Below are 72,089 nucleotides of genomic sequence, written 5' to 3'. Positions count from 1 at the left end.
AGTATGCCCACCAATATTTAATTAATTAATATTTAAATCTATTAAATTAACCCTAAGTAAAACGTTTTCATTTTCATATGAATTCTCCACAGCCAACGTGCTTACCGTATTCAAATCTATCATACATGTCAGCACAAACCTGGCCAGTGTTACTGGGAAGTGATGTCAGCAGGTCCATTAACCCAGAAAGGCGATTTTATGAAGCTCTTCACTGGGCTTGAAGCCCAGGAGCATGGATGCAGATGAGTGAAATGGTGGCAAGATGGACAGAATAAAGCCTAGCATACAAAAAACACTAAACTGTGTCTGCTGTGGTCAATTGTGGTCAGGAATGGTGTGCAGGTGGCCTGGAGGACACAGGCATCTACATGGGAAGTGGATGAATGACAACACTGCTTTTCTCCCTACATACTGCCCAGAACTTCCCTGGAAGGGAAGGCTCTATTGGCCCTAAGAAAAGCGAGAAGCATTTGAGATAGTCAGTATTCAGACCTCGCCCAGGGAGCTGCCTCCAGGCCAGGCCCAAGGGATGGAGTGTTATTTGTGGGGGACAGGGGCAACACGACTCCACTTGCATCAGTTTTCAATATTAAGTTGTGATAGGGTGGAAAAAATTTCCTGCTCAAAATGGACATTTGACCATTCTCCATTTTTATTTCAATTTTGTCGCAGAGCAATTTCATTATTGGTCATGAAGCAAATTGCAGGTTAGAATGTCTGATCATAAAATAAAAGAATGAAAAGGTCCCATCTTCATAAAAAAAATTTTGTGTGTTTCTGTTTGTTTCCCAGTGTGTGTGTACAAAGGTTTTACTGAGACAATTTCAGCAAGCATTGGGGTTTCTTTCTCCTGCAAGACTGTTGGTCTCTCAGCCTTCTTGTAGGTAGTGCAGTGGCACCAGAGGATGTGGTGGCAAAATCATCAGCAGCATTTTCATCACTGCCTGCATTTAAAGAAGTGGCTGCATGGAATCTACAGCCTGGATGGGGCAAGTGAAGCCACCACACTCAAGTCCACCCAATTCAGCGAGGAGGGCTCCAAACTACAGGTCACAGGGGCCAGCAGTCCTCCCCTTAAACACCCCCAGTCTTGATGGGGCCACAGGCAGACCTTGAGAGATCAGTCTGCTGCTCTGGTGCCCCTGCTGTGGAAATGTCTGTAGGGCTTTTTCTTGATGACAGGTTAGGATGTCCATCCTCTCTTCATAATGCTGGAGACTGCAGGAAAAGGAAAGTGAATGCTCTCCTGAGAAGCATCTTCCCTTTTAAACGTGCTTCCTGTTGAGAATGGGCTGTGATTATTATTTTTTTAAACTTTTTTGTGTGTTTTTCAGTATTTAACAAATAAGAACAAGACAAAATAAAGAAAGCAAAGGTATTTTTAATGTGAAGTGTGTATACCTGATGGTATTTAGAAAGGATTTGCACAAAATGGCTCTCAGCGACTGGCTCCAAGCTGTGTGCTCCTAGAAGAGCCCCGCCCAGATGCCCAGCAAGCACCCTCTTGTTTGGATTTGAGCACTTGAAATTTGTTCTCTAATTGGAAGATTGCAGACCTTGCAATTTACATGAGGATTTTTATTTCTGGTACTTACGTTCTTGAATCTCAGGAACATAAATGTATGGAGATCTATCCATTATTTGCAAAGCCAGAGAGGTGCAACTCTTGCACAAAGCTTGCTTCACATGCCGATGCTCCATGACATCCATTGAATATTTGGGTCTAGAAAAAACAGAGGAGCAGCTGTCATGACAGCAGGATATAAACCTCTAATATTTAGGCTTTATTGCCTCATCTCTTGTCTGCTAGGATCAGAGGCATGAGGGGTGGAGTGGGTGGGAGTCAGAGTGTAAATTGGCTTTCTTAGGAAAGCAAGGAAGGACCATGAGTTATAAACTTTGTCATTCTTCTTGGATCACAGGCTAGGTCCAAAGCAAACCTACAAGATAGTTGATAAATCTCCTACAGGAAGTGTCATGGATGAGAAACCGGACTCAGGCACTGAGAAGGGGTGAGAAATCAGAGGTGGAAGAAGTAGGGAAGTTTCAGAAATAAGGCAACTTATTTTGCTAGAAAAGAAAAGCTTGTGAGGGACTCATTTTTCAATTTGACATATCCTTAGGATATATTCCCTGGCATGGTATTATTTTATTTCAAAGCTTTCCAGAATGAAAAACAAATAAAAGAAATGAACCAAAAAACGGGTGGGGGGGGGAATAAGTTCAGGTTCCAGAGATAAGATCTGCAGTATGATCAATCTCTTTCTGGCAACCCTTTCTCCTCAACTGAGACTGATCCTCATAGAGGTTCAGCCATGTAGATCTTTTATTACTGGATCTCAAGGCAGTGTACTCATGTTGACCCATTGATGTACACAAAAAATAGAAGCTCTGTTTATATTTGTATCTAGACTTTTTAGATATTTTATTATAATACATGCTTTATAATTTATTCCAGTACAAAGTATACAAAGTGCAGGAGTTGGTGGTTAGTACTTTTAAAGAAGTTCATGCACACACATTGAGGTGTGTTGAAGTATCTGATCAAAGATTCAAGGTCCTTGGTTTGGAATATTACCTAAAAACCTATGTGAAGTTTTGGGTGCTTCCTCTATTGCTTAGAGCCACTTGGAATTGGCATAGTATGCAGTTGCCCTTACTGAGGCCCAGCACTGAAACTCAAATGTTAATAGTAGAAGGGGTTAGAATGGTTGTTCCAGGAGCAGGAGTTTGCCTGTTTTGACCACTTCAGATAACAGGGCCCAGCATATGGCAGGAGTGCAAAAATATATTAATTAACCTTTTGATGGAATGTGTGTGATTTCCCACCATCAGTCCATCATACCAACATCTTAATAAATGCAAAAATATAAATATTATTTCAGTAGAAAGTCTCTTGCCTGTAGTTGTTGTCTGCAAAAGTCAAAACCCATTTGTACTGAACTAAGCAGAAATATCAGATGGATTTTTCTTTGGAAACTTCCGAATTGCCTTCCACACCCACTGCTCATTACTGCCCCCATCATGCCCCTCCTGGAACCTACTGTCCTTCTTGTAGCCGCCAGTGCCTCAGTATCTGGGTCTTCCTGGACTGGGCCTCTTACTCTGATCTTTGTTCTGAGGCTGTGGTCATACAGTGGGGCCACTCATCCCACCTGAAGCACTCTTACTTTTTGCATCACAGGAGCACTGGGCAGCTGTCCCTGGTGGGCAGTTTCTCTTTGCATCTCAGATTGAAAGGGAAATACATTGGGCTACAATCCAAGTGCACAATAGCCGAGACAGGAGCTTTGTTTGGAGAAAACAAGGATAGAAGTGTTTGAGGTTGGATCCCTTCATCCACTGTCATGAATGCTTCTGTAGTATCTCCAGCTTCCCTCTACCCCAAATCAAACTGTTCTCCTTTATTTGCTTGCCTGGTATTTTGCTTTGTCACTGTTTTGTCTCCTTCCCTGAAGCCTTCTCCTGCCTTTGTTTTTATTATTAGGGGCTTCTGGATAGCTCCATCCATTAAGCATCCAAGTCTTGATTTCAGCTCAGGTCATAATCTCACAGTTATGAGATTGAGCCCCGCATTGGGCTCCTTGATGGGTATGGAGTCTGCTTAAGATCCTCTCTCTCCCTCTCTTTCTGCCTTTTCCCCACTTGCACTCTCCCTCTCTTTCTCAAAAAAAAAATAATTATTATTTTATTAGTTTTTTTTTAACACTCCATGATTCAGTCTCCAGTCCTTTCTCCTCTGCTGTACAAAATCATGTGGTCCAGAATCCTGATATCACTTCTTATCTTAGGCAAGAAACTTAAACTCTGCCTCAGTTTCTTGGTCTGTAAAATGGGAATGATTGTGCCTACTTCGTAAGGGTGTTAATATAACTTTCATGTCTAGCAATCAGTGCATGTGCCCATGAGCTGTCAGGGAATGTCAGACAGAGCCAGCACCTCCCTCTGCTCCTCCTGAAGCATCATCCCTGTTTTTGGATGATTCCATGCTGCCCAAAGCAACACCTACCTGTCGATCATGGGCAGCAAGCTTCTCCCTTCTAGTCTTAGGTGATGGGGTGACTCCCAGCAAGATCAATCCAGGGATCTTTTTTTTTTTTTTAATTTTTTTTGACGTTTTATTTTATTTTTGAGACAGGGAGAGACAGAGCATGAACAGGGGAGGGTCAGAGAGAGGGAGACACAGAATCTGAAACAGGCTCCAGGCTCTGAGCTGTCAGCACAGAGCCCGATGCGGGGCTCGAACTCACGGACCGCGAGATCATGACCTGAGCCGAAGTCGGCCGCCCAACCAACTGAGCCACCCAGGTGCCCCAATCCAGGGATCTTAAAATAACCTTGGGAATTTCCCTATTAATCTGTCCCTACATCCAGTTGATCCCCAAGACTTTTTAACTTACATGATTCTATACTTTTGAACTCTGTTCCCACTGTATGAAAACTTGATTCTTTCCAGCCATGCCTTCTCACTCAATCAGTGTGGTGACACTGGGGTCACCTTTCACACTTGATGGTCAGTGTCTCCAAATGGTAAATATGACCATAGCTTCTGCTGTGGGATGACTGTCTATGTCTCCCCAAATTCGCATGCTGGAGCCTTAACCTCTGATCTCCTCCTCCTCCTCCTCCTCCTCCTCCTCATCATCATCATTGCACTGTAAAATACAGAGTGGTCATATTTGGAGATGGGCTTTTAAGGAAGTAATTAAGGTTAAATAGGTAGTAGTGTGGACCTCTGATCCAAAAGAACTAGTGTCCTTGAAGAAGAGACAACAGAGCCCTCTCTCTACCATATTGGGACACAGGAAGAAGGCAGTCATCTGCAAACCAGGAAGGGCACTCTCAGAAGAAATTTAACCCTACCTAACATTGATCTTAGACTTTGCAGCCTCCAGAAATATGTCGCTATTGTTCAGTTACCCAGTGTCTGGTATTTTGTTATGAAAGCCCGAGATTCCCTGCTTAAAAGGCCTTATGGGTCTTTAGTGCCTTTAAGGCTCAGTCTCCTGAGCACAGCATACCAGGCTTTCCCACCCTAGCATACCTAACCTCCAGCCGCAATCCTGTTCTCTGCCTTTCTATTCCACAAATATGCCTTATGTCCTTGCCTACCTCCAAAACTTGTATTATTGGGTTACACAAGTGTCTTCTTGAATGCCCATCCATCCTCAAGACACACACTGATGGTTCACTTCAGATTTCTCCAGGGGGTCACACCTACCTCCATGGTCCCACTCTATGTGGGCCTCCTTTCCCTCTGTTTCACTGCACATGGAGCATTTGGTGTTCTGATTAGCTATGTGTGTGTCTCAAGACAGGGGCTTGATCTTATTCATATTTTCTGTGACTGGGCCATGCACAGTGTGTGGTACAAGATAACCAGGTGCTCAGGCCATATTTGGTACATGAATCAATAAACTATCTATGAATAACCTTGAAAGGATGAGAGCATCTCCTTTAAAGAAAAAATTACATCAAAGGGTTTAAAATAAGTAGACAAAGAACAACCATGAGGTCAGGGGAAGTCCCAAGTGAGGCACTTACCGGAATGGAAAACTCCAAAGATATGAAGGCCAATGTATCAATTTTTACTTTTATGGATTATGCTTTTGACATCAAATATAAGAACTCTTTGTTCATCCCTAGATCCAGGAGATTTTCTCTCTCTCTCTCTCTTTTTTTTTTTTTTTTTTTACAAAAGCATTATGTTTTACATTTAAGTCTATGATCCATTTTGAGTTAATTTTGTATAAAATGTGAAACTTTGGTCATTTTTTTTCTCTCTCTCTCTATTCTGTTCTTTTTATCTGTCCCTTCACCAATACTACACAGTTTATCTTACTGTAACTATAGAATGTCTTGAAATCGACAGAGTTCCCAACTTTACCTTTTGCTTCAATAATTGTTTCAGCTTTGTCTATCTATGTAAATTTAGAATTTTGTCTGTATTTTAGTTCCCTTGATTTTCCTTATGTATTTTAAAATAATCTTGCTGATTATAACCAAAGAGGTAAAAAATCTACACACTGAAAACTATAGAAAGCTTACGAAAGAAATTGAAGAGGACACACAAAAAAATGGGAAAATATTCCATTCTCATGCATTGGAAGAACATACATTGTTAAAATGTCGATACTACCCAAGTAATCTGCTTATTCAATCCAATACCTAACAAAATAACACCAGCATTCTTCACAGAGCTAGACAAAACAATCCTAAAGTCTGTATGGAACCAGAAAAGACCCTGAATAGCCAAAACAATCTTGAAAAAGAAAACCGAAGGTGGAGGCATCATGCTCCCGGACTTCAAGATGTATTTATTACAAAGCTGTAATCTTCAAGACAGTATGGTACTGGCATAAAAACAGACACTCAGATCAATAGAACAGAATAAAGAACCAGAAATGAACTCATAAACGCATGGACAACTAATCTTTGACAAAGCAGGAAACAATATCCAATGGAATAAAGACAGTCTCTTCAGCAAATGGTGCTGGGATAACTGGACAGCGACATGCAGAAAAATGAACCTGGACCACTTTCTTACACTGTACACAAAAATAAACTCAAAATGGATGAAAGACCTAAATCTAATACAGGAAGCCATCAAAATCCTAGAGGAGAAAGTAGGCAAAAACCTCTTTGACCTTGGCTGCAGCAACTTCTTACACAACATATCTCTGGATGCAAGGGAAACAAAAGCAAAAATGAACTATTGGGACCTCATCAAAATAAAAAGCTTCTGCACAGTGAAGGAAACAATCAGCAAAACTAAAAGGCAACCGATGGATCGGGAGACGATGTTTGCAAACGCCATATCAGATAAAGGGTTAGTATCTAAAATCTATAAAGAACTTTTCAAACTCAACACTCCAAAAACAAATAATCCAGTGAAGAAATGGGCAAAAGACATGACTATATACTTCTCCAAAGAAAACATCCAGATGGCCAACTGACATGTGAAAAACTGCTCAGCATCACTCATCATCAGAGAAATACGAATCAAAACCACAATGAGATATCACCTCACACCTGTCAGAATGACTAACATTAACAACTCAGGCAACAACAGATGCTGGCAAGAATGCAGAGAAAGAGGATCTCTTTTGCATTGTTGGTGGGAATGCAAACAGGTGCAGCCACTCTTGAAAACAGTATGGGAATTCCTCAAAAAATTAAAAATAGAAATACCCTATGACCCAGCAATTACACTACTAGGTATTTATCCAAGGGATACAGGTGTACTGTTTCAAAGGGTCACATGCACCCCAATGTTTATAGCAGGTCTATCAACAATAGCCAAAATATGGAAAGAGCCCAAATGTCCATCAACGGATGAATGGATAAAAAAGATGTGGTATGTATATACAATGGAGTATTACTCAGCAATAAAAAAAGAATAAAATCTTGCCATTTGCAATTATATGGATAGAACTGGAGGATATTATGCTAAGCAAAATCAGTCAGAGAAAGACAAATATCATATGACTTCACTCATATGAGGACTTTAAGAGACAAAACAGATGAACATAAGGGAAGGGAAGCAAAAATAATATAAAAACAGGGAGGGGAACAAAACAGAAGAGACAAATATGGAGAACAAACAGAGGTTTTCTGGAGGGGTTGTGGGAGGGGTGATGGTCTAAATGAGTAAGAGGTGTTAAGGAATCTACTCCTGAAATCATTGTTGCACCATATGCTAACCAACTTGGATGTAAATTAAACAATAAATAGATTTAAAGAAAAATAAAATAATCTTGCTGATCTGGAAAGAAAAAGACATTTTCTGGGATTTTTATAGGAATTTTGCTAAATATGTCTATCAATTTATGGAGAATTGACACGCTCATTATGTTGAATCTGCCAAATCATGAACATCATATATCTCTCCTCTTATTTAGATTTTCTTTGAATTTTTTTTTTTTTATCAGTGTTCTATAGTTTTCAGTGTATAGGTCCTATACATACTCTGTTAAATTTGCTTCTAAGTATTTTATGCTTTGAGCAGTTGTAAATAATATTGATTTTTAATTTCTTTGTCCATGTGTTCATTGCTTGTATATAAAAATAAAATAGATTTTTATATATTTATATTGTATCATGTGACCTTGCTGAACTCATTTACTAGTTGTAGTTTTTGTCTTTGTCTGAACGCTTTTTTTGAGGGGGCATTCTCTACAGAGATAATCATGTCATCTACAAATAGGGACCATTTTTTTGTCTTTCTTTTTGGTCTGTATGTCTTTTGTTCCCTTTCTTGCCTTATTGCACATGGTAGAACTTCCAGTTCTGTGATTAATTAAAATAGTGGGAGCAGTTTTCCTTGCCTTCTTTCATTCTTTTTTGTTTGCTTTTGTCCTTGCCTTATTTCTAATCTAAGAGGAAAAGCATTGTCTTCTACCACTAAGTATAATTTTAGCTGTAGGTTTTTGTAAGTGCTCTTTATTAATTTGAGAAATATTTTTACTATTCCTTTTTTTTCCATTTAAAAAATCATGAATAGGTTTGAAATTGTGTTGAAAAAATTTTCCTGCCTCAATTAATAAATCATGTGACTTTTCTTTTTTTGACTCTTAATATGGTGGATTGAATTTTGAGTATTAAGCCAACCCTGAATCTGTGGAATAAACTCAATTGACCATTGTTTATAATTATTTGTATATATTGCTGATTTTAATTGCTAATATTTTGTTAATTATTTTTGTTATCTCATTTTCTTTTTTTTTTTAATTTTTAAATGTTTATATACTTTTGAGAGAAAGGCAGAGAGACAGACAGAATGCAGGAGGGGGAGGGGCAGAGACAGAGGGAGACACAGAATCTGAAGCAGTCTCCAGGCTCTGAGCTATCAGCACAGAGCCCAACGCAGGGCTCGACCTCAGGAACCATGAGATCATGACCTGAGCCAAAGTCAGATGCTTAACTAACTGAACCACCCAGGTGCCCCTTTTCTTGGTTTTTGAGTTGGGAGCTTAGATTATTATTTTGAGAATTTCCTCTTTTCTAATGTATGCTTTCAGTGCTATAAATTGCACTCCCCCTGCCCTGATTTTAGTATTCCACTATTATCCTTGTGATGTCTAATATTTTTTTTAATGATTTTTTGGTTTATATTCATAAGGGATATTGGTATGTAGTTTTCTTATTTTTTTCCTTTGTGGAATCTTTTTCTAGTTTTTATAGTGAGTAATACTGACTTTATAAAATGGGTTGGAAAGTGTTCCCTCTTCTATTTTCTGAAGAGATAGTGTAGAAATGGTGCTGATTCCTTAATGAACGTTTTTTAGAATTCTTCAGTGAAAACATGTAGACCTGGAAATTTCTTTTTAGAGAGTTTTAAAATTACAAATTCAATTTCCTTAATAGTTATAGGGCTATACAAATTATTTGCTCTCTCTATAGAGTTGTTGCAGTTTCTGTTTTTCAGGGAATTGACCCATTTCTTCTAGTTACCAAATTTATATGAGTTGATCAGTAGTATTCCACTATTATCCTTATGATGTCTACAGTGTCTGTAGTAGTGATAACCCCCATTTCGTTCCTTGTATTGATGATTTGTATATATTTTGGTTTTGTTAGTCTTGTTAAAGGTTTGCCAATTTTATTAAACTTTACAAAGAACCACTCTTTTGTTTCATTTGATTCGTTGATTCTCTACTGCGTATTGTTTTCTGTTTTCATATTAATCTATTAATTTTGGTTGGTTCCTTCCTAATACTTTCTTGGGTTTGCTTTGTTAGAGTTTTCCTCTTTTCTAATGTATTCATTTAGTGCTATAAATTTTCCCTTTCATCCATGCATTTGTTGTGTTCCACAGGTTTTGATTTTTGTTTTCATTCAGTTTAATATGTTTTTTCCATGGAGATTTTATCTTTGACTCATGTATTATTTTAAGTATAATGTTTAACTTTCAAGTGTTTAGAGATTTTCCTGTCATCTTTTTGTCATCAATTTCTAGTTTGATTCCATTGTGGTCATAAAACATACTTTGTTAGATTTTAATTCTTTTATATTTGTTAAGGTTTGTTTTATGGTACAGGATATAGTCTAACTTGGTATGTATCCCATAGGCTCTTGGAAAGAATCTGTGTTCTGTTGCCATTGGGTGGAAGGTTATATAAATTTGATTTCGTCTTGTTGATTGATGGTGTGGTTGAATTCTCTATATACTTGTTGATTTTCTGTCTAGTTATTCTATCAATTGTTGAGAGAGAGGCAAATGTTTAAATCTCCACTTACAATTATGAGTTTGTTTCTTTATCCTTTCATTTCCATTATTTTTTGCTTTATCTGAAATTTTTGGTATTTGTACATGCTACTTTGTTCTGGTTTCTATAGTGTTGTTTTTTTTTTTTTTTAATGAGAAATATACTGTCATTCCAATTGTTTCTCTCTCACTGCTTTAAAGATTATTTCCTTGTCTTTAGTTTTCAGAAGTTTGACTCGAATGTGTTTTGGTGTAGATTTGTTTGAATGTATCTTGTTTTAGATTATTTAACTTTTTTTAATTTTTTTTTTTTCAACGTTTATTTATTTTTGGGACAGAGAGAGACAGAGCATGAACGGGGGAGGGGCAGAGAGAGAGGGAGACACAGAATCGGAAACAGGCTCCAGGCTCTGAGCCATCAGCCCAGAGCCTGACGCGGGGCTCGAACTCACGGACACGCGAGATCGTGACCTGGCTGAAGTCGGACGCCTAACCGACTGCGCCACCCAGGCGCCCCGATTATTTAACTTTTTGAATCTGTAAGTTTATGTGTTTTGCCAAATTTGGGAAATTTGAGTCATTATTTCAGTAGTTTTCCAGCCCTGCCCTTTCTCTTATTTTCTTCTGGAAAAAAGTTATATAAGAATTAGGTCTTTTGGTGTTTTAGTACTACAGTTTTTTTATGTTTATTTTTGAAAGAGAGATAGAGAGAGAGAATGCAAGCTGGGGATGGGCAGAGAGAGGGAGACAGATGATCTGACTTGGGCTCTGTACTGACAGCAGAGAGCCCGATGTGGGACTCACAAACTGTGAGATCATTACTTGAGCCGAAGTTGGGCACTTAACTGATGGAGCCACCCAGGCATCCCAACCCTGGGATGATTATTTTTGGAGATTATGTGTTTTTTTTTTCCAGTAATTTTTCTCTCTGTTGTTTCGATTGTGTAATTTCTTTTGTTCTATCATTCAGTTTAGTAACTCTTGTTTCTGTACTCTCTGTTATGCTGTTGAGCTCCTTCACAGAGCTTTTTATTTCAGTTCTAAATTTTTCAGTTCTAAATTTTTCATTTGATTCTTCTTTGTGTTTCCAGTTTTTTTATTGAGACTTTTTTTCTTTTTTTTCTTTTGTTTTTAAGCATGTTTGTAATTGTTATCTGAAGCACTTTTACAATGGCTGCTGTAAAATCTTTGTAAGTAATTCTAATATCTCTGTCATCTTGATTTTGGAATCTATTGGTTGTATTTTCACCCAGCTTAATATCTTCCTACTGCTAGTTATGAGGATTGATTTTAATTGAAGTTTTGACTGGCCATTTTATTATGTTTCAAAATTCCAGATCTTATTTATACCTTCTGGTTTAGTTGACTTCCTCTGACACCAATTGTGCAGGAAAAGTGGTGTGCATCTGCATTCTTATCAGGTGAAGATAAAAGCTGGATCCACATTGACATTTCAGGGGGATGGGCTTGGTCACGGTTTAGCAAGAATGAAAGTCCCAGATTGCTACTCAGCCTTTTTTGACATCATCCTACGTGTGTATGTGTGTGTGTGTGTGTGTGTGTGTGTGTGCTGGGGTATAGGAGAGATGCAGTCGTTTTCTGGATCTTCAGCTAGAGAGACCTTTTTATTTTAAATTGTGGTTTACACTTTAACCATTTTTAAGTATGCAGTTCAGTAATGTTAAGTAAATTTAAATATTCACATTGTTGTGCAACCAATCTCCAAAACTAAAACTTCATACCCATTAAGGCACAATTCCTCATTCTCCCCTGCCACCAGCCCTTGGCAAGCATCATTCTACTTTCTGTCTGTATGAATTTGCCTACTCTAGAAACCTCATATAAATGGAATCATATAGTATTTATCTTTTTGCAGCTGACTTATTTCACTGACTTTGCATAATGTCCTCAAGGTTCATCCATGTTTTAGTATGTGTTAGAAGTTTCTTCCTTTTCTAAGGATGAATTATATTCCATTGTATGTATAGGCCACACTTCTGTATTCATTTATCCACTGAGCAGAGAGCAGGAATTTGTTGGTTTTTTTCTTGTCTGTATTGATTGGTGTTTCTGGGTTCTTCATTTCTTCAGCTCCACATCATCTGAAATATGTGGCAAAATGTAAATCAAGAAACCTCAGTGCAATGTTATTTCTTGTCTGTCTTTTCTCCACCTCTGTGAGTCTTTTTACATTTCCTTATATATCATGTCCAAGATATTTGTTGTACTTACTGGAAGACATAGGGTCAAATATATCTACTTCATTTTCCTGGAAGTAAAAGTCTGAAATTGACATTTATGTTATTTTATAATGAGTATAGTACTCTTTTTTGAAAAAGTTGTTGTTTAAAAATATTCTAAAAATCTAATTTTTTACTAAATCAGACAAGATTTTCTTCCTTTTTCATTTTAAGTTTATATTATTTTACTTTTGGGAACTTGCATTCTTTTTATGGTTTGATGATTTGATTTGTTTTGTTTTGTTTTATTTATTTTATTTTTTTAACTTTTTAAAATATAATTTATTGTCATGTTGGCTAACATGCAGTATATACAGTGTGCTATTGATTTTGGGTATTGTATGTAAGGGACTTTTATTCTTAATATTTCTGTAGTTCTTAATTTGAAAACATGAAATTCACTTTTAAAGTAACTGTAACTCAAAGGCTCTCTCCTCCTATTTGCAAAACTCAGTTGTTGTTTTTTTGTTTTTTTGTTTTTTTTTTTATTTTTTGTCAACACCAACTATCTGGTGAGTGTCTCACAGTCCTCCTTGCGTGTTGAAATTGAAACCACTGACACAAGTCTATGTTATTGGTCTATCGTTTTCAGAATGGCCACGGGATATATTCTTTTAAGATTCTCCTAGATTACTTACAGCCATAGATTTTATTGACTTCTGAATACTTCATAAAATTTAAACCTGCTGGAAAAATGATTTATTATTTATCTTTAGGGGAAAAAATTCTGGGTTTCCTCATAGCACAGACAAGAGATCTCATATTTCTCCAACTTCTAACGTCTCTGTATTAGAAATGAGAAATGAGGCACTTAGGTGAATTGGGGAACTGCTCTAACTTAGAATAGATCTTTTGGGGGCCCAAAGAAATGTACTGTTTGTGAAAAATCTTCTATTTGAATGACTGTAAATATAAACAAATCTTGAATCTACAAACTACTTTCCATAAAATGCATATGAATTTAAAAAGAAAAAAATTCCTAGACAAAAATACATCATTTCTAAGGATACTGTAAAACAGTTCAAGACACTGCTAAACCACACAGATCTTCCCACCTTCTTAGATAGTTGCTCAAGTGAACTGACTGTAAGAAAACTATCATAATAAAAATGAATCATGGGGTGCTTGGGTGGCTCAGTTGGTTAAGCATCTGTCTTCGGCTCAGGCCATGATCTCATAGTTCATGGGTTCGGGCTCTGTGCTGACAGCTCAGAGCCTGGATCCTGCTTCAGATTCTGTGTCTCCCTCTCTCTCTGACCCTCTCCTGCTCACATTCTGTCTGTCTGTCTCTCTCAAAAATAAATGAACATTAAAAAATTAAAAATAAAAATGAATCATAAAAATTTATTTTTCTAGATTTATTTCTCCTTCAAACATTAAAAAAAAATACATTCAACTTTCATTCCTGTAATACTAATGTGAAATGTCTCATGTGAAATGTATAAGGACATCTTTATACAAGGCAAAAGCTTCTAGAAGCCCAAGCACCTGATTTAGAGTAGATGATTACTTTCAGACACAGAATTTAAGAAGTTCCTCCTTAAAATCACTGCTCTTAAAACAGGCTTGTTTTACATAATAAATCTATTCTATGATGTCATAGAAAAACTAATAGGTGAAAATCTCAATGCTTTAATGTATGCAGTTAATAATAGAACCTTTTTTGATCTGTAGTATCATAGCTAAGTGCCCTTTATAAATTCCAGCCAAATAGTAAGAGTCTGAGCTAAGGCTGAACAAGCTAAATGAATCAATGCAAGATGCTGTTTTGCAATTATGGCTCATAACACACATTTTATTATATCTCACGATTTTGTGGGCCAGAAACCCAGACAGTATTGTCTTGTTATGTGCCTAATCCCTTTTGAGGTTTCCCAAACCCAGCATAGTATCTAGCCCATCAGTGGCTATCAATGAAGGTTGGTTGAATTAATAAATCAATGAAACTGAAAGTGACTTGAAATAGCATCTATAAAAAGTATACTTGGAAATTTCCCAATTGCAGCACTGATGGGCAGCACTCATTTCATTAATTGAAATGAGTGATGTGACAGCTGAAAAAATGCTATATCCCTAACTCTGCCTCAAGTTGGAGATATGACCCTGGGTAAGCCATGTGTGTGCACTAGACTGCAGTTTTTCTACCCACGGAGCAAGGATATTGAGGAAACTTGTTTATTAGGTACATCGTAGTGCCTTAGTGCTGAGAGTTAAGGAAACAAAAAGAACTTGAGGAAATATGCACTTTAAGGAGCATTTAATGGTCTTTATTTCCAAGGAAACTCTGAACTTGTCTTCAGATGATCTTAATGACCTGAGCAGGGTAGGAAGTTCTGTCACATAGTATCCATAATATCATTCACTTGCCTGGAAAGCCTGATGCCAGAGTGACTACACAGCTGTACCACTTGAACATTTTATGGAGCCTTAAGAAAATCCAATTTTATTAGTAACAAAAAGTGTGATTTTAGTGGCTATCTATCTATTTCTAAAATGTCAATGCTATTCTTAAGTAAACAGGAGCAGAATTTGTCTTCCCTGAAATTGAATTCTTGTTCAATAGATAAACCTTTATTGATGCTACAGCCTCTGAGGAGCACAAAGTTTATGAGGCCTGGATGGTGGTGAGGAGCCTGGAGAAAAAAAGTGATGAACAGGGACAAGTTCAGATGTTTCCTGTAGTTAATGCTGAGAGGAAGTAAGACAAGTGGTCAAGGGGTGTAGTTTCTCACTGACACCTTCTTTGTTAAGGGCTGTAGCTGTAAGTCATCATGGTTTGCGCTGGGAAAATGGCCTCTAGAATCTGGTGCCCAGAGCACATGTGCCGTCTTCATCTGACAAACACAGGGCCTCTAAGTTTGCAGCAGAATCAGGGGCAGGAGAGGAGCTTGCAGTCTGTAGGAGTTGGGCCTTCAAAGAGGTACTGGTTGTTTGTGTTTATGGAGCACACATTCTGCCTGAGACTCTCCCCATCAACTCCTCACTGGGAAGCATGGCAACCTCTGGGATGGTCAGGCCACTTCTGAGCCAGTCAGAAGAGCAGCCTCTCACTAGTTTACTCCACTTAGGTTAGGCCTGTCCACAAGTGACTGCAAGAATATAAACATGGGCACATTGAAGGGGAGACCTTCCTCTGCATTGAGTAATTAACCCTGGGCTGGAGTACACCATCTCCCACCTTAAGACCCAGAACATCCTTCTCTCTCCAGCAGACATCATTTTTCTGCAATGTCAATATTGACTGCCAGCACTCAGCAACACCTGACACATGACAAGCGCTCAGCATTTAAGTTGGATGTGTCAACTTATGGGGGTGGGGGTCTGTGTCAATTATAAACCTCAATCAAGAATATCCATACATTAAATGATAACAGTAACCAATATACCCTGAACCCTTGAGACCCTTGAACCACTCAGGGTTTGAACTGCTCAGCTCCACTTACAGGCATTTTTTCCCCAAGGATTTGAAGGCAAAAGTCACAAAGCGTTTATTTAAAACTGCCCATCCCAGTCTCTAAGGAACTGAATCAAAGGCAACTGGCGCAGAGGTTGTGCCTCCTGCCTTATGAGTAATGAGGGAGGCAACTGAGGCCATCAATAGCCCATGCGACCTCAGGACCAGGCAGGGCTCCAGGTTGCCAGGTGTTCAGATGGGGAAGTTCGGTCAAATGGTAGGCACAAGCTAAGTTCAAACTGAGGTACTCACTCAGAGGGTAGGGAGGACATTGTGGAGGGAGCCTGATGTGCCTAGTGTACCCAGAACTTAAGAGTCCTCCATGCATTGGACTCTGGGGTTGTGCTCAGGTGCTACAGTGCTCATATCACTCTCAGGTTTGTGTACACTCTTCCCCACAGCCTCCCAGGGGCTGGTACCCTTACCTGTGTCTGTGGCTACAATGGCCACAGGTGATGATACATCTGCAGGCCTATGAGGCAGCTCCACTGTGGCTCCAGGCTCCTACTGCTGCCAACAGGCTACTTGGTAGCTGCAGCTACTGAGCCCAGCCCACCAGGCTGTGGATCATCATCCCAGGGCCAGGTCCAGCTCTGACGCTGTCCTGGCCAGGTCTGCCTATGTGTCTATTTTTTTCAATAAAAATATAGACAACACTGTAAACATATTTTCTCCTTATGCTTTTCTTAGTAGCGTTTTTTATTCTTCAGCTTGCTTTATTGTAATATAATACACGTAATGTGCCAACTATCCGTTAATCAACTATGTTATCTGTAAAGCTCTAGTCCGTAGCAACAGTAGGCTATTAGTTAAGTTTTAAAGGGGGTCAAAAGTTACACTCAGAGTTTTGACTGTGTAGAAGTTGGTGTCCCTAACTCTTGCATTGTCCAAGGGTCAACTGTACAACTACAGAGTACAGTGCACTGTGGTGGGGAGCCATCTGCACTTCCATAGTAAACCTGAAAGATAAATGAATATGCTGGACAATCCCAGCTTCCTAAGACCAAGACATAATTTCCTTCGTATAATCTTGTACTCAATTACCCCTTACAGAGTATACAACACTATGAAACCTGATTATCTCTGTGTGTGTTCATGTGCACAAACGATTTCAGTCTAGGAGATGGGAAAGGAGAATCTTATTTTTAGCTCTTTCTCTGAATTTTCCTGACCTATACTAACAAGTCCCTCATCTTTGGAACCCTCTTCAATAATATGAGACTCTCATGAGACTTTCGGTGTGTACACTGTAGACAGACTGTTAAGGTGAACAAGTCACTATTGTTTAGAAAATTATTGATCTGCCCCTTGCCTCGGGACATGGCATACTAATTGCATCATTTCATTCCTTCCATACTTTTGGTCTTTGATAAAACTCTATAGCTTTCTCAATGAAGTTTATTTTATTTTATTTATTTTACTTATTTTATTTTAGAGTTTGTTTATTTTGAGAGGGAGAGTGTGTATGCATGAGTGTAAGCCGGGGAGAGGAAAGAGAGAAGAGAGAGAGAATCCCAAGCAGTCTCCACACAGTCAGCATGGACACTGATGCAGGGCTAAAACTCATGAACCAGGAGATTAGGACCTGAGCCAAAATCAAGAGTCAGACACTTAACTAACTGAGCCACTCAGGTGCTCCAAAGTCTTATTTTTAATATACACCCCTAATTTTGTCTTCTCTCCTTTGTTTATTTTCTCCTTAACCCATTCCAACCACAATGTCTTCAAGGTCTTGTCAGGATCACAAAAGACCTTCACACTGCCCACCACACCTCCAGTTCCTAGGACTTTTGGTGCTTATCCTATCAATAGGCACCAACTATATTGTACATGCTGAGGGTGGAAATTTGAGTACACACAGCATCCCTAAATGAGTTACATGACTAGGCTCTTCCATTTCAGTAAAGGGTGCACCATCCACTTCTTTGCTCTACTCCAATTGCTAGGAATCGTTTCTAATTCACTTCTCTCAAATCCCACATCCAATCCAATAGTAAGTCTTATTGGCTCAAACTTCAAAACATTTCCCAAATTTGAAACTCCTTGCTGTATCCACAGACATAACCTATGCTGACTCATCATCTTTTCTTTCCTGGAAACCACCAGCAATATCTTATTTTTTTAAACTACAGTCAATTTTGCCCACATCATCTGAAGTGAACTTCCAAAAATGCAAATCTGAGTTCCCAGGGAGGCCCAGTGAGGCCATCAGCAGGCCCTGGGGACCCCAGGAGCAGGCAGAACTGTGAGTCACCCCTCTGCCTACCTGTCCCTACTATTCCCCTACTCAATCCTTCAAGGATTTTCATTGCACTTGCACTAAAATCCTAACTTCTTACTATGGCCCACAAAGCCTTAAACTGTCTAGCTGCTTGGAGCAGATTGTATTTCCCAAAGACAGTCAAAACTAAATTCTTATTTCGTTATATTGCTTAAGACTTTTTTGATCAATTCGTTAGCTATCACTACTTCCTGGAGTTTCTTTTGAGAATTCTTCCATTTTGTCATTTTGGGTAGTCCCTGTGGTGGCTCCAAACTGCAGGGCACTTTCCCTGCGCAGTCCAGAGAAACTTTTGTTGGTGGGCGGGGCTGCAGTCAGACCCAAGTCTGCCCCCAGCTCATCCCTGGGGCCACAGTCAGACTGGTGTGTACCTTATCTTCCCCTCTCCCAGGGCACCACTCACTGTGGAGTGGTGTGGCCCCTGTGGGGGCTACTTGCACACTGCCAGTCTTGTTGTGCTGCTTCTGTGGGATCTGGCCAACGGGGTATTAGCTGGGGTGGATCTGCACAGTGCTCAGGTGTGGGAGGGGCAGGCTTAGCTGGCTTTGCCCTCAGTGGTCCCCTGTGGGAGGGGCCCTTCAGCACTGGGAGGGAGGCAGGCCCATCTGAGGAATGGATCCACAGTACAGTTTTGGGCATTTGTGTGGTGCAAGCAAGTTCGGTGGCAGGAACTGGTTCCCTTTGGAATTTCAGTTGGGGGATGGGAGAGGGAGATGGCGCTTGCCAGAGCCTTGTTCCCTGCCTTTGTTCACCCACTGAGCTGAGCCCTGTCTTCCTGGGCTCAACAACTCTCCCTCCTGGTGTCCTCTTGCCCTCCTGGCTCTCAGAGAGCAGAGCTGTTCATTTTTCACATTCCAGATGTTAAGTGCCACTGGCTGTCAGAACTCACTGAGTCTGGCCCCTCTGCTTTTGCAAGCCAGATGTGGTGGGTGGCAAGGGGGGCGGGGGAGGGCTCTGCCTTGCAGGGCAGGCTGCCCCTTCACCTCCCAGCTCCCTCCCACCAGTCTGTGTAGCACGAACTGCCTCTCTGCCCTTCCTACCCTCTTCCATGGGCCTCTTGTCTATGCTTGGCTCCAGAGAGTCAATTCTTCTGGCAGTTTTCTGGGTTATTTAGGCAGATGTGGGTGGAATCTAAGCGACAAAGCAGGAAAGAATAACCAATGGAAAAAAAGACAGTCTCTTTAACAAATGGTGCTGGGAGAACTGAACAGCAACATGCAGAAGGATGAAACTAGACCACTTTATTACACCATTCACAAAAATAAACTCAAAATGGATAAAAGCCCTGAATGTGAGACAGGAAACCATCAAAACCCTAGAGGAGAAAGCAGGAAAAAAACCTCTCTGACCTCAGCCACAACAATTTCTTACTTGATATATCCCCAAAGGCAAGGGAATTAAAAGCAAAAATGAACTATTGGGACCTCATGAAGTTAAAAAGCTTCTGCAAGGCAAAGAAAACAATCAACAAAAGTAAAAGGCAACCAACGGAATGGGAAAAGATATTGGCAAATGACATATCAGACAAAGGGCTAGTATCCAAAATCTATAAAGAGCTCACCAAACTCCACACCCAAAAAACAAATAATTCAGTGAAGAAATGGGCAGAAGACATGAATAGACACTTCTCTAAAGAAGACATCCAGATGGCCAACAGACACATGAAAAGATGCTCAACGTCACTCCTCATCAGGGAAATAAAAATCCAAACCACACTGAGATATCACCGCATGCCACTCAGAGTGGCTAAAATGAACAAATCAGGAGACTATAGATACTGGAGAGGATGTGGAGAAACAGGAACGCTCTTGCACTGTTGGTGGGAATGCAACCTGGTGCAGCCACTCTGGATAACAGTGTGGATATTCCTCAAAAAATTAAAAAAAGATCTACCCTATGACCCAGCAATAGCACTGCTAGGAATTTACCCAAGGGATAAGGAGTGCTGATGCATAGGGGCACTTGTACCCCAATGTTTATAGCAGCACTTTCAACAATAGGCAAATTATGGAAAAAGCTTACATGTCCATCAACTGATGAATGGATAAAGAAATTGTGGTTTATATACACAATGGAATACTACTTGGCAATGAGAAAGAATGAAATATGGCCTTTTGTAGCAACGTGGATGGAACTGGAGAGTGTTATGCTAAGTGAAATAAGTCATACAGAGAAAGACACATACCATATGTTTTCATTCTTATGTGGATCCTGAGAAATTAACAGAAGACCATGATGATAAAAGCCATATATGAGCGACCCAATGTTAATATCATCCTCAATGGGGAAAAACTGAGAGCTTTCCCCCTAAGGTCAGTAACAAGACAGGGGTGTCCATTCTCGCCACTGTTATTCAACATAGTATTGGAAGTCTTATCTTCTGCAATCATACAACACAAAGAAATAAAAGGCATCCAAATCGGCCAGGAGGAGGTCAAATTTTCACTCTTTGCAGATGACATGATACTCTATATGGAAAGCCCAAAAGATTCCACCAAAAAAACTGCTAGAACTGATTTATGAATTCAGCAAAGTTGCATGATATAAAATCAATGCACAGAAATTGGTTGCACTCCTATACACCAACAATGAAGCAACAGAAAGAGAAATCAAGGAATCAATCCCATTTACAATTACATCAAAAACCATCATATATCTAGGAATAAATGTAACCAAAGAGGTGAAAAATATATACACTGAAAACTATAGAAAGCTGATGAAATAAATTGAAGAAGACACAAAAAAAATGGAAAAATATTCCATGCTCCTGGATAAGAAGAACAAATATTGTTAAAATGTCAATACTACCCAAAGCAGTCTACATATTCAATGCGATCCCTATCAAAGTAACACCAGCATTCTTCACAGAGCTAGAAAAAATAATCCTAAAATTTGTATGGAACCAGAAAAGATGAAAGCAATCTTGAAAAAAAAAAAAAAAAAAAAAAAAACCAAAGCAGGAGGCATCACGATCCCAGACTTCAAGCTATACTATGAAGCTGTAATCATCAAGACAGTATGGTACTGGCACATGAACACTCTCAGATCAGTCAAACAGAATAGAGAACCCAGAAATGGACCCACAAACATATGGGCAACTAATCTTTGACAAAACAGGAAAGAATATCCAATGGAATAAAGACAGTCTGTTCAACAAGTGGTGTTGGGAAAACTGGACAGTGACATGCAGAACAATGAACCTGGACCACTTTCTTACACCATACACAAAATTAACTCAAAGTGGATGAAAGACCTCAATGTAAGACCTCAATGTAAGACCTCAAAATTCTCGAGGAGAAAACAGGCAAAAACCTCTTTGATCTTGCCCGCAGCAATTTCTTAACACGTCTCTGGAGGCAAGGGAAACAAAAGCAAAAATGAACTATTGGGACCTCATCAAAATAAAAAGCTTCTGCACAGTGAAGGAAACAATCAGCAAAACTAAAAGGCAACCAATGGAATGGGAGACGATGTTTGCAAATGCCGTATCAGATAAAGGGTTAGTATCTAAAATCTATAAAGAACTTTTCAAACTCAACACCCCAAAACCAAATAATCCAGTGAAGAAATGGGCAAAAGACATGACTATATACTTCTCCAAAGAAAACATCCAGATGGCCAACTGACATGTGAAAAAATGCTCAGCATCACTCATCATCAGGGAAATACAAATCAAAACCACAATGAGATATCACCTCACACCTGTCAGAATGACTAACATTAACAACTCAGGCAACAACAGATGTTGACAAGAATGCAGAGAAAGAGGATCTCTTTTGCATTGTTGGTGGGAATGCAAACAGGTGCAGCCACTCTGGAAACAGTATGGAGGTTTCTCAAAAAACTAAAAATAGAACTACCCTACAACCCAGCAATTGCACTCCTAGGCATTTATCTATGGGATACAGGTGTGCACCCCCATGTTTATAGCAGCTCTGTCAACAATAGCCAAAGTATGGGAAGAGCCCAAGTGTCCATCGATGCATGAATGGATAAAGAAAATGTGGTATATATATACAATGGAGTATTACTTGGCAATCAAAAAGAATGAAACCTTGCCATTTGTAACGACGTGGATGGAACTGGAGGGTATTATGCTAAGTGAAATTAGTCAGTCAGAGAAAGACAAAAATCATATGACTTCACTCATATGAGGACTTTAAGAGACAAAACATATGAACATAAGGGAAGGGAAACAAAAATAATATAAAAACAGGGAGGGGGACAAAAGAGACTCATAAATATGGAGAACAAACTGAGGGTTGCTGGAGGGGTTGTGGGAAGGGGGATGGGCTAAATAGGTAAGGGACATTAAGGAATCTACAGAAATTATTGCTTCACTATATAGTAACTAATTTGGATGTAAATTTAAAAAAAATAAAAAATAAAGTTAAATAAAAAAAAAAACTGGCTATGCTACAAATTACCTATGTACCTTGGGCAAATTGTATGGTATTTGAGGCATTTTCCATGGCTTGTGACTCAGCTTTTCCATTGGTGAAATTGGGGATAAGAATTACATTTACTTCATAAATTTGTTTTGGGAAGATTAAGTTATTTAATTTGGGTAAAATAGTTAAGAACATAGCTGAGAACATGTTAAGAGTCAATAAATATTAGCGAATAGCAGTAGTACGTGGCCACTTTTATGGGAAGATTTGATTTCTGGGACCCTGAAGGACACTTTGTCACTAAATGTCTGCTGTATCTGCTGGATTTGGCATCTGAAATGAAAGTCATTTCATCTTCTTCCTGTTAAGCAACACCTAAATCCTCGTGCTCCCATTTTCCCCACATAATGTTCAATATATAAACCTGTGGCCTGTAGTGGTCGTGACACTGAGAGCAACTGAAATGTCACAGCGTTTGAGTTCCCAGGACCTCCCTGTGACTTGCAAAGCCCTGGGAGAAATGTAAGCTCAGTTTAAATGGGCAAAGAAGGGAAGTGTGAGAGAGGGAAAGGAGTGTGGTGTCAATTGGTGGGAAATCAGAAGGAGCCGATGCCTGGGAGAAGAGAGGGCAAAAAAGGAATGTGCAATACTAACCTCTCGTTAGGTTCTCATGGACACAACTTAAATGTAAGGACAGTTGGATGCGTCAGTAAAACAATTAACTGAATAGCAATTAAGTTAGGGTGAGAACATCACATGTACCAAATACAAATATAACAAATATGGCATATCAGAATCCCATCAGGGAACAGATGTGCCATCATTCCCAAATTAGAATAATTTGAGGAGAGATCATTAAAGGGAATATTTACAAAATGGTAGGCTGTTTCTTTGGCCATAAGATTCAGGAAGTTTCTTGCTGTCTGTGGTCATAGCCCTCTTTGAATGTCCTTTGGCTCAGATTGGTTGCTTGAAGTTAGAGGGAGGTCTGCCGACACTGTCACATGATAGGGACATTCTCATCTGCTTGTTTCCTTTGCTGCTACATTTGGTGTGCAGGGTAGATCTTGAAGTTTCTAATGACAGATATTTGATAAACTGTCCTTGGAGTTTATTTGTATCAAAAAATGATTGAACCAATAATGCATGGATCCTTTCATTACACTACCACATTCAATTTATATTGAAGCTTATTACATTGCTAGGACTAAGGAAGAAACAAAATAAATACAGCTTCTTTTTCATGTTCAAGAGTTTATAATCTCACTGAGGAGATGTGACACCAAAGGAAGCTTTATGGTCTGATAGGAACAGGGTTGACATGGGAAACAGAGAACTGAGCATCCCAGCCAAAGGTCCATCTTTGTCCTTGGTCTTTATTCTCTTTGAAATTTATTTTTACTTACCTGGTGATGGCCAGTGGCCAGGGGATAGAGAGCAGGGCAGAAGGGGATGACTTGGTGGGGCTGTCAATAAGTTTGAGAACAAGCAGAATGTTGTAGTAGAGAACTATGAAGTCCAAGGCTGTTCAGACCTGAGGGTACTTCCTAGATGAATGAAGACCAGTAAATTAATCTTGGGAATTCTGTTTCCCTAACTGCAAAATGAGGGAAACAGTAGATGCTCTTCAAGGTTACCTTAAAAATTAGATGTAACACAGGTTAGCAAGTTGCCACATTGCAGGTTCCTTAAAGGCAGTAACTTTCCTTTCTCTTAACCATGTATCAGTTCCCCAGCTGTGATATCTCACATAGATGGGAATTTGATAAATATTCCTTGGTTTTACTTAGCTAGTTAAGTGTCTAGCACATAGTAGACAACTAAAAATAGTAGATATTTCATTATTATTTCTCTCATTTCCAGCTCTAAAATTATGTGTTTTATTGATAAAAATCCAATGAAAACTAATAATAAAGGGAATAACATCCTTAAGCTTTATTGTATTTAAAAAAAATTTCAATGTTTATTTTATTTTTGAGAAAGAGAGGCAGAGAATGAGCTGTGGAGGGGCAGAGAGAGACACACACACAGAATCCAAAGCAGGGTCTGAGCTGTCAGCAACAAAGCCAGATGTGGGGCTCGAACCCAAGAATGCTGAGATCATGAGCTGATCCAAAGTTGGATGCTTAGCTGACTGAGCCAGCCACTCAGGCGCCCGAAGGGAATAATTTATTTGCTGAAGCACTGTCAGTCATCTGTTGTTCCAGGAGATTGGGCTCCAAAGATGAAAGTGGTTGTCTTTTCACCAGAGGGAAGGCTGAAGAAACTGGGCAAGGAAGGGGAGAGGCAAGGTTTTAGGTGAGCCTTAGAAATGAGCCCTCCATGACACGAGCCTGCTGGGCTTGGGGGAGTCCTAGGATTCTGGGTCTGTAGAGAGTGTTGTAAGAGTCTTCCAACAGCCAATCCTGAGTGAAGGGTGTCCCCGTAAATGATTTATTAAGAGTACAAAACTGGTAATATGATAAACAGGATAGGGAAGGGGTGCAATATCAAATGGAGACCCAGCCTCAGCCTGATCCAATGAGAGCTCTGGAGCATAAATTATACCTCATGCTTATCTATCCCACCAGAAGCCAGAAGGTTGGGCTTTTAAACTTCTGTTTCAGTCAGACATTGTCTAAGCAACCCTCAGGGTTGGGGAGTGGCAGAGTCTGTAAGCTTCCAAGAAATTTCACCAGCAGAAAGACTGTCCTCTGGACAATGGCATAGATATGAGCAAAGCACAAAGAGGTTGGGGGGCTGGGTACAGAACCATTAAGGGATCTGCAGAGATAGGGGTAGAGCATCAATAATGTCTGATACTGAGGCAGCAGCAGAAGGGGTCCATTTTAGATTAGAGTTCTGAGAGTCTGGATTCTGACACCAAGTCTCAGTTTCCAATGGCCTGTCTGGAAAAAAGTCATTAAGCAGTTGATGCTGACACATCTCCTCCTGGTCTAATTCAGTCCCATGTAATTTTGTAGCATGGGCACAAGGGGCTGCCTGAGCAGCTTCAAGGGGATGAGGTAATTATGGTAGCAAAAGCAATTTCTCCAGAGCCTAAGAGAAGTGGAGATTCTTCCTCAGGGATAAATGCTGGGAATATGGGGTCTAATGTAGGGAGGAAGGGTACAGGGGGATCAGCGGCTTGCCCCAGATATCTATGTTTTCCCTGAGAAGGTCTCCTTAGGCACCTCTTTGACCTTCTCTGAGCCTCCTAACAGAGTTAAGGTTAGCAGTGATATGGGAAAAAGAACTTGCAGACTTCTTCTATCATGAGGAACCCAGACACTGCCCAATTTCTGTGAGCCAAGATCTGGGCAGGGCCCCTCACATAATTTATATCTCTCTTAGGGCAGTCTTGTGAGATAAGCAGCAACCCCTCTGACAGGGGAAGAAGCTGAAACAAAAAAAGCTCAGGCATAACTCCCTGAAGTGATTGCTGGGCAGGATTCCAAGTGCAGTCTATACTAATTCCAAACCCAGAAGCCTTTCACTTTGGCCAAAGAACACCTTTATGTTCTAAAAAGCTTGTCATGGACGAAATTAATCCCTGAACCGGCAATTCAACAAACAAACAAACAAACAAACAAACAAACACTTCAATATCTCAACTTGCATTTCAAGTTTTAGGCAATTTCTGATAGCAAAAGTAGAAAGAATATTCAAGGGGCGCCTGGGTGGTTCAGTCGGTTGAGCGGCCAACTTCGGCTCGGGTCATGATCTTGCAGTCCATGAGTTCAAGCCCCGCATCGGGCTCTGTGCTGACAGCTCGGGGCCTGGAGCCTGTTTTGGATTCTGTGTCTCCCTCTCTCTTACCCTCCCCTGTTCATGCTCTGTCTCTCTCTGTCTCAAAAATAAATAAACGTTAAAAAAAAATTAAAAAATAAAAGAAAGAAAATTCAAATTCTGACATGGGTAGATGTTTTTGGTGAGGGCTGAATATAGGGTGATTTGTATATTAAAGTGAGTGATCCGTACCTGGTGGCCAGAAAAATGCATTTCTCTGGAGCAGATTGTTTGCTCATATCCTATAAGAACTGGTAATTGCATAAGCAATAATGTCACCCTAAGTGACTAAAAGTAGAATCTATGTGTTGCTTATCTGTAGCAGGTGGACAGTGTTTAGGGTGTGTCTTTTGTACATTGACTTCAACTTGGTCTCTGTCTCACATTTTATCTTTTTCTTATTTTGCCATATAATGATCATTTGTTTTTCAGCTTCAGCCCTATCTGGAATAATTATTTATTTTAATTATAGACCATTAATATAATTTAGCCAGGACATTCTAACCCTAACAATGTCAAGGTCAGTAAATGAGCCCTTGCTCCACTCCTTTGTTGCTTGAGACATATATCTATTAGTACCTGTATCATATTAGAATACAATCATCCTATTATAGCCTGTGCTTCCTACTGACTCACAAGTTCTTTACTAGCAGGAGCTAGATTTTATGCAAGTCTATTTTTTTTACCTCTCATATTTTATGCCTAAGTGACTGCTGTTCAGTACACAAGTGGTCACTGGTGCTTGGCTCATGCCAGTTCATCAGTCTACACCAGGCACTGATGATAGTTCATATCTCATCACAAATTATCCCTATGGCTGAAAATCTGCCATGAGTTATTGGTGTATAATAGAATAGATATGTATTTAATCAATGAAAAAGCACTGCAAATACTGGTGATATTGTTTGTTTATGTATAAGACAACATATACATCCTTCCATTCTTAAAAGGGGAGGAGGGATATACATAAATAGACATAGAAATATAACAAGAAAGTGTGAATTTTTGTTTTCACTAGGTTCAGGAATTCTAGATGAATCTCATTTTCTTTCCACCACCAGCAGTATCCAACATTTCTAACAATGCCAGAGATACAATAAATGCCAGATATACAATAAAATATTTTAAGAGTGTAGTTAAAAATGGAAGGACATAAACCTTCAAAAATAAGAAGGGAGAGGATAAAACTTTTTGTAAAGGCATATTTCCATTTCGGAAGATGTATCTCTATACTGAATGTTGTTGCCTTTGCTGTCCAAGAGTAATTAAATAGATTGTCCCTCCAGAGGTACATGCACTGTGTTAAATTTTTACAATAGTCATTAAAGATTTACTTTTAGAGTCTCACTCTTCACAGAACAATCTTCCAAGTATTATATTTTACTTTTTAGTTTAAATTCTTCCCTCTACTTTCCCAATTTTAGTCACTTATTTGCAACAAAACAGTAAGTGAAATGTAACCATTTGAATAAATAAAGCATGAACTCCAGAGAATGCAGCCTTCATGCTGTGTGTGTAATGAAATCTATTTCTCTTTGATGATCTCAATTAAAAGAAGTTAAAAATTGGGACTGTGACTTTAATTATTTCTTGATGTATTTGTGCTTTTTGCCAGACAGAAAAAGTAAGCAAGAGCTTCTAGCAGTGTATCCCAGGGTTGTCCTTGGCATCAGGCCCCTGGAATGAATAAGATTTTTTCAGGGAAGAGGACTAAGTGCTAATCTTAGAAATGAAAGTGAAAGCTGTTTGTCCCTGATGGCTATCTTTTTATACCAAACAGACCAAAACAGAGACAAAACAATAATCACTTTATTTTTCTCACAATCAATGGGTCAGGAATTCTGGCTGGGCTCGACTGGGTGATCTTTCTGCTCCATATGATGTTGACTAAGGTCACTTAATGGTGTTCAGTTGCCAGCTGATCTTGTCTGAAGAGTCAAGGTGGGTTCACTTTTTCTCTGGTACTTTGGGCAGATGGCTGGGAGATTGCACTCAGCTAATTCTTCTCCATCTCCACATCATTCCAAGTTCTCTCTTGTGGACTTTCTAGGAGTATGGTGGTGACACGGGCAAGTGTTCAAAAAGGTAGGAAATAGAAGCTGCCAGTATCTTAAGGCCTCATCTCAGAAATTTATTATTACTTCTGACATTATCTTTTCTTCAAATCATCCACGGAACATGCTCAGGTTTGGAGAGAGGGGCATAGATTCCACCTTTTGATGAAAGGGTGCCCAGGAATATGTGACTCTCTTTAATCCAGCATATTCTCTTAGAGGAGTATTTTCCTTAGAAATAGGATACCCTACTCTTATTGTCTCTAAACTGGTGCATCAAAACTCCTGAACCCTTCCAGAGGTTGGTCAAGGTCAAGTTAACCCACCTTTACACGGAACTAGATAATGTGACATATTGAGTCAAGGTTTGATATTTGTTCCTGCTGTTCCATACACAAGTTTTAAAATCCTTAATTATTGAGGTCTATGATGAAAATATATTCCCTGGCTCTATGTTTAATTATAAGCAAAACTGAACGACTATTACCTTGTTTGAGATAATTCATCATCTGTTCTAGAGAAGAGTTTACCCAGCTTATCTTGAAAGGAAATAAGGAAAGGTAGAGTTACTTCAAAACTTATTATATGTTAGACTGATATTGAAATTCTAGTTGAGTCTTTTTTTCTTAATGTGCCAGACATTGTTTTAGATTCTAGAGATCTACTGTTGAATAAGATTTATATTATTTTTTAATAAAAAAAATTTAAATGTTTATCTACTTTTGAGAGAGAGAGAGAGAAAGAGAGAGAATGAGCAAGGAAGGGCAGAGAGAGACAGAGGGAAACACAGAATCTGTAGCAGGCTCCAGGCTCCAAACTGTCAGTACAGAGCACAACACAGGGCTCAAACTCAGACTGCCAGATCATGGCCTGAGCTGAAGTGGACACTTAACCAACTGAGCCACCCAGGTGCCCCAAATAAGATTTTTTAAATTGCTTCCTTCCCGGAGTTTACATTCTCGTGATAGAGACACATGGTAAATAAATAAATACATAGACATGTAGTTTCAGGTACAGTAAATTATGGTGAAGAAAAATAACAAGTAATGAGCTATAAAATGATTGTGGAGACAGGAAGGGGAAATTTATGTTTAGACAGTAAAGGAGGGGTCTTCTGGCAAGTGGCATGCAAAGAGATTGGTTAATAAAGTGAGGACGGTAACTATATGCTAATAGTAGAAAAGAAAAGTTTCTTTGATTTGGAAAAAGCAAGAAACACAACTTTTTGAGGCAGAAATCAGCTTTAATTATTTGAGCAGCACAGAGTGGTTTAAGCAAACTCAGAAAAGCAGGCAATTCTGTTATTAAAAGTGGCCCCAAACTCAGTGACTTAAATCAATAGTAATCATTAATTGTACCTCATGGATTCTGTTGGTCGAGAATTCAAGAGTCACTTGGCTGCAAGGCTGTGGCTGCCAGACTCCCTTGAGGCTGAAGTCTGGGGTCAGTTGCGGCTACAAGCACCTGCCAGCTGTCAGGTTGTAAGATCCAGGAGGAAGCCTTGTTCTCTACCTGGCACAGTGTCAAAACACTAATGCAGCATCAGTGTTGCTCTACCCTGTTGATCAAAGCACAGATTCAAGAGGTGAGAGGAGAGCCAGGATTGGGATGCACATGTAGTTTTCTCCCCAGAGGAGAAATCAGGAAAAAACCTCTCTGATCTCAGCCAAACCAATTTTTTACTTGACACATCTCCAACGGCAAGGGAATTAAAAGCAAAAATGAACTTATGGGACCTTATGAAGATAAAAAGCTTCTGCACTGCAAAGGAAACAATCAACAAAACTAAAAGCCAACCAACGGAATGGAAACAATATTTACAAATGACATATCAGACAAAGGGCTAGTATCCAAAATCTATAAAGAACTCACCAAACTCCACATCTGAAAAACAAATAATCCAGTGAAAAAATGGGCAGAAGACATGAATATACACTTCTCTAAAGAAGAAATCCAGATGGCCAACAGGCACATGAAAAGATGCTCAACATCACTCCTCATCAGGGAAATACAAATCAAAACCACACTGAGATACCACCTCACGCCAATCAGAGTAGCTAAAATGAACAAATCAGGAGACTATAGATACTGGAGAGGATGTGGAGAAACGGGAACCCTCTTGCACTGTTGGTGGGAATGCAACCTGGTGCAGCCAGTCTGGAAAACAGTGTGGAGGTTCCTCAAAAAATTAAAATTAGATCTACCCTATGACCCAGCAATAGCACTGCTAGGAATTTACCCAAGGGATATAGGAGTGCTGATGCATAGGGTCACTTGTGCCCTAATGTTTATAGCAGAACTTTCAACAATAGCCAAATTATCTTTTTTCCATTGGATATTCTTTCCTGTTTTGTCAAAGATTAGTTGGCCATAGTTTTGTGGGTCCAATTCTGGAGTCTCTATTCTATTCTATTGGTCGATGTATGTACTTTTGTACCAATACCATGCTGTCTTGATGATTACAGCTTGGGAGTAGAGGCTAAAGTCGGGGATTGTGATGCCTCCCGCTTTGGTCTTCTTCTTCAATGTTGCATTGGTTATTCAGGGTCTTTGTGATTCCATATAAATTTTAGGATTGCTTGTTCTAGTTTCGAGAAGAATGCTGGTGCAATTTTGATTGGGATTGCATTGAATGTGTAGATAGCTTTGGGTAGTATTGACATTTTAACAATATATATTCTTCCAATCCATGGGCATGGAATGTTTTTCCATTTCTTTGTATCTTCTTCAATTTCCTTTATAAGCTTTCTATAGTTTTCAGCATACAGATCTTTTACATCTTTGATTAGGTTTATTCCTAGGTATTTTATGCTTCTTGGTGCAATTGTGAATAGGATCAGTTTCTTTATTTGTCTTTCTGTTGCTTAATTATTAGTGTATAAGAATGCAACCGATTTCTCTACATTGATTTTGTATCGTGAGTTTTTGCTGAATTCATGTATCAGTTCTAGCATACTTTTGGTGGAGTCTATCGAGTTTTGCATGTATAATACCATGTCATCTGCAAAAAGTGAAAGCTTGACTTCATCTTTGCCAATTTTGATGCCTCTGATTTCCTTTTGTTGTCTGATTGCTGATGCTAGAACTTCCAACACTATGTTAAACAACAGCGGTGAGAGGGACATCCCTGTCGTGTTCCTGATCTCAGGGAAAAAGGTCTCAGTTTTTCCCCATTGAGGATGATGTTAGCTGTGGGCTTTTCATAAATGGCTTTTATGATGTTTAAGTATGTTCCTTCTATTCCGATTTTCTCCAGGGTTTTTATTAATAAAGGATGCTGAATTTTGTGAAAAGCTTTTTCTGCATCAATTGTATCATATGGTTCTTATTTTTTCTTTCATTAATGTGATGTATCACGTTGATTGATTTGTGCATGTTGGACCAGCCCTGCATCCCAGGAATGAATCCCACTTGATCATGGTGAATAATTCTTTTTATATGCTGTTGAATTCGATTTGCTAATATCTTATTGATAATTTTTGCATCCATATTCATCAGGGATATTGGCCTGTAGTTCTCTTTTCTTGGTAGGTCTCTGTCTGGTTTGGGAAGCAAAGTAATGCTGGCTTCATACAATGAGTCCGGAAGTTTTACTTCCCTTTCTATTTTTTGGAACAGCTTGAGAAGGAAAGGTATTATCTCTACTTTAAATGTCTGGTAGAATTTCCCAAGGAAGCCATCTGGTCCTGGACTATTATTTTTTGGGAGATTTTTGATAACTGATTCAATTTCTTTGCTGGATATGGGTCTGTTCAAGTTTTCTATTTCTTCCTGTTTGAATTTTGGAAGTGTGTGGGTGTTTAGGAATTTATCCATTTCTTCCAGGTTGTCCAGTTTGTTGCCATATGATTTTTCATTGTATTCCCTGATAATTGCTTGTATTTCTGAGGATTTGGTTGTAATAATTCCACTTTCATTCATCTCCCATCTTCCTTTGGGTCATCTCCCTTTTCTTTTTGAGAAGCCTGGCTAGAGGTTTATCAATTTTGTTTATTTTTTCAAAAAAACAACTCTTGGTTTCATTGATCTGCTCTACTGTTTTGTTTTTTTGTTTTTGTTTTTGTTTTTTAGATTCTGTATTGTTTATTTCTGCTCTGACCTTTATTATTTCTCTTCTGCTGGGTTTGGGGTGTCTTTCCTATTCTGCTTCTAGTTCCTTAAGGTGTGCTCTTAGGTTTTGTATTTGGGATTTTTCTTGTTTCTTGAGATAGACCTAGATTGCAATGTGTTTTCCTCTCAGGACTGCCTTCGCTGCATCCCAAAGTGTTTGGATTGTTGTATTTTCATTTTAATTTGTTTCCATATATTTTTACATTTCTTCTCTAATTGTCTTGTTGACCCATTCATTCTTTAACCTCCATGCTTTTGGAGGTTTTCCAGACTTTTTCCTGTGGTTGATTTCAAGTTTAATAGCATTGTCATCTGAAAGTGTGCATGGTATAATTTCAATTCTTGTATACTTATGAAGGGCTGTTTTGTGACCCAGTATGTGATCTATCTTGGAGAACGTTCCATGTACAATTGAGAAGAAAGTATATTCTGTTGCTTTGGTATGCAGAGATATAAATATATCTATCAAGTCCATCTGATCCAATGTATCATTCAGGGCCCTTGTTTCTTTATTGACCATGTGTCTAGATGATCTCGCCATTGCTTCAAGTGGGGTATTAATGTCCCCTGCAATTGCCACATTCTTATCAATAAGGTTGCTTATGTTTGTGATTAATTGCTTTATATATTTGGGGGTTCCTGTATTCAGTGCATAGACATTTATAATTGTTACCTCTTCCTGATGGATAGACCCTGTAATTATTATATAATGCCCTTCTTCATCCCTTGTTACAGCCTTTAATTTAAAGTCTAGTTTGTCTGATATAAGTATGGCTACTCCAGCTTTCTTTTGACTTCCAGTAGCATGATAGATAGTTCTCCATCCCCTCACTTTCAATCTGAAAGTGTCCTCAGGTCTAAAATGAGTCTCTTGTAGACAGCAAAGAGATGGGTCTTGTTTTTTTATCCATTCTGATACCCTATGTCTTTTGGTTGGAGCATTTAGTCCATTTACATTCAGTGTTATTATTGAAAGATATGGGTTTAGAGTCATTGTGATGTCTGTAGGTTTCATGCTTCTAGTGCTGTCTCTGGTACTTTGTGGTCCTTACAACATTTCACTCACAGAATCCCCCTTAGGATCTCTTCTAGGGCTGGTTTACTGGTGATGAATTCCTTCAGTTTTTGTTTCTTTGGGAAAACCTTTATCTCTCCTTCTATTCTGAGTGACAGACTTGCTGGATAAAGGATTCTTGGCTGCATATTTTTCCTGTTCATCACATTGAAGATTTCCTGCCATTTCTTTCTGGCCTGCCAAGTTTCAGTATATAGGTCTGCTACTACTCTCATGTGTCTACCTCTGTAAGTTAGAGCCTGTTTATTCCTAGCTGCTTTCTAATTTTCTCTTTATCCTTGTATTTTGCCAATTTCACTATGATATGTCATGCAGAAGATCAATTCAAATTACATCTGAAAGGAGTTCTCTTTGCCTCTTGGATTTCAGTGCTTTTTTCTTTCCCCAGATCAGGGAACTTCTCAGCTATGATTTGTTCAAGTACACGTTCAGGCCCTTTCTTTCTCTCTTTTTTTCTGGAATTCCTATGATATGGATATTGTTCTGTTTGATTGTGTCACTTAGTTCTCTAATTTTCCCCTCATACTCCTGGATTTTTTTATCTCTCTTTTTCTCAGCTTCCTCTTTTCCATAATTTCGTCTTCTAATTCACCTATTCTCTCCTCTTCCTTTTAATCTGTGCAATGTCACCTCCATTTTATTTTACACTTCATTTATACCGTTTTTTTTAGCTTCTCATGACTATTTCTTAGTCCCTTGATCTCTGTAGCAATAGATTCTCTGCTGTCCTCTATGCTTTGTTTAAGCTCAGCTATTAATTTTATGACTATTATTCTAAATTCTTGTTCTGTTATATTGCTTAAGTCATTTTTTTTTAATCAATTCTTTAGCTGTTGCTACTTCCTGGAGTTTCTTTTGAGGAGTATTCTTCCATTTTGTCATTTTGGGTCATCCCTGTGGTAGCTCCAAACTGCAGGGCACCTCCCCTGTGCTGTCCAGAGAAACTTGTGTTGGTGGGCAGGGCCGCAGTCAGACCCAATGTCTGCCTCCAACTCACAGCTGGTTTCACAGTCAGACTGGTGTGTACCTCATCTTCTCCTCTCCCAGGATCTAAGTGATCAGCAGGACAAGGTGAGCCCAACATCCTCCTATGTCACCATATTCTTCACCCTAAAAATCATTCTTGTTGAAATAAAAATATTTTGAACAACAAATCACAAAGTATTACTCATAAAATAATAATGTTGGGTCCTAAGCAAATTCCAAGATTACATATTTGGGTTTATTTAGAGATCCTTTATCTTAGAACCTCATTAGAAAATTACTGTGATAAATGAAAGGATTTAACCAGGTACTGTGTTGATTCTACCACACTTTCTTGAGACATCTTGTGTCACAAACATAAGACATTCATTCTTACCCCCCTCCATTCTGGTATACTCAAGTTAGCACATCTCTTTCCTAGTTTTCATTACCACTTGAGTAAATAAAATATTCCTGCAGGGTCCCTGAAGTTGTGCCTCGAGCTGTCAGGCTCAGCAGAGGAAGTTTCAGAAGGAGAAATCACTTGGATCAGATCCCATTGCCCAAATATCTCAAAGGCAAGGGCAGATGGCCACAAAGAAGGAGGTACTTTGTTGTCTTGAAAACTAATCATCTCCACTGCAATAATGCTGTTGGCAAATGTTCCCTTTCACAATTCCATATTTAAGAATATTACTTTGGAAGTTATAAATTGTCAGTTATTATTTGATTATCTCAGCTTGGAGCTTGCTACATAATGACTTCCTCAGTAGGATGCTGAGCTGCTAATTCACAACCTCCTTCTGAAAAAGCTTTTCAGGAAATTTGTAACAAATCCATTAAATTAAAATGAATTTGTGCTATATTGAGAAGTAACTGAACCATATGGGGCTTATCCAAATGATGTTCTTTTTATTTTTTCTTCAACCCAAAGAACATTCCATTTACTTCTCTTCAGTGAGAGGAGTATACCCTGTTATTTTATGGTCCAGATTCTAATATCTGGTGCAGAAGGAAATCAATCTCTTCATGAGATGGCTATAGAAGTATCCTATCTAATTAAATATCTGTCTAGTAACAATCTGCCTACCTTGGTAGACAGTGCAAGCTGAAAATACTTCAAAAGTGTAAGGGGCATTTATGATTTGGGACTGTCACTCTATAGCAGTAGCAGCTTGCAGCCCTGGTTACACATCAGAAATTCCCAGGGAACTTTTAGAAGTCCAGATGCCTGGACACACTCAGACAAATTAAATCGGAACCCCTAGCAGAGGGCCCGGGCATCAGCATTTTCCTTGAAGCTCCTCTGGTGCTTCACCAGTGCAGTTCTAAGGCAGTGGCACTTGAGTGTGTATCAGCATACTTGCAGGGCTTAATAAAACACAAATTGCTGTTTCCCTTCCACCCCCATTTCTGAATGAGTAGGGCTGGGATGGGGCTGAACATTTCCTGTTTGTCTGGGGGCACACTCTCTAGAAGCTGGACCACAGGCCTGTTTAGGAGACCTGAGTCTAAGCGTTAGTAGCTAAAACCATCTGAGTCTCCTCAATACCTGCAAAATGGGGCAGAGTAATGAATCGTTCTAACATTTTCTGAGAGAATCAAGTGGAAAATTTGTGAACATCTATGATAATATTTAAGGTTTATAATATTTTGGTTCTTTTAGTTCACAATAAATGGAAATTTTTAAAGGATAATACTCAAAAAGGTAAAATCATGAGTTTAATGCAAATGTAAGCATGTGTTAATAATTTTATTTAATTCATTAATGAGGTAAGATATGAAAACACATACAAAGTAGCGTCAAAAGAACAGATATGTAAAGGCAATCAGGATGCTGATATAGATTCACTAACAGATGCACACCTGGGTAATATTTCAGGCACTAAAGTGTAATGTTTAAAAAAAAAAAAGAATATTTGGATAAGCCTTCTACAGACCAGAAATCAATTCTAACTCCCCAGGTGTGGGGGGGGGGAGGGGGGAAGATTTGCATTGCCTTCAAAAGGAACCATTTGCATCATGATGGACACAAAATCTCTGCATCACAATCAGCCCTCTACAAATCCACTTCTATTTCTACAGAATTGCAAAATACCCTAGCCAAGGACAGGTAAAGGTGCTCACACTATAGCAACAGACAATCCCTGTAGGTGGAGATTTCTGCTTGACATTGTCAGAATTCCATTGGAGGACATTCTGTATCAAATGACAGCCATTGTGACAAAATTATGAAATGTATAGTGTTACAGAATCCTCATATTGGTTAATTCCTACCTGACTTCTGAGGGGGTAAATTGTCTTGGCTTTCGTTCTCCATTTTCTTTCTCTGCTTTTGGTATAAGCCATGAGACTCTGTGTTTTACTTTTATAATCAGGACTGAATAAGCTTAGGCCAGAGAAACAGGTGCACATAAGACTCCATGGAACAATGGGACACCCCATTCCACCCACTTAGGCTCCTCCCTGAGACAGTGCCTACTTGGATCCCATTGATAGGAGCATTTGCGTAAAATCGAAAAACAAATCAGTTATCCATTTGAGGAAACAAAGAAAGAGGAAGCAATGCTTTCTTAAGTGACTTAACCCATTTGTGTGAAATCTCTAGTGAACAGGAAGGAAAACACAAGTCAAGGGAGTAGAAAAAAGGGGGTAAAATCATATAATACTGTCATTTTAATGATAAAGGTGAAGTTCAGCTTCCCACACTTAACAGGGAAAATTCCTGCCAGAATCCCCATGTACATCTAGGCATCTGAAAACAAAAGGGACAGAAATTTCCTTTTCAAAATTCCAGAATTTATGCTTGAAATTCATGAGTCTTTTGTAGTTTTTTAAAAGATGAATAGTTGGGAAAGAAACATTGCTGAAATGATTACAATAAGGATGAAAGCTTATTTGCATTTATTGAATTATCCCCCTCCATACACACACACACACACACACACACACACACACACGTTTTCTTATTTTTTCAATCACTTGTTGAGAGCATTTTTAAAATTCCCTATGAATAATGCTGTCATGAACATTGTGGTCTTGTCTCCTGATGCAGCTGGAAGAATTTTTCTAGAATATAAAGTTGCAGTGGATTTGCTGAGTTTTGGCATGCACACACATTCCACTTACAAAACAACATCAAGTTGTTTTGCAAAGTTCGTGTTCTGATTGTGTTTCCAGCAGTACTGTGTAAGAATGGCAGCTGAGGTCCTAGGTTCCACCTTCAAAGGATCCATGCCCATCTGGCATCTCAAGGAGGTAATCAAGATCCACATAAGAGTGAAACCATATGGTATCTGTCTTTCTCTGTATGGCTTATTTCACTTAGCATCACACTCTCCAGTTCCATCCACGTTGCTACAAAAGGCCATATTTCATTTTTTCTCATTGCCACGTAGTACTCCATTGTGTATATAAACCACAATTTCTTTATCCATTCATCAGTTGATGGACATTTAGGCTCTTTCCATAATTTGGCTATTGTTGAGAGTGCTGCTATGAACATTGGGGTACAAGTGCCCCTATGCATCAGTACTCCTGTGTCCCTTGGATAAATTCCTAGCAGTGCTATTGCTGGGTCATAGGGTAGGTCTATTTTTAATTTTCTGAGGAACCTCCACACTGCTTTCCAGAGCGGCTGCACCAATTTGCATTGCCACCAACAGTGCAAGAGGGTTCCCGTTTCTCCACATCCTCTCCAGCATCTATAGTCTCCTGATTTGTTCATTTTGGCCACTCTGACTGGCGTGAGGTGATATCTGAGTGTGGTTTTGATTTGTATTTCCCTGATAAGGAGCGACGCTGAACATCTTTTCATGTGCCTGTTGGCCATCCGGATGTCTTCTTTAGAGAAGTGTCTATTCATGTTTTCTGCCCATTTCTTCACTGGGTTATTTGCTTTTCGGGTGTGGAGTTTGGTGAGCTCTTTATAGATTTTGGATACTAGCCCTTTGTCCGATATGTCATTTGCAAATATCTTTTCCCATTCCGTTGGTTTAGGCATTTTGATAACTATTACTAGCTCTTGTAAATAACTTTCCATTACTTTCAAATTTTACATAGTGTTCAGTTTTCTTTCCTCCTTTCAAATTCATAACTTCTATCATTACTATGCCTATGCAAATCTCAAGGACAGTGTTAAATAAAGTGGTATCCATGGGAATCATTCTGCTCCTCATTTTAAAAGGAATGCATATAAATTTTCTCCATTGAAACTGATATTTTTTGTAGGTGTTTGAGGGATACTCTTCACCATTTCAGAAAGTTTCCTTCTATTCTTTAGCTGCTAAGAGTTTTTATTAGGAAAATATGTCAATTTTATCAAATTATTTTTCAATATATAATGAGGTGATTATTAGGATTTTCTTCGTTAATATATTAATCAGGTGAGGGTGCCTGGGTGGTTCAGTAGGTTAAGCATCTGACTTCAGCTCGGGTCACGATTTCATGGTTCATGAGTTCGAGCCCTACGTCGGACTCTATGCTGACAGCTCGGAACCTGGAACCTGCTTTGGGTTGTGTGTCTTCCTCTCTCTCTGCTCCTCCCCTGCTTGTGCTCTGTTTCTCTCTCTCTCTCTCTCTCTCTCTCTCTCTCAAAAGTAAGTAAATATTTAAAAATTTTAAAAATATATATTAATGAGGTGAGTTTCAATTATAATTGTTTATAATGCTAAACAACTTCCTGCATTTTTGGAATAAGCTACAACTTGACAACAATATTTTAACTTTTTAACAAATTGCAAAAATAGGATTTTTGCATCTATATTCATGATTATGCTTAACTCGTAATTTCTTGTTCTCATACTTTCCCTTTTAGATTATTATATTAACGTTTCCATTGTTGAACAGTGATTTCTACTTTTTTTTCTTCTTGAAGAGTTTTATCATATTAGAAAAATATGTTCTTTCAAAGTTCAATTTAACTTTTATGTAGAATGGCTTGATGTTTTGTTTTGTGGGAAGATTCTGAAATACAGATTCAGTTGCCTTAATGGTTATAAGATTTTTCAGGTTTTTATTCATTCTTGAATCTTTCACAAAGGTTATTTTTCTATATTTTTTTCTATTTGATCTAAGTTCTGTTGACAGAGTTGGACTGTATTTTTATTAACTTATAATTATCTTTCTAATCACTGTTGCATCTACTGTTATTCTCCTTCCTAATTTTTTCAATAAAATGTTTGATTGTAATATTTTTATGTTTAATTGTAATTAATTTTAAGGTTTCATCTTGATTTCTTTCTTTCCCCATGGATAATTTATAAGTATCTTGTTTAATTGCTAAGATTATAACATTTAATTTACATTTTTGTAATTGATTTCTAAGTTAAGTGCATTGTGGTCACAGAGAATACCTTTATGATACCAATTATTTAGAAATTATTGATCATGTTTTATGCTTTAATCTGTAGTTGTTGGTTTTTTTTTTTTTTTTTTTTGCAATCTTGTGGCTACTTTATGTCCTTCTTTGTTATATTAAATATAATTTATTGTCAGATTGGTTTCCATACAACATCCAGTGCTCATCCCAACAGGTGCCCTCCTCAATTCCCATCACCCATCCTCTCCTCCCTCCCAACCCCCATCAACCCTCAGTTTATTCTCAGTTTTTAAGAGTCTTATGTTTTGGCTCCCTCCCTCTCTAACTTCTTTTTTTTTTTTTTCATTCACCTCCCCCATGGTCTTCTCTTTTTTTTTTTTTTAATTTTTTTTTTCAACGTTTATTTATTTTTGGGACAGAGAGAGACAGAGCATGAACAGGGGAGGGTCAGAGAGAGAGGGAGACACAGAATCGGAAACAGGCTCCAGGCTCTGAGCCATCAGCCCAGAGCCCGACGCGGGGCTCGAACTCCCGGACCGCGAGATCGTGACCTGGCTGAAGTCGGCCGCTTAACCGACTGCGCCACCCAGGCGCCCCTCCCATGGTCTTCTCTTAAGTTTCTCAGGATCCACACAGGAGTGAAAACATATGTATCTCTTTCTCTGCCTGAATTATTTCACTTAGCGTAATACCCTCCAGTTCTATCCACGTTGCTGCAAATGGCCAGATTTCATTCTTTCTCATTGCCAAGTAGTATTTCATTGTATATATAAACCACATCTTCTTTTTCTATTCATCAGTTGATAGACATTTAGGTTCTCCCCATAATTTGGCAAATGTTGAAAGTGCTGCTATAAACATTGGGGTACAAATGCCCCTATGCATCAGCACTCCTGTATTCCTTGGGTAAACTCCTAGTAGTGCTGCTCCTATCTCGTAGGGTAGTTCTGTTTTTATTTTTTTGAGAAACTTCCACACTGTTTTCCATAGTGGTTGCACCAGTTTGCATTCCCACTAACAGTGCAAGAAGGTTCCCATTTCTCCACATCCTCGACAGCATCTATAATTTCCTGATTTGTTCATTTTAGCCACTCTGACCAGTGTGAGGTGGTATCTCAGTGTGGCTTTGATTTGTATTTCCCTGATGATGAGTGATGATGAGCATCTTTTCATGTGTCTGTTTGCCATCTGGATGTCTTCTTTGTAAAAGTGTCTATTCACGTTTTTTTGAGATTTTCTTCACTGGATTATTTGTGTTTTGGGTGTTGAGTTTGGTAAGTTCTTTATATCTATAAAGATATCTTTTGTATATTAACCCTTTATCCAATATATCATTCACAAATATCCTTTCCCATTCCATCAGTTGCCTTTTAGTTTTGCTGATTGTTTCCTTTGCAGTGCAGAAGCTTTTTATCTTGATGAGGTCCCAATAGTTCATTTTTGCTTTTAATTCCCTTGCCTTTGGAGATGTGTCGAGCAAGAAATTACTGCAGCTGAGCAAAGAGATTGTTACCTGCTTTCTCCTTTAGGATTTTGATGGTTTCCTGTCTCACATTTAGGTATTTAATCCATTTTTTTGGTTTATTTTTGTGTATGGTGTAAGTAAGCAGTCTAGTTTCATTCTTCTGCATGTTGCTGTCCAGTTCTCCCAGCACCATTTCCTAAAGAGACTTTTTTCCATTGGATGCTCTTTTGTGCTTTGCAAAAATTAGTTGGTCATACATTTGTGGATCCAATTCTGGGTTCTCTATTCTATTCCATTGGTCTATGCATCTGTTTTTGTGCCAAAACCATGCTGTCTTGATGATTACAGCTTTGTAGTAGAGGCTACAGTCTGGGATTTGAGGACTGCCGTTTTGGCTTTCTTCTTCAATATTACTTTAGCTATTTGGGGTCTTTTGAGGTTCCATACAAATTTTAGGATTGTTTCTCCTAGCTTTGAGAAGAATGTCCAATTCTGATTGAGATTGCCTTGAATGTGTAGATTGCTTTGGGGAGTATTGACATTTTAACAATATTTATTCTTCCAATCAGTGTATGTGTTTTAAAGTTGTATGGATTTTGATAAATGCATAGTGTTATGTATCCACCATAAATGTATCAAACAAAACCATCTCACTGCCCTAAAAATTCATCTGTGCTTTACCTATTCAACCAGTGAAGGAGCCCATAGTAAGGATCTCTAGCTTGTAGGTAAGTAACACAGAGTTCAGAGGAACTGGAGGCCCCCTGCCCTCTCAACAGGGTGAAGAGCAAGGCACAGCTGTTCTGCATTCCCCACCAGGGCAGAACCAAGCCAGAAGCACAGCATCTCCTTTCCACCAGGAGACAGAGACAGAGGGAAGCAGCTGCTCAGCACTAGCAATTAACTTGAGACTTGAATTCTCATGGGCAATGAGGAAGTCCCCTTGCAGAAATCAAACAGAAGTTACCTTGATTATAAGTTTTTTAGTTTATAAACTATCAGGATTCTCATATGATTCAATCATTCATTCCAGAGAACACTGGGAAATGCTACTTCTTAGGGGACCCTCACTTTGTAATAAAGTTGAAAATGATACATAATTACATCCATCAGAAGATTTTTGGTGATTATATTAGTCTAGAAAGACAAATAATTATGCTGCTGAGTGTGTTTGCAATCCTGTAAAAAGAATATGCATGGACAGTGTCTTCCTGCAATATCCCCTATTAATTAGGTTACAAATAAAAAACCTCCTTTAAATGTTCCAGAGGAGCACATATTTAAAAAAATGTCATGGAAAAGTTTCTTGTGCAACTACCAATGTACTTTTAATGTGACTATCATAAAACATATTGAGAATTAATTTTAAAATTTTATCCTTGTTCTGAATATGTTTCTAATTAGCTACAAACTAGGACAGGTGAATTAGCCTTTTGGAGGTTCAGTGTCCTTCCCTGTAAAATGGAGCTATTGGGCAAGGTCACATCTCAGATGCCTTCCAAAATTAACATCCTATTGATGACAAAAATCAAACTCACTGGCTACAACACATAAGCACCCTGGTATGGTTCCACAAAATGCAAACCATGTGCCATTGATAGGGCTACTGTGATTTCTTAGATCAAGTGTATTATTGAGTACTTGGGTGTCTGTTACATTACTCACATATATAATGTTCTTATCAATGCCCTTATAGACAAATTTATGTCATAATTTGGCCTTTATTTCGGTGAATTACAAGGGCAAATACAATATTTTCCAAAGTTAAACAGTTGTTCTAGAGATTACTATTAAGCAATATAATAATTTGTAATGCTATCTTTATCATATGTATTACATTACATTTCTGAGTTTTATTTGTTCCACTGATTCATATATCCTTTTGTTCAAGTATTTGAATCTGGCAGCTCTATAATATGTTTTTAATATCAAGTAGTACACACATACTATTATATTTTCATATGATTTCCTTTGTTATCTTTGTTAAAGATTTTTTTTAAAAAATTGTAATGTTTATTTTCGAGATATAGAGACAGAGATTGAGTGGGAAAAGAGCGGGGGCGGGGGGGGTGGTAACACAGAATCTGAAGCAGGCTCCAGGCTCTGAGCTGTCAGCACAGAGCCCGATGTGGGGCTCAAACTCATGAACTGAGAGATTGTGACCTGAACCGAAGTTGGATGCTTAACTGACTGAGTCACCCAGGTGCCCCAAGACTTTTAATATTAAAAAAATGTGTCCATTACTTTAAAAAATTATTTTACATACCTTTTGCAGTTTGTTCCCAACCACCTGGTTCTTGACAATAACTTTATATCAGCAAAGATTAGTTTTCCTTGTTTTAGAATTTCGTTTAGATGGAATCATATTCTTTTAGCATGTGCTCTTTTAACTCAGGCCTCTTTTGCTCAACACAATAATATTGAAATTTACTTATATTATTGTGTATATAGTTATATCACTCAAAATATTTTACTGATAACTAGAATCACATTGTGCGGATTTATTACAATGTTGATGGGCATTTGGGTTGTTTCCAGCTTCTTTACTATTATAAAGCTTCTATTAACATTCTTCTATAATTTTTAAAAGATTTTTACAATTTATTATTTATTTTGAGGGGGGAGGGGCAGAGAGAGGGAAATTTCCAATGCAAGAATTGAACTCATGAACCATGAGATCATGACCAAACCTAAGAGTTGGACACTTAATCAACTGAGTCACCCAGGCGCCCGCCCTATACAAATTTTTTATAACTTAATATTTTATTTCACTTTATAAAACATTTAGGAGTACAATTACTGGGCCATAAGGCAGATGTATGTTTAACTTTTATTTTTAACAGCTTTATTGATATATAATTCATATATCATATAATTTATCCACATAAATGTATAATTCAATGGGTTTCAATATAGTCACAGAATTATTCAATCATTACCATAATCAATTCTAAGATATTCTCATCAGTACAAGAAGAAACTAAGCTATCTTTAGAAGTCCCTTTCCACATTCCCTTAACCCCACAGCCCTAGACAGTCACTAATCTACTTTATAACTCCCTAGATTTGCCTACTTTAGAAATTTCCCACCAAATAAATTATACAATAGATGGTCTTTGGGAAGTGACTTATTTCAATTTTCATAATGTTTTCAAAGTAAATTCATTGAAGAATGTTTCAACACATCATTCCTTTTTATGTCAAATAATATTCCATTGTATATAAAGACCACATTTATTTATCCATTTATCAGTTTATGGACATTGGATCTGTTTCCACTTTCTGACCACAAAAATAATGCTACTATGAATTTTTGTATAAGTATTTGTGTAAATACATTTTCATTTCTGTTGGATATATACCTAGGAGTGGAATTGCTGGTCATATAGTAGCTCTATGCTTCACATTTTGAGGACTGGTCAGACTGATTTCCAAAGCAGCTGCACCATTTTACATTCCTAACAACAATGTATAAAGGTCCTACTTTCTCACAAGAAACAACAGGTGTTGGAGAGGATGTGAAGAAAAAGGAACACTCTTGCACTTTGGTTGAGAGTGCAAACTGGTAAATCCACTGTGGAAAACATGGATGTTCCTCAAAAAATAAAAAATCAAAGTACCCTATAATCTAGGAATCCCACTTCTGGGTACTTACCCAAAAATACAAAAACACTAATTCAAAAGGATAGATGCACCTCTATGTTTATAGCAGCATTGTTTGCAATAGCCAAATTGTGGAAGCAGGAAGATTGTCTATCAAGAGATGAATGAATAAATAAGATGTGATACACACACACACACACACACACACACACACACACACACAATGAAATGTTATTCAGCCATAAAAAAAGAATCTTTCCATTTGCAATGACATGGATAGAGCTACAGAGTATAATGCTAAGGGAAATAAGTCAGACAGAGAAAGACAAATAACATATGATTTCATTCATCTGTGGAGCTTGAGAATAAATAAACAAAGGAAAAAGAAAGGGAGAGATAAACCAAGAAAGAGACTCTTAACTGTAGAGAACAAACTGATGGTAACAGAGGAGAGGTGGGTGAGGAGATGGGTTAAACAGGTGATGGGGATTAAACAGTGCACTTGTGATGAGCACCAGATGATGTATGGAATTGTTGAATCACTATGCTGTACATATGAAACAAATATAACACTGTATATTAACTATACTGGAATTAAAATAAAAATAAGAAAGAAAGAAAGAAGGAAAGAAAGAAAGAAAGAAAGAAAGAAAGAAAGAAAGAAGAAAGGAAAGAAGGAAGGAAGGAAGGAAGAAAGAAAGGTCCTACTTTCTTCTCAGTCTTGTCAACACCTATTATTTTTCATTGTTTTAATTTTAGCCATTCTACTGGGTATAAGGTAATATCTCATGGCTTTGATTTGCATTTTCCTTAAGTCTAATGTTATTAAGCATCATATCATGTGCTGTTTTAAAAATAAAGTTTATTTACTTATTTTGAGAGAGAAAAAGGGAGAGAAGGAATGAGTGAGCATGAGCTGGGGAGGGGCAGAGAGAGGGAGAGAAAGAATCCCAAGCAGGCTCCTACATGTCAACACAGAGCCCAACACAGGGCTTGAAACCACAAACCATGAGATCATGACTTGAACTAAGATCAATAGTCAGACACTTAACCAACTGAGCCACTCTGGCACCACCCCCCCATTCCATGTGCTATAGCCTATATAACCTATATATAAAATTTTGGGAAGAAATGCCTATGTAGGTCCTTTGTCCACTTTAATTCATTATATGTCCTTTTTATTATTAAGTTGTAAGACTTCTTTATATATTCTGCATAATAGACCTACTTATATCTGATGCAGTCAATCCTCCTTATTCATGGTTTAGTATTTGCAAATTCACCTCCTTGATAAAATTATCTGTAACCCCAAAATCAATTTTCACAGTGTTTCTACAGTTATTCATAGACATGCACAGGGAAGCAAAAACTTGAGTCACCTGTTGCACACATTCCTCAGCTGAGGCTGAACAAGAACAGTGCTCTGCCATCTTGTTTCAGATCTCATACTATAAACAAATGTCCTGTTTGTGCCTTTTTAGCACATGGCTTTTAAATTTTGTGCTTTCTTTTGATTTATCTGTTTCTTTCTCTTTCTTTCTTTCTTTCTTTGTTTCTTTGTTTCTTTCTTCCTTCATTCCTCTTTCTTCTTTCTTTCTTTCTTTCTTTCTTTCTTTCTTTCTTTCTTTCTTTCTTTCTTTCTTTCTTTTTCTTTCTTTCAATAAGCTTCATGCCAAACATGCAGCTTGAACTCATGACCCTGAGATCAAGAGTTGCATGCTTTACCGCCTAAGCCAGCCAGATGTCCCTGTTTTATCTGTTTCAAATAGTCCCCCATCACAGTGCTGACATTGCTGTCCAGTGTCTCTAATGACTTTATTCCCAGTAGTAAAGAGATTACTGATAGTACATGGGGTGATCTGGCAATAGAGGTGTGGGAAATATCACCATTAGTTACTTCTAATCAACCACTAATAAGAAGCAAGTATCTGAATGACTGTGTATATGATACTTTTGAACATTTGTGTCAAACTAACTTGTATAGTGACATTGGTGTCATTGGACAAAGTGAGGAAAGTATCAGATGAGTTCAGGGATTTAAAATGTCAAGCTCAAACACATGTTTTCCCTGAAATATACACTTATATCTTGTAGCTGAAGGGCTGAGGTTGCTGAAAATGAAAACCCAAATCTCTTCCCACAAGTGGTGGACTTATGACACAGATCAAATTTCTAGCTTTACAGTGTCTATTGTTAAAGTGAGGGGATTGATTGGGAAAGGATAGGATCCTGGAAGTTGGAATAGGGAGGTGTGGAAAGACCCAGATAAAGCTGGGGACACTGATACCCTAAATTCTGATGAATCTTCCTTGATGATATAAACAGCTTCTCCATCCCCCATAAAAGCAGCCTCCCTATCCTTATTTGAGGAGAGTAATCCTGAATTACCTGTGGAAGCTCAACTGGCCATCTCTGAGGTAGCTGTCTTGCAAGACAATGCTGATTCCCTTCAGGATCCACCACTATCACCTCTCTTTTCTTCTAGAGCTATAATTAGACTCAATTTCCATCAGCTTCCCCAAAATAAGGTACAAGCTGTGGCCCATGAAATGCACTATAATCCAAAAGAACTGTTGAGTTTTCTAACTTATATGGACAGAAATCCATGGAATATGTGTGGGATGGGATGTGTGGAATAATGGTCAAAGAAACAAAGCTGGGTCAGGCTAACTTATGGATATGGGTACACTAAATAAAGATTCTACATTTAATATTGTAGCTCAAGGAGTTAGAAAGGGCTTTCATAGTTTTGGTTGTGTAGCTGAAATGTGAACTAAAAGGTGGCCTACAGTGAGTGAGGTTAAACGTTAGATATGCCTTGTAGAGGAGGGAATCTAAAGCCTTAGGGAAATTGGAATTTAGACTGAATTTGTCATTGAAGATCTATTTATCTATAAGACCCACGAGAAGGGTCTAGAAGAGACACATTTCACCACAATCATAAAAATAAATTAATGTGGGGGACGCTGGCATACTTAAAGAGCTATGTGATTGATCTTCACCATAGGCCAGAGCTTACAATTGGGAACTGTGCCCACTATATTGGGAAATGTACATGAAATGAAAATAACAGAATCCTGGAGCGGCAGAGACTAGGTGGCAGCACTCAGCTGCCCAAAGCAAAATAGGTGTGGTTACCATAGTGGCCAGCAGTGCCAAAGCAGCAACAAAATGGTCTGACTCATGCCAACCTATGAATTTAGCTTGCAGATGACGTGTTTCTAGACGTGAAATATGTAGGAAACTTGCTATATTCTTACTAGATTTATACATATAGAAGTGGTCTAGGTCAAGTAAACAAAAGCTGAACCTGAATCATAAAAACAGATAAGCATGGTCTCTCAATCAATTCCCAGCTTTGAGCGAGTTTACAAATCCAGAGCTCTTGAATTAGGTGAGGGCTGGTTCCCTTGAGGAAGGACTCTGGTACATTTTCAAAAATTTATACTGTTAATCTTTCTCCCAGTCTCCCCCAAAAGGGGCTATGGCCTTTTATCAAGGTAACTGTGTATCAGGGAAATTATAAGATCATTCTGGAACTAAAGTACACTGGCTCTGAACTAACACTAATTCCAGGAACCCAAAATGCCACATAACCCACCAGTCAGAGTAGGGGGTTATAGAAGTCAGATGATCAATAGAATCTTGGTTCAGGTATATGTCACAATGTGCCCTGTGGGTCTCTGACCCTATCCTGTGATACATAATTGGAATAAATATGCTCAGCAGCTGGAAGAATACCTATTTGTACCCTGGCATGTGGAATGAGGATTGTTACAGTAGGGAAGACCAAGAGGAAGCCACTAGGACTGCCTCTACCTAGGAAAATAGTAAACCCCAAGCAGTACCACATTCCTGCAGGGATTTCACACATTAGTGCCACTATCAAGTCTTTGAAAGATGGAGGAGTAGTGATTCCTACCATATACCATTCAACTTGCCTATTTTGTCTGTGCAGAAGACACATGGACCTTGGAGAATGACAATGGATTATTTTAAGCTCAGTCAGGTGGTGACTCTAATGACAGCTGCTATCCAGATGTGGTTTTATTGCTTGAGTAAATTAACATATCCCCTGGTACGTGATATTCTGGAACACACTTTATTCTCTATCCTTGTTAACAGCACTAGAAGCAGTTTGCTTTCAGCTGGCAAGGCCAGCAATACACCATCACCCTCCTACCTTAGGGGAATGTCAATTCTTCAGCTCTTTGTCATAATTTAGTTTGCAAGATCTTCATTGCCTTCCCCTCCATAAGTTATCAACACTGGCTTATCGGACTGATGAAATTATGCTAATTGGAAGTAGTGAGCTAAAAGTCTATATTACTGATAACATTATGCTGATTGGGCCTAGAGAGCAAGAAGTAACAACTACTGTAGACTTCTGGTAAGGCATTTAAGTGCCAGGGAGTGGGAAATAAATCAGAATAAAATGCAGAGGTTTCTACCTCAGCGAAGTTTCTATGGGCCCAGAGATGTGGGGCATGTTGAGATCTCCTTTCTGAGGTGAAGGATAAGTTATTGCATCTGGCCCCTCCTTCAGCTAAAAAAAAAAAAAAAAAAAAAAAAAAAAAAAAGAGGCAGAAAGTGGGTCACTTTGGATTTTGGAGGCAACATATTCCTCATCTGAGTCTGCTTGAAAAACGCTGCTAGTTCTTTTGGGAGGGGGGCGGGGGGGGCGGTGCATGCAGAACAATAGAAGGCTCTGCAAAAGGTCCAGGCTGCCGTGCACACTGCTCTTCTGCTTAGCCATACGATCAAGCATATCCACTGGTGCTGAAAGTGTCAGCAACAAATAGAAATGCTGTTTAGAGCCTTTTGACAGGCCCTCTATGGGTGACTCACAGAGAAGACCCTTAGGATTCTGTAGCAAAGCCCTGCCACCTTCTGCAAATAACCACTCTCGTTTTGAGGAATAGATCATGGCCTGCTATAAGGCCTTAGTAGAGACTGAACATTTAGAGGCCACCAAGTCACCATGCAACCTGAGCCATCCAGCATGAATTGGGTATAATCTGATCTACCAAGTCATAAAGTTGGATGTGCACAGCAGCATCCCATTATCAAATGGAAATGATATATATGTGAGTGGGCTTAAGCAAGCCATGAAGGCACAAGTAAATTACCTGACGAATGATCCAAATGTTCATGACCCCTTTCTCGATTATTCTGCATTTTCTTTCCCAGTCTGCGTCTCTAGTCTCTTGGGTCTTCCCTATGATCAGGTGATAGTAAAAGAAAACTCAGGCCTGTTTTACAGATGCAGGCTGTCTGATATATAGGCTCCACATCAAAGTGGACAGCTGCAGTACTACAGCCTCTTTCTGGGACATCCCTGAAAGATAGTAGTGAAGGGAAATAATTCAAGTCAGCAGATCTTCAGGCAGTGCATTTGGTTGTTCATTATGTTTAGAAGAAAAAAATTACCAAGCATGGGATCATATAATGATTCACAGACTGTGGCCAGTGATTTGGCTGATGTCAGGGACTTGTAACATTGGTAACAAGGAAATCTGGGCAAGAGGTATGTGGACAGACCTCTCCAAATGGGCATAAACCATGAAGATATCTGTGTCCCATGTGAATGCTCCCCAAAAGATGACCTCAGCAGAAGATTTTAATAATTGAATGGATAGGATGGCCTTGTCTTTGGATGCTAATCAGCCTCTTTACCCAGCTACCCCTGTCATTGTCCAGTGGGTTCATAATTGATGTGATCATAATGGCAGGGATAGAGGTTATGCATGGGCTCAAGAACATGAATTTCCACTCATTAAGGCTGACCTGGCAAAAGCCACTGTTGAGTGCCCAATCTTCAAGCAACAGAGACCAACACTGAACCCTTGATATAGCACCATTCTCTGGGGTAATTAGCCAGATACCTGGTGGCAGATTGATTACATTGGACCACTTCCATCATGGAAAGGGCAGTGTTTTTTCTTACTGGAATAGATAGACACTTATTCTGGATATGGATTTGCCTTCCCTGCATGCAGTGCTTTTGCCAAAACTACCATCTGTGTACTTACAAAATCCACCTTATCCACCCTAATGGTATTTCACACAGCAACGTTTCTGACCAAAGAACACAAATGAAGTATACCAATAGAACGGTGCTTATGGAATTCATGCTCTTACACATTTTCTAAGCAGATAGCTTTGTGGAATGGTAGAATGGCCTTTTGAAGACTCACTTATAGCCATTTGGCAATACTGGGCTAGGGCAAAGTTCTCCAGGAACCTGAATATGCTCTGAATCAGCATCCAATATATGGTGCTATTTCTCTCATTGCCAGGAATCACGGGTCCAAGAATCAAGGGATGGAAAGGGGAATGACACCACTTACTATTATACCTAGAGACTCCCTAGCAAAATGCTTGCTTTCGATTCATAGAACCTTATGTTCTGATTATCTAGAGGTCTTAGTCCCAAAGGGAGGAAGTCTTCCACCAAGAGAAACAATTCCATTGAACTGGAAGTTAAGACTGCCACCCAGCCACTTTGTTATCTACATGCCTGTATATCACAGGCAAAGAAGAGAGTTACTGATTTGTCTGGGATGGTTGGTCTTTATTACCAAGAAGAAATTAGGCTGTTACTTCATACTGGCAGTAAGGATGAATATGTCTGGAATATAGGGGATCACTTAGCGTGTCTCTTAGTATTATCATGCCTTGTGGTTAAAACTAATTAAAAACTACAGCCACCAATCAATCAGGATAACTAATGGCTCAGATCCTTCAGGAATGAATGTTTGGGTTATTCCATCAGGTAAAGAAACACAACAATCTGAGGTTCCCATTAAAGGCAAAGGGGATATGAAGTGGTTAGTGGGAAAATGTAGGTATAAATACCAGACACGATCACATACCCAGCTATGAAATGAAGACTATAATTATCATGAGTAATTTTTCTCATGTAATTATTATTATATTTGTGTGTGTGCATGTATAAATCAAGAATCTTTTTCTTCCCTCTGTTATTCCCTTACATATATAACATGTATTGACATTATATAATAGTATCTAAGTATCATTTATTTCATAGTATGTATGTTGTGGGATATCAAGGAGATGAATAAACATCATCCAAGGACTTGCATCCTCTTCTGGGAAAAGGCTGTATGCAGACTAGATGTACATCTTATGTGGAAGTATGATCTTAATATTGTTTTTATTGGAGATTAAGTATGGTTTCAGAAGATGTGTATGGGTGCTAAGTTGACTAGGGTTGGATCTGTTTTCGTTAATTTTATGTATCAGCATGTAGGGTGTTTTGCATGAGATTAATATTTAAATCAGTGAATTTTTATATATCCTTTATAATGTGGTATCTAGTTATTTGAAAGTCTGAATAGGACAAAAAGACCAGCCTCCTCAAGAAAGAGGAAATTATTCAGAAGAATACCTTCAGATTCCATGTGCACCATCGGCTATCCTGGGTCTGAAGCCATCTGGGACACACTGAAGATTTTAAACCTACCACCCTCCCTAAGCATGCAAGCCAGTTAATTCTGATAAATTTCTTTCTGTAATGTATATATACATCCCCTTGGTCCTATCTCTCTGAAGAATGCTGACAAACACAGAATGATAAACATTAATTAATTTTTGGATGTTAAACTAATCTTGCCTTCCTGGAATAATACCACTTGGTCATAGTGTGTAACCCTCTTTTATATGTTGCAGGATTCACTTTGCTAGTATTTTGTTAAACATTTTTTTCATTGGACACCTCGATGGCTCCATTGGTTAAGCATCTGATTCTTGGTTTCAACTCAGGTCATGACCTCAGTTTGTAAGTTGGAGCTCACATAGGGCTCTGCACTGACAGCACAGAGCTTGCTTGGGATTCTCTCTCTATCCCTGTCTCTGCCTCTCCCCACTCATACTCTCTTGCTCTCTCAAAATAAATAAGTATACGTTAAAAAAGATTTTTTTCATCAATATTTACAAATGATATTTGTTTGTTATTTTTTTCATAATGCCTTTATCTTGCATTGGAATCAGTGTACTTCTGGCCACATGTTTGTTGGAAAGGGTTCCCTTTTCTAGTTTTTTAGGAAGAGTGTGTCAATAATTTGTATTAATTATTCTTTAAATGTTTTATATTACTGAGTAGTGAAGCATCTGGACCACAGTTTTCTTTGTGAGAAGATTTTAAATTACTAATTCAATGTCTGTATTTGTTATACTTCTACTCAGATTTTCTAATTCTTCTTGTCAGTTTTGGTAGTTTTGTCTTTCTAGTAATTTGTCCAGTTTCATGTATTATCTGCCTAGCTGCTATTCTGTTATTCATAGTATTTCCTATAATTTGATTTATTTCTGTAAGGTCAGTAGTGATGATTTCATTCTTGATTTTAGTAATTTGTGATTTGTCTTTTTTTTCTTGATCAAGTTAGTGACTTGGCTTATAAAATGTGTTGATCTTTTCAAGAACCAACAGTTAACTTTTTTATTTCATATTCATATACACACACACACACACACACACACACATTATCATTAATCATAATTATCTCTTTCCTTCTGCTTGCTTTGGGTTTGGTTTACTCTTCTTTGTTCACTATTTTAATGGGGTCATTGATTTGGGCTTGTTCATCTCTTTAACATATAAATTGATAGCAGAAGGGCACCTGGGTGGCTTAGTCAGGTAAGCATCCAACTCTTGATTTCAGCTCAGGTCATGATCTCATGGTTCATGAGATGGAGCCCAACATCAGGCTCTGCACTGACAGTGGGGAGGTTGCTTGGGATTCTCTCTCTCTGCCCCTCACCCTCTTTTCCTCTCTCTCTCTTTCTCTCTCTCAAAATAAATATATAAACATTAAAAAAGTAGAAAGCATAAATTTCTAAGAAATGCTTTAGCTATTTCTCAGAAGTTTCGTTATATTATACCTTCATGTGCGTCCACCTCAAAGTATTTTCTAATTTACTTTTTCATTTCTTCTTTGATCACTGGTTATTTAGAATGTTCTTCAATTTTCACATATTTATAAGTTTGTGAAATTGATTTTTAACTTCATTTCATTGTATTTGGAAAACATATTTTGAATTATTTCAGTTTTTAAACATGCATTGAAACTTTTAAAGTGAGATTATATACCTTGCTAAGGTTTTAAATGGGATTATATATCTTTTTCTATACTTTTATTTTCATCTGATTTGTATTGTTCAATCTAAAATTTGTTGCCTCTAGCTAGTGTATAGCTGGATATTATTTTTATTCATTTAGATAATGTATGCCTTTTTAACAGATTTTTAAGGCCAATCACTTAATGTTATTGTTGACATTATTTAATGTTATTTGGATTTACATCTGCTAATTTACTTCTTAAATTTTTCTATAATGAATTTTTACCAATTTTTTAAATGTTTATTTTCGAGAGGGAGAGAGAGAGAGTGTGAGTGGGGGAGGGGCAGAGAGAGGGAGTCACAGAACCTGAAGCAGGCTCCAGGCTCTGAGCTGTCAGCACAGAGCCTGACACGGGGCTCAAACCCATGAACCATGAGATCATGACCTGAGCTGAAGTCAGTTACCTAACCGAGCCTCTCAGAAACTCCTCTTTAATGTATTTTTTTAGTTTTTCTGTTTTTCTTTTACTATTGTCCTTGCATTGACTATTAATTCTTTCATTTAATATAATGTTTTTTTATGATATTATTTTACTTATTTTCTTAGTGGTTACTCTAGCACTTACTATATATACTTTAATTACTAGAAACTACTTCAGAGTTATTTATACTAACTTAACTTCTTAGTGAAATATTCAAACTTTACTCCCATATATCTCTGTTCTCCAACTTTTTCTATTAATATGGATATGCATATTTATCTATGTTATAAACTCAATAGTGTATTGTTATAATTATTATTTTATTTTATGTATTTAAAAAAAATTTTTTTCGGGGCGCCTGGGTGGCTCAGTCGGTGAAGCGTCCGACTTCAGCCAGGTCACGATCTCGCGGTCTGGGAGTTCGAGCCCCGCGTCAGACTCTGGGCTGATGGCTCAGAGCCTGGAGCCTGTTTCCGATTCTGTGCCTCCCTCTCTCTCTGCCCCTCCCCCGTTCATGCTCTGTCTCTCTCTGTCCCAAAAATAAATAATAAACGTTGAAAAAAAAATAAAATAAAAAATAAATAAATAAATAAATAAATAAATTTAAAAAATAAAATAAAAAATAAATAAATAAATAAATAAATAAATTTAAAAAATAAAATAAAAAAATAAATAAATAAATAAATAAATTTAAAAAATAAAATAAAAAATAAATAAATAAATAAATAAATAAATAAATTTAAAAAATAAAATAAAAAGTAAATAAATAAATAAATAAATTTAAAAAATAAAATAAAAAGTAAATAAATAAATAAATAAATTTAAAAAATAAAATAAAAAATAAATAAATAAATAAATAAATAAATAAATAAATAAATTTTTTTTCAACGTTTATTATTTATTTTTGGGACAGAGAGAGACAGAGCATGAACGGGGGAGGGGCAGAGAGAGAGGGAGGCACAGAATCGGAAACAGGCTCCAGGCTCTGAGCCATCAGCCCAGAGCCTGACGCGGGGCTCGAACTCCCGGACCGCGAGATCGTGACCTGGCTGAAGTCGGACGCTTAACCGACTGAGCCACCCAGGCGCCCCTATAATTATTATTTTATATTGTTTAAATAAACATGTTATAAAGGAAAACAGAAATATTTATAGAGTTTATATTAACTTCTAATTTTTTATTTCTGGCTTTCTTCCCTTGTTTATGTGAATCAAATGGCCATCTGGTTTGATTTTCTTACTCTAATATAGCTGTATTCCCACCCCCCTCTTTTGTGCTATTATTGTCAAATGTATTTATATAATGTTATAGACCTAAAATGTTATATATAGACCTAAAATGTTATAAAACATTTTATATTACTTTATATTACCTTATATTATATATTATTACTATATATAAAGTAATATTACTATATTACTTTATATTACCTAAAATTATATATATATATATAAAATGTTATAAAAATGCTTTTTATATTATAGAAGATAAGAAAGAAAAATATACATTTTTACTCTTTTATTATTATATAATTACTTTCCTGATGTTCCTTTTTATCTTATGGATTTGAATAACCGTCTGGTATCACTTACTCTCTGCATGAAGCATTTGCTTTAGTGTTTTTTGTGAGGTGGAATTTCTAACAATGAATCCTATTATCTTTTGTCCATCATGGAACGTATTTTGTATTTCACTTTTTTTGGGGGGGGGGAGAGTTTTGCTTGATATAATATTCTGGCTTGACTGGTTTTCCCAGCACCTTGAACATGTCACCACACTTTGTTCTGGCCTTCACTGCTTCTGATGAGATTCCCTTGTATATGGCAAGTTAATCTTCTTTTTTTTTTTTATTATTTTTTTTTATATATATATGAAATTTATTGTCAAATTGGTTTCCATACAACACCCAGTGCTCATCCCAAAAGGTGCCCTCCTCAGTACCCATCACCCACCCTCTCCTCCCTCCCACCCCCCATCAACCCTTAGTTTGTTCTCAGTTCTCAACAGTCTCTTATGCTTTGGCTCTCTCCCACTCTAACCGCTTTTTTTTTTTTTTTTTTTCCCTTCCCCTCCCCCATGGGTTTCTCTTAAGTTTCTCAGGATCCACATAAGAGTGAAACCATATGGTATCTGTCTTTCTCTGTATGGCTTATTTCACTTAGCATCACACTCTCCAGTTCCATCCACGTTGCTACAAAAGGCCATATTTCATTTTTTCTCATTGCCACGTAGTACTCCATTGTGTATCAGGGAAATACAGATCAAAATCACACTCAGATATCACCTCACGCCAGTCAGAGTGGCCAAAATGAACAAATCAGGAGACTATAGATGCTGGAGAGGATGTGGAGAAACGGGAACCCTCTTGCACTGTTGGTGGGAATGCAAATTGGTGCAGCCGCTCTGGAAAGCAGTGTGGAGGTTCCTCAGAAAATTAAAAATAGACCTACCCTATGACCCAGCAATAGCACTGCTAGGAATTTATCCAAGGGACACAGGAGTACTGATGCATAGGGGCACTTGTACCCCAATGTTCATAGCAGCACTCTAACAATAGCCAAATTATGGAAAGAGCCTAAATGTCCATCAACTGATGAATGGATAAAGAAATTGTGGTTTATATACACAATGGAGTACTAAGTTAATCTTCTTTTGCTGCCTTCAAGAGTTTCTCCTTAAATTTGGCTTTCACCATTTTTACTATCATGTGTCTGTCTGTGATCTCTTTGTGTTTATCTTACTTGGCAGTTCGTTGAGGTTGATCAATTAAAAGTTTATCCTCTATGACTATGTAATCATCTGATTTAGGAAGATTTTCAACCATTATTTCCTCAGATTTTTTTCTGCCTCTTTTTCTCTCTCTTCTCTTCTTGGAATATCCATTATGCTTATATTGGTATACTTGATGATGTTTCATATATCTGAATCTGCTCATTTTACTTCATTGTTCAGATTGCAAAGTCTCTATAAATCTGCCTTCAAATCTGCCACTTCTTTCTAGTGTCAGCAGAAGTACACTGAGTCCTTTTGATGAATGTTTCATTTATTGCACTTTTCAAGTTTCAGAACTTCCATTTGGTTCTTTTTAATAATTTCTATCTTTTTATTAATATTCCTAACTTGATGAAACATTCTCATCATATATTTCTTTGCTCTTTCATCATAGCTTTCTTTAGTTCTCTGAACCTATTTAAAACAAATTTATATAGTCGCTTTGAAGTCTTTGTCTGCTAAGGCCACTATCTGGACTCCATGAAACTTAGTTTCTGTTACCAGCTTGCATCTTCTGTAGGGATAACTTTCCTTTTTATATGTCTTATAATTTTTCTGTTGTTGTTGAAAATGGAACATTTTATATATGAAAATTTGGATACTGACCTCAATCCTTCTGGCCTGCTTCTGTGTTTGCTTATATATTTGTTTAAAGATTTGTCTGAACTCTCCCAGTGAAGTCTATTTTCTCCCACAATGTGTAGACTCCTCAAAGGGCATGGGCTTGGGCATGAATATAGTCATCTGATATGATAGTGGCTTTCAAAGGGCTTTCTTTCATTCTCTCTTTCATTGATATCTCTGGGTTGGTTTTTTTTTTTTTTTTTAACACCCAATGTTCATCCCATGAAGTGCCCTCCTTAATGCCCATCACCCATTTAGTCCATTCTCCTCAACCCAAACTCCCCTCCAGCAATCATCAGTTTGTTTTCTGTATTTAAGAGTCTCTTATGGTTTGCCTCCCTCTGTGTTTTTACCTTATTTTTTCCCTTTCCCTATGTTAATGTTTTGTTTCTTAAATTCCATATATGAGTGAAATCATATGATATTTGTCTTTCTCTGACTGACTTATTTTTCTTAGTGTAACACACTGTACACCCATCCATGTTGGTGTACAAATGGCAAGATTTCATTCGTTTTGATTGCTGAATAATATTCCATTGAAGAAGAAGAAGATGTGGTATCCCACCCTCTTTATCCATTCATCAGTCGATAGACATTTGCGCTCTTTCCATAATTAGGCTATTGTTGATAGTGCTGCTATAACCATTGGGGTGCATGTGCCCCTTCGATCAGCACTTTTGTATCCTTTGGATAAATACCTAGTAGTACAATTTCTGGGTTTTAGGGTAGTTCTATTTTTAATTTTTTGAGGAACTTCCATATTGTTTTCCAGAGTGGCTGCACCAGTTTGCATTCCCACCAACAGTGCAAAAGTTTTCCCCTTTCTCAGTATCCTCACAAGCCTCTGTGGTTTCCTGAGTTGTTAATTTTAGCCATTCTGACAAGTGATATCTCATTGTGGTTTTGATTTGTATTTCTCTGATAATGAGTGAAGTTGACCTATGCTCTCTTCTAAATGAAGTAAATTCCATTTGGGAAGATCTATGGAGCTCTCTTTTTTTGATGGACCATCTCTCCTCCTGTGCTAAACTTTGTACCACTATTCTAGAACTGGGGGTGACACCCATGCTTTAAGAACAAGGCACCAGGCAGAGCTGTGACCCTCTGATACTCTCAGCTAAACACTCCTTGTGTACCCTACAAGCAAGCTCTGGCCTGTCATGCTGTTAGTAGAGACTCTGGTCTATAAATGGGAATGGGGACCAACAGGGAGCCCTTGATTCTTGGTCATGACTACCTGAAATAGACTTTCCACAGCATGAGTTAGAGGGGGTGAGAAATGCTGTTTGCCTGTCCCTCCAGGAGAGATGCTGAAGCTCTACTTTTGGAGCACAGGGAGAGGAAGGCCTGTGTTGTAGTCTAGTGTAGCTCTCCCCAAATTAACTTTCTTCATGCTGAGCTGGAAGAATGCAGGAAGGAGTGTAGTGTAGTTCAAACACCACAGACTCTTGCCATTCTCACCTTTCTATTCCTACTGTAAGTAATTGTTTAAAGTAATTTTCCTTTTCTTCCTTGTATATTCTTCCTTGTATATTTATATTTATTTTGTAACAATGTTGGTAATTTACATATAGACTTTTTTTATTCCTGAGATTTTTTTTGGTTTTAATATTTAAAGTTAAACATTTTTTTAGACAGGCTTTCTATTTCTTTAAGAATATAGCTTTTGTGGGGCACCTGGGTGGCTCAGTTGGTTAAGGGTCCAACTTCGGCTCAGGTCATGATCTCTGGTTCCCGAGTTCGAGCCCCATGTTGGGCTTTCTGCCGGCAGCTTGGAGCCTGGAGCCTCCTTTGGATTCTGTGTCTCCCTCTCTCTGCCCCTCCCCCGCTCATGCTCTTTCTCTCTTTCTCAGATAAATAAACATTAAAAAAAAAAATGTAGAAAAAAAAGTTACAGAGACAGAGGGAGGCAAACCATAAGAGACTCTTGAGGACTGAGAACAAACTAAGGGCAGATGGGGGGTGGGAGAGAGGGGAAAGTGGGTGATAGGTAGGGAGGAGGGCACTTGTTGGATGAGCACTGGGTGGTGTATGGGAACCAATTTGACAATAAATTATATTTTAAAAAATAAATAAAATTAAAAAAATAAAAAAGTAAAGAATACAACCTATTAATTTCTAATATTTTTTATTTGTTCATTCTTTTTTTTTTCTTTGACTGGTTTAAATAATGTTTTATCTGCTTCACTGTTTTGTTGTACTGTGTTTCTCCTTTCCTTCATAGGTTTGGAATTTAGATCTTCTAACTTATTTCTTATTATCTCTTCATAGTATGTTTTTACATTGATCATTTCTTTTGCTGTGTCCTCATTATTTCCTTTATAATTTATATTTTCATGTAGCAAACTTTATTTAAAAGATGTCTGTCTGAAAAAAAATTAATTAAAAAAATAAAAGATGTCTGACTAAAAAGAGTGGCTATTAAGTGTCTTTTTTTTTTTTTTTTTTTTTTTTTTTTGTCAGAATGGTAGGGTCTGTTCTACAACAAAACCCTGCCACAGAATAGGTACATAGCAACACACACACTGGGGGGATTTTCTCTCTCTTCACCCATCACCTGGACTTCTTGCTAAGATATTTCTAATCCATGGTCTTCTAAGGTTTTATGCCCCCAAAAGCCTACTCATGACAGACATCACTTTCACTTTCACTTAAGTCACTTTCTCCTTCTCTGAGATTATCAGGAGAGGCTCCCATTGCAAAGAACTGCTCTTTGAGATATGCCTTTCTGAGAGTGGCACATTTTGAAACATCTAATCAGCAAAGCACCATTCCCTTCTCAAAAGAGGGCTTTCCAGGAAAGAGGAGCAGGGTGAGAATATGTGCCCCCTGAAGGAGCCAATTAATATATGTAGAGCTCACAGCCAGGCATTTGCTGGCTTATAGTTTACAAATGTTGAAACTTTCTCTACTAAATAATTGACTTTACACTAAAAAAACTATCTATATTTGTTTTATTTTATTTTATTTTTTAGTTTTCATTCATCATGGCTTTTGAATAGTCTGTAATACGTCCCAGTTTAACTAAACATGATTACCAAAGGGACATTCTCCCCCGCCAAAGACACAGTTTTTTTGATGGACAAGTATGTATCAGAGTATTTCCCAAAATAATAATAATAACAATAATAGTAATAACAATAATAATAATAATAAAATTTTAGGATCCTAAAATAAATGAGAAACTACTCACCCATGTATCTCTGCAAACTTGTTTGCAATGGTTTCTAGCCTCAGTTCCCTGCTAACTGCAATTTAAATGCAATTTATGATTCCAGTCAAGATCCTGATTGCATTTAGTTTGCTGGTGACAGAATCAATTCATTTCAGCCAGGAAAAATGATGCATTGGCTGTCAGGCTTCTGGTCTCTGGGACATCAAATTTTCCCAGAGTTATCTCTCTGCATTTTGGAGTCGCTTACCTTTTGCTCCTGACATTTTATAATGAGCATCATTAAGCAATAGCTTATCTGCTCAGAGGTCAGGGGCAGTATGTTCTGATCTATCATCCACAGAGAGCCAAGCAGGATGACTCTATCAACAACAAAACAGAATCCTTATGAGGAAAACTGAAGCAACAAAGAGAGGATTGTAGTTTATGGTAAAGCAGGGTTTTGACATATTGTTATTGTGTGCTGCACTGCTAACCACCGTGAAATAACTAACATAAGGGTACGATAATGGAAGGTAGATGTGTGTCTCCTAATAGGCTAGAGCTGTTAGGTACATGCATGCAGGCAGCCTTATTGTCAACTAATGTTAAGATTTGTTTCTTTGTTGTTGTCATTGTTAAATGTTTATGTATTTTTGAAAGAGAAAGAGAGAGGAGAGAAAGAGAGAGAAAAAGCATGTGAATAAGTGGGGATGGGTAGAGAAAGAAGAAGAGAAGAATCCCAAGCAGGCTCCACTCTGTCACTGCAGAGCTTGATTCATGGCTTGATCTCATGACATGAAAGCATGACCTGAGCTGAAATCAAGAGTCAGATGCTTAACCAACTGAGTCACCCAGTCAACTAAGATTTGTTAAGATTTTGTTAAGATGTTTTATGATTTGTTTCTTATGAGAGACCACTCATCTAATTCTCACATAATTTGTTAAGCCCACACATTACTAATTTGAAAAACAATCTTCTGACACTATGTGTAGACCTAAAACAGCAAACTGTAGGCTATTTTTCCTTTAAATAAGGCAAAGCTGTCACATCACCCAAGTGAGCTATGAGTGGGCACAGATGGAGAACACGCGGGAGGAAATACTGTCACTCCTACAACATACCTTCTTTTCTCTTCTCTACAAACACTGGGCCAGCAATCTGCCATGAACCTCCCTGTTGGAGATAAACCCTGGCTCTCCCTCTGGCTGCCTGCCTATTATGTGAAGACATGTCCAGTGGGCCCATCATAGGTGCTGGGATGAGTATTTGAGGCTGAGAGACCACCCTAAAGAGTCAAACAACAGACAAGTGCATGAAGTGCTGGGCTCTGGTAAGGAAACACAGTCAGTTTCTCCAACACAACATAACCAATGAGTTTCCCAAAAGTGCCAGTGTGCTGGATGCTTTGTGATGTGTCCTCCTCCCTCAGGAATAAAGAAACGAAGGCTCAGAGAGACAGGTTCCTTCAGACTGGGAGATGTGAGGAGAAAGAACTAGCTTTGAGACAAGGCCTTCTGGAATCAATGTCTGTCTGTCCTCCCACAACATTCCATGTGCTGTGTACCACATGCCACATGCCATGTGGCAATCATGGGGTCTAACACAGACAGCCTAAATCCAGAGCCTGAGGTTTTAGATGTAGGAACCCAGCTTCTTCAAATAGCAGGTAAGCTAAATCAGTTAGGAATACATTCATATACAAGTGGTAGAAGCCCCAATTTAACTGAGGTTTAAACAAGACATAAGTGTATTCCAGTTACACATTAACACCCAGCTGCCCAAGGGGGATATTGCACTCCAGGCTTTCCTATCTTGTTTTTCTGTCATATATGGCCTCAATCCCAGGTCCATGGTGGTCCTTTCATTTTCCAGGCAACAGGATGAGTGGAGGGAGGAACATAGTAGAACAACACAAAGAAGCACACTGACTATGTCTTGAGGAAGGTCCTGGGTGCTGCCATATCATATTTGTGTTTTCGTGCCACATGGCCACACCTAACTGCAAGAGAGGCTAGAAATGTAGACCTCATTCTGGGTGGCCATGTGTCAGCTATAAGTTTAATATCATGGACAAAGTGGAGAATGCATATTCAGGGGAGTGATCAGCAGCTCTGCCATGACCATCTCCAAGGAGGATGGGTCTCCACTTGCAATGGGTTATAAGAAATGCTGTCTTGTGGCACCTGGGTGGCTCAGTTAAGCATCCAAATCTTGGTTTCAGCTAAGACATTATATTGTGGCTTCATGAGTTCAAGGCCTACATGGGGTTCTGCCCTGACAATGCAGAGCTTGCTTGGGATTCTGTCTCTCTGCTCCCCACTCCACTTGTGCTGTCTGTATTTCTCTCAAAATAAATTAGTAAACTTAAAAAACATATTTAAAAAAAAGAAATACTGTTTCTGGGGTTCTGGAAAGGACCATTCACTCATACTCCCCATGAACTATAAACATGTCTTTACTTCTATGACCACCTGTCACATTGTTACCTAGTGGGTGAAATGGATGACAGTAATCTCTCTGGATATTAGATGGAATGAAGGGATTTGGATGTCTATGTGCTGTTGGTTAAATTGTTTGGGGACTGTTGTTTTTTTCAGTGTTGCTGGTAAGTTTGGTCAGAGACTGTAGCAGATAGAAGTTGAGATATGGAATTAATATATGTTTTATGGGGATAGAGAAAAGGAAAGAATGTGAATAGAATATTCCCAGCCATTCACACAGTTGGGGACCATGATATCCCCTTTCTATTCCTCTCCCTCTTCCAGAGCAGAAGGCAAAGGGGAGCCCTGTGGACTCTGGACAAAGAAAGGATAGTTAGAGGAGATGATTACAGCATCCAGGATGACAATCTTCCCCCTCCTCAGTATTCTGTTCAAGGATCTGATTAGGGCAAGAAGCCTTGAGTGTCATGGGCCAGGCCTCCCACCTTGGATTCCGCTCCTGCTGACACTGCTGTCCTAGGAGATATTAGAAAGCTTTCTGAAGAGAAAAAGTGATGTTATACATCACCTTCTTGAGCATTCATATGCCCCTGGGATAAGATTTTCTGTTTTGCAAGAATACATCAGAGCACATTTTAGAACATAGCACCCCTCAGAGCATGGTGGACCATCTCTCTGCTGACTTGCAGAGCATGGATGCCCTAATTTATAAACATTGGAAAATTCACTGCTGTAGGATTTATTTAAAGTAGAAACTGGCTCACAGAGAATCTGTGTTTCTATTTCAGGGAACCCAGTTACCCAAACACCCAGAAAATGTCATTATGTGAGTTGGTGGTTGATTTCTGCAGATTCAGTAAAGCCACAGGTAATTGATTTCTAAAGATTTTGTACATTCAGAAACAGAAGCAAAAATCTTATGGGGAAATCCAGAAAGCTTTCTCAACCTGTCCATAGCCAGACTTTGCCACTATAAGGCCTAGTGAGTGTTTCTCACCTGCTAAATAAAATAGAAAAATAAATTTTATTTATTACACATGTATTTATTAATAAATAATATGTATTTATTAATAACAATATGTATGTATTAATAATAAATAAGAAGGTTTATTCTGAAATTACCTTTACTTCACTTTCCTCTTCTGTAGCAAGTAACTCAGAAGGCTCACTGATCATCCAATGGCATACAAAATCAGGAACTTTAGAAATAAGACATGGAACAAGGTCTAGTGTACCTTCTCACAGGTGATTTGAAACCCTTGCTGTAGGAACTAGACAGGAGGCTTTTGGCATTTGGCTTCCAGTGGAATAGAACTTGGATCAGAAACTCTTCTAATGGACATCACTGGGTTTCTAGTTCTGGGACCAAATTCCACTAAAAGAGGAGCACCAAGGAGGGTAGGGAGGGCCGGATCCTGGGCTCTGAGCATTTGATCATATTTTGCCCTAGCAGCATCTTCACGCAAAATTTCAAAAAGCAATGGGTTTACACAGAATAACAGGTCAGTAAATAAACAGTTTGATTTTTTCTTGAACCTGTCGACTTCAGAGAGAAATGATTCTGCTGGTCCAGCATTAGGGATAAGGCATGGAGCCAAGAGAGCTACTGTTCTTTGTCCCTTTCCACCTTGAGCACACATCTGACTCAGCCCTGTGAACCCTTCTGTTTCCATGCCAAAGAAGGTCTGGCCAAAGACAGGCAAGCTAGATATTCTGACCCTGCATGCTAAGGGGTCCTGTTAATGTGAGAGTACTCCTAACAGGCTCCCAGCCCACCCAGCACAACCATAGCACTGCCTTGCCTGGGAAGGATGTCAGTTCTGTAATGATTCCTGTGCAGTTATATCTGGTAGATGCCACCTACATTCTGTAACACAGACTCTGAGCCAAAATGAGCACATATTTCCTGAGGACCAAAAGGAATAGTGGAGATTGACTTTGTTCTTGTGGCCTGTAGAAGTAATGAAAATGCAAACACTTTCTTGGTTAAAATAATTACTGATTTTCAGAGACACTAAGACTGTACAATCCATTTGAAAATCTGGTAAGTGCCACCATCAGACCTTGATTAATGACAACCCACTTTAGCTTTTTTCCTCCCATATTATTCTTAAGACACAGCACACTCTTTGTGGCTCTCTGCACCACCTAAATGTAGCAGAACATTGGAGTGGCCTGTCGAGAGGCCAGACAAGAAGCTGGCCACAAAAACGAGTGGATTGTGTCCTTCACAGTTCATGGCTCAGAAAAGTCTCATAGGAACAATATGACCTCTACTTAAATATGAGAGTGGGAAAAGGCCCCTGGGAGAACTTAGGTCCCTACCTAAGTAGGGACTCTCTTGAAGAGAGTAGGAAGGCAGGCTGGATGAAGAGCCACTGTGGAGAGGCTGCATCTGTGTGACACAGAATCGACTTGAGAGACAAAACCCACTGACTCAAACAAACCAATGATGCAAAACTACACACTAGACCAGCAGACTCTGAAAAGGAATGTTTTTTCCTCAGTTTCTCATCCTCTGTCACAAGACAGCTTATGGAAGTATAGGAGTGATGGTCACAGAGTCCCAAGACATTGTGTAGGCACAGTCATGTTATCCTTCCTGGGGGTCTGCTTGCACTTGCTATTAATGAAAATGCTAAGAGAAATTTACCAGCTTCTGCAGTTGCTCAAGAGGATCATCCAATTTGTGAAATTACCTTAAGAAGGAAGACAGCTCTTTCAAAAAGAAGCCCACAGCATGCCACCTCCTGAGATATATGAATCTGCTTTCTCCATGCCCCAGGCCTGAGTCACCAGGGCTGCTGCCCCCAAGGGTGACCATTGTACTTTGGGGGTCATCATGGTGACCTGGTTCAGAGCATTGCTCACTTCTCTAGTGCCTGTTATCTATCACACTGTTCTGTCTGTAGCAGATTCACATCACAAAGGGCCCCCCACACCTAATGGCCATTTTCTTCTGTGTCCCTCATCCTGGACCACTCCCCACACTAGACTCCTTCAGTTCCCACAGTGTCCAGCATCCCTCTGGGAATGGACTTGTTGGCCCCTCAGCAGATGCTAGAGCCATGCGATCTGGCTCCTGAAACTGTGCTTTGACCTCCTATTGTTGTCACAGACAGATGAGAGCTCTTTGATGTACTCCTGCATTGCCTGTGCTTCATTCCTGCATTTTTGTTATGCTCTTTTGACAGTTATTTTGATCCCTGGAATTGAGAGGTCTGCTGCAAAACAAGATGGGACTTAAGACTGTGCAGGGTAGCACTGTGCTGACCTTTGATAAATATAACATGTCCCTAGAGTAACAGGGTGCCATCATCACACCCTTCCTCAGCATTGTTCATGTTCTGTGACATGGGCATCTCATATTTCCCCTAAAGCCTTCAAATCTCCTAATCTCCTTCAAATCTACCCTTTCCTGCAGACATGCCTGGCTTGAAGGAATTCTAAAATGAGCACAGATCAGATTCCAGCCAGGTCCTCTGGGTAACATGCATCTATGCACCCTGCAGAATATGCATCCTGAAAAATGCTTCCAGTTCTCATTGGAGGTCACTCTTGATGGTACAATCTGTTAATCAGAAAGGGTAGTAAGGGCACCCCTAAAATATGAGCAGATCTGGTCGATGAGCATCATTTTAATTAATAATAAGCTCCATTCCAGTCATTAATAGAGAGGTCCTTCTCACTGACAATGAGTTGCTAAGTAGCCCTTTTCGGTGGCATTTCTTCTTTATAAATGCAGAATTTGACAGCAGAGATCAGCCCTCAGAGGAGGGTGTGTTAATAAGTCCCTCAGGCATACGAGAAATGACAGTCCTGCAGGAGTGGGTAGTTGATATGCAGGCTCTGTCTGTATTTTCTCTGACTAATGGGGCTCATTGCAGCTGTTCTCATACTGAGACCCCAGCTATTTGTTAATGATGGGCTGTAAAGCACTCTTCAAATATGCAGTGCTAAATAAGATGAGGAAAATCAATATTAGTTCCTAGTGCATTTTTTTGGCTGTGCATAATGTAACTAATTTTAATTTTAAAACCCACGGTTTTACTAGGAGAGTAACCAAAGACTGCTTATTTGCCAATTTTAGACATCAAGACGGAGGGAAGACAAGTCTCTTGTTTTAAATTTTTTACATGAAATTTATTGTCAAATTGGTTTCCATACAACACCCAGTGCTTATCCCAACAGGTGCCCTTCTCAATGCCCATCACCGACTTTCCCCTCCCCCCCATGCCCCATCAACCCTCAGTTTGTTCTCAGTATTTAAGAGTCTCTTATGGTTTGCCTCCTTCCCTCTCTGTAACTTTTTTCCCCCTTCTCCTCCTCCCTGTTCTTCTGTCTCTTCTGAATCTCAAATTATTTAAATACAAACCAGTATCTTTTCCTTTGATGTTTCTAGAATTAAAGCCACCAGATAGACAAGTGGGGAACCATGGAACTGCTAGTATAACATCAACAACAACTTCTGAAACCAGAAAAGTTATCTGATGTACAGCTAGAATGTATTTCAATGAACCTTTGATTTTAGAACTTTTCCCTTAGAACAGCCCAAGAAGTTAGGTTATTTTCTCAGCTGTGGTGATACAGCTGTAGAAAAATCCCAAATACCTATAGCATCAGAGAGTCCCTCTGTCCCCCTCAATAATCCTATTAAGATTCCTGCTTTCTCTGTTCTGGGGATTTGGAGTCTACTGTTTTGGCTTGATCTCACCCCCACACAGACACTCACCCTCTGGACGTGGCTGACAGAGAAGCTCTTAGTGCTTTTGCTGTTTCTTTTTGTCATCTGGGTGGACTCACAGTCTAGAGGAGCCTTGAACTTTCTGCTAAGCTCCAGTTCTAATGAAAATAAATCACAATAAAGACAAGACCATTAGATCAGCAAAGACTGGATTTTACAGGACTGTGAAGCCTGTTGACAGCCATGAGCTCAAAGGTTTAGCTAAGTCAGAACATATTAGCCTTCAAGTTTCAGTGAAATTGCTCTTCTAAGTGCACAGGAGCCCAGCCTAGGTCTGGCCGAGGCTCCATCACTGCAGTCTGAGGCAAGAGGATGCCATCTCGACCATGACTTCTTTGCATTTAATGAGTAGAGAGTGTATTTCTAGTGAACTGTAAATCAGAGACAATCAGACAATCTTCCCAAAGTTTCAGAGCGAGAAAGCCAAGCAGAGGATGGGGTAAGGAGAGAGATGCTTGATTAAAAGCAGAATGCAATGGCCAAAGAAGAATGAAGTAATTGCTTCTTCCCATTAGATCTTTAATTGTAGCATCTTCTTTCAACAGGGAACCATTCCAGCAGCAATTTCTGGGACTTATGCCATTGAGGGCCTTGTGGCAGCCTCTAGGAGCATCATGTCCCTCAGAAAACCCATAGTCAAGGAGTGGAGGTTCAAGTATGACTTGGATCAAGGCCTCTGCACAAATGAAAACAAAGTCCCAATGAAGCCTGGGTGCTATTGTGGAAAGGCCTTGAGGTACAAGCAGGATTTTGACAAGCCAAGAGGGGAGAGTCAGTCTATCTGACTTCTAGTGCATGCTTGGCTGCTAGGCAGACATGTGAGCAGGACTTTGTTGGCTATGGGGTGGCTAAATATTAAAGGAAGACCTAGAACCCAATGATACAAAAGGTGAATATTCCAGGAAGTCAAATATGAAGGCTCACTTACAAACATCTTTATGAACATGCACTCTTCAGGGACATCAGCAACTTGACTGGTAGATAAGTTGAGGTCCACCTCTGTAGTGAATATTCAGGACTTATATATTCACTCATGACTTTGTTCAGCAGCAACCCACCCCAACCCCCTCTCCATAAGGCTGACCTGACTTGACAGGTGGTGGCGGATGCTACATACCAAAAATAAATAAATAAATAAATAAATAAATAAATAAATAAATAAATATAAAAAATCCATTTACCACCTGGATATCTAACACTTAAATGTGGACAATTTTAATTCCTCTGAGAATTGAACCTTAAAAACTGGAACTCCAAAATGATATTTTTGGAACAGTACTTTTCACAGTTTGAGAAAAATATCAAAGGTACAAGAATGGCCTGGCATTGCTTCCAGGTGCATGATGATGGTTATAAGCCCTGGGTAAAACATACATGTGAAAGTTTGCCTCTGAGTATCTGGCCACTCAGTCCTACAGATTTCCATCCACACTCAGCACATGTAGAACTTACAAAATACTATTTTATTTTGTGTAAAACATTTGGAATGATGGTTACTTTTACATATCAGCTTTACTGGGCCATAAAATGCTTACACATTTGATTTATTTCTGGGTGTGTCTGCTATGATGTATTTATTTATTTATTATTTATTTATTTAAATATTTTAGAGAGAGACAGAATGTGAGTGGAGGAGGGGCACACACACACACACACACACACACACACACACAGAATTTGAAGCAGGCTCCAGTTTCCAAGTTGTCAACACAGAGCCTGATTCAGGGCCTGAACCCAAAATATGCAAGATCAAGAATTCAGCTGAAGTTGGACACTTAACTGACAGCCACTTAGGTGTCCCTGCTAAGATGTTTTGGGGTGAAATTGACATTTGAGTTAATAGGCTGAGTAAAACAAACAATTTTCTGCAACATGGGTGGTCCTCATCCCATCCATTGAGGGCCTGGATAGAACAAAAAGACAGAGTAAGGGACAATTCATTCTCTCTCTCTCTACCTGAGCACTGAGCTGGGACATTCATCTTCTGCCCTTTGACTGGGATTTATACTACTGTCTTCCCAGTTTCCCAGGCCTTCAGACTCAGACTGGACCTTACACCACGGGTTCTACCTATTCTCTAGATCATCATGAGCCTTCTCATCTCAGCACTCCTGTGAGCCAATTTATTGTATAAAGTATATGTATGTATATACTTTATTTTTTTTTCACATAAGAGATTATATATATATAATGGAGGGAGACTGGGGCAGTCAGATTCACTGAAGCTGTATGGTCATGTCTACTTACAGCTGACACAGGGCAAACTGGAATTGGGAGAATGCCTGTCTACCTCTGTTTCCATCAGGGAGGTAGAAATGTTGGCTTTAACAGAGGAAGAGAGGAAAGAGAGATGCAAACATAGCAGACATCAAGAGCACACAGAACTGTGAGACTGTGTGGTCCCTCGGGAATGGCAGAAAAGGGTGAGAATAATTATGTGTTTCCAGTTCCTACAAGACTCACTAGAATTTCCTGTAATTCTTCTATAAATCCTCCTGATTAGCAACCTGGTAGATGATGGTGATGGCTGCAGTTCTCCACCCCTCCATGAATCCATGGCCCTAGCAGCCCATCCCATTCTCACCCCTCCAGCCTGAGCTTTCCATTTTCTTTTGCCAATAGCATCTGACAGAAGCAATGCTGTGTCATTGCTTAACTGCCCTTAGACTCCTAATCGCTCTGAAAACAAGCCAGGACTAGGCTACTGAAGGATGAGATATAAATGAACCTGCACCCCACTGCCCCTGATGGGCCCAAAAAGACCAGCCCAGACCAGCCACTGCACTGCTGTTTTCAGCCATTGAGTTCCAGGGTGGTTTGTTGTTACATCATTGTGGCAACACAGGTTACTGATATCTGAATTAGCTTGAATAGCTTACTGGGTTTTTGTGCCCAAGTGGTCCTTAAGATTTGGGCTCCTTCCTGGATAGGTTTCTGGTTCTGTGGCTCTATGTAGTAACATCTGCTGTTAATGTGAAATGCCGGAAATTGAGCCCATTGCCCTCTGGGAAACAAAGGAGAGACCACCCCCATCCCCCACAAAGTTGTTAGTCCTGGAATGCCCACTTGTGATATTTCTGCTCTTACCACAAGCAATAGCCCTTGTGTGTGTGAGTCATTATCACCATTCTCCGGAATGACATGCAGTTCTTCTCTGCTTCTATTTCTGTGGACAGAGCAACGTGACCACAGCAAGCCAGATTTCCCAGATAACTCCTGCTGGAATTGAGAAAAATTGGATGGTATAACAGAGAAATCAGAGTTCCTGTTTATTGACAATTCTTCCCATGCAAGCAATCTGGGGTCTGGCTTGAACCCCAGCTCTATGCCAGGCTCCTGTAGAACAAGAACCCCAAGCCCCTCTTCCCTTAGACCCTTCTCTAAGGCCAAGCCACAGGAGCAATCTTTAACCAGGACTATTGTTTCTCTAAGCCCCATTTGGCCATCATGTAATATGGCTAGTAATATTTTGCCATAGGTTACAGTGAGAAATAAATGAAACAGCACTTGTAGAAATACCTAAAGCAATACCTGGCATATAGCAAAAGCATGCAAACAGTGTTAGATCCTAAATCCCTTCCCCATGCAAGAAAAGAAGCATGGGGCAGAATGAAGGGAACAGTTAAAGAATGAACCTCAGATTTGAAGGCTAACTTGAGTTGGGTTTGGAGATAACTTAAACTCACTGTATTAGTTAAGGTAGTGGGGGTGGGGTTGTATATGCACTCTGGAGCACAGCTGTGTGTGTTTGTGTGTGTATGTGCAAGCACACATGTATGTGTGTGAGAACAAGTGTGTGTATGTGAGCAAAAGTGCATGTGTGTGTGAGTACAGATATGTGTGGGTGGGTGTGAACATA

This window comes from Puma concolor, chromosome A3 (assembly GCF_028749965.1).
Source record: "Puma concolor isolate L17-30 chromosome A3, mPumCon1.1.hap2, whole genome shotgun sequence".
Classification (NCBI taxonomy): Eukaryota; Metazoa; Chordata; class Mammalia; order Carnivora; family Felidae; genus Puma; species Puma concolor.
Note: the sequence above shows the minus strand (reverse complement) of the source record.